The 72,089-nt window shown below is 40.6% G+C and overlaps 1 protein-coding gene and 3 pseudogenes across 16 annotated transcripts; 3 read left to right on the top strand and 1 right to left on the bottom strand.

Moving 5' to 3' along the window:
• Window positions 1–10,246: 10,246 nt before the first annotated feature.
• LOC109674614 (protein phosphatase 1 regulatory subunit 14C pseudogene) lies at window positions 10,247–11,141 on the top strand (annotated as a pseudogene).
• A 10,775-nt stretch (window positions 11,142–21,916) lies between these two features.
• Window positions 21,917–24,146, top strand: LOC109674613 (UDP-glucose 6-dehydrogenase pseudogene; annotated as a pseudogene).
• A 3,281-nt stretch (window positions 24,147–27,427) lies between these two features.
• LOC109674615 (uncharacterized) lies at window positions 27,428–55,668 on the bottom strand. 16 transcript variants are annotated; one of them, XM_074052338.1, is made up of 9 exons: window positions 55,436–55,668; window positions 55,013–55,102; window positions 53,298–53,388; window positions 50,135–50,283; window positions 49,581–49,758; window positions 34,093–34,181; window positions 31,797–31,978; window positions 31,278–31,549; window positions 27,428–28,269 (listed from the first exon to the last, which is right to left on the bottom strand). In XM_074052338.1, exons 1-3 carry the CDS (start codon window positions 55,587–55,589, stop codon window positions 53,333–53,335), a joined length of 300 nt encoding a protein of 99 aa, XP_073908439.1. In that variant the 5' UTR covers window positions 55,590–55,668; the 3' UTR covers window positions 27,428–28,269; window positions 31,278–31,549; window positions 31,797–31,978; window positions 34,093–34,181; window positions 49,581–49,758; window positions 50,135–50,283; window positions 53,298–53,332. The 16 variants fall into 16 exon arrangements, with proteins under 16 accessions (XP_073908439.1, XP_073908428.1, XP_073908426.1 ...); XM_074052327.1 differs by lacking the exon at window positions 55,013–55,102 and adding an exon at window positions 32,206–32,350 and having other exon boundaries at window positions 55,436–55,628; XM_074052325.1 differs by lacking the exon at window positions 55,013–55,102 and adding an exon at window positions 32,206–32,350 and having other exon boundaries at window positions 55,395–55,628.
• Window positions 55,669–66,036: 10,368 nt separating this feature from the next.
• The window catches only part of LOC141415536 (peroxiredoxin-like 2C), a 9,449-nt pseudogene continuing 3,396 nt past the window's right edge, over window positions 66,037–72,089 (top strand).

The following is a 72,089-nucleotide window of genomic DNA, read 5'->3' on the forward strand; positions in this document are numbered from 1 at the left end:
ACCACCTACCAGAACCTATGGGACACAGCAAAGGCAGTTCTAAGAGAAAAGTTTATAGTCATGAGTGCATATATGAAAAGAACAGAAAGATCTCAAATCAATGACCTAATACTACAGCTCAAACTACTAGAAAAACAAGAACAAGCAAATCCCAAAAAAAGCAGAAGGAAATAAATAATTAAAATAAGGGCTGAAATCTGTGAAATGGAAATAAAAAAAATACAAAGAATCATTGAAACAAAAAGCTGGTTCTTTGAAAAGATAAATAAGATTGACAGACCCCTGGCAAACCTAACTAAAATGAGGAGAGAAAAAACCCAAATCAGTAAAATCAGAAATGCAAAAGGGGAAATGAGATAAAAACAATCACCAGGGAAATCCAGGAAATCATCAGAGACTACTTCGAGAGCCTACGCTCTAATAAATTTGAAAATTTACAACCATTCAAAACAGAGCTAAGAGGATATTAATCACCTGAATAGATCTATAACACAAAAAGAAATTGAAGCAGCAATCAAGGGTCTCCCAAAAAAGAAAAATCAAGGACTTGATGGATTCACTGCTGAATTCTATCAGATGTTTAAATAAGAACTATACCAACCCTCCCTAAACTGTTCCACAAAATAGAAAGGCAATGAACACTGCCTAACTCATTTTATGAAGCCAATATTACACTCATCCCAAAACCAGACAAAGACACCTCCAAAAAGGAGAACTATAGGCCAATCTCCTTAATGAATATTGATGCAAAAATCCTCAATAAAATAATGGCAAACCAAATCCAACAAGACATCAGAAAGATCATCCATCATGACCCAGTTGTCTTCATCCCAGGGATGCAGGGGTGGTTCAACACATAGAAATCTATACATGTAATACAGCACATTAGTAGAAGCAAAGACAAAAACCACTTGATCATCTCAATACAGAAAAAGACTTCAACAAGATCCAACACAACTTCATGATAAAAGCTCTAAAAAAACTAGGAATAGAGGGAATGTACCTCAATATTGTAAAGGCTATATATGATGGCCTATAGCCAACATCATACTTAACTGTGAAAAGCTGAAACCATTTCCCCTAAAATCAGCATCAAGACAAGGGTGCCCACTATCCCCATTCCTATTCAACATAGTACTGGAATTACTAGCCAGAACAATTAGGCTACAAATAAAAGGAATACAAGTAGGTAAAGAAACTCAAAATATCCTTATTTGCTGATGATATGATCTTATACCTTAAAGACCCAAAAAACTTTACTCAAAAACTCTTAGACACCATAAACAGCTATAGTAAGGTGGTAGGATACAAAATCAACTTACAAAAATCATTAGCTTTTCTATACCCCAACAACAAACAAACTGAGAAGGAATATATGGAAACAATTCCATTCGCAATAGCTTGAAAAAAATATCAAATACCTAAGAGTAAATTTAAGAAAGGATGTGAATGATCTCTACAAGGAGAATTACAAACGCCTGAAGAGATCAAGGAGGACTACATAAGATGGAAAGATTTCCATGCTTATAGATTGGTAGAATCAACATAGTAAAAATGGCTACACTACCAAAAGCAATCTACATGTTTAATGCAATTCTCATCAAAATCCGAATGACATTCATTACAGACATTGAAAAATCTACCTTAAAGTTCATTTGGAAACATAAGAGACCACAAATAGCTAAGGCAATACTCAGCAAAAAGAGCAATGCTAGAGGTATCACAATACCCGACTTCAAACTACATTACAAAGCAATATTAATAAAAACAGCATGGTACTGGCACAAAGACAGACATGAAGACCAGTGGAACAAAGTAGAGGATCTGGATATGAATCCATACAACTATACCCACCTCATTTTTGACAAAGTTGCCAAAAATCTATGACGGAGAAAAGACAGACTCTTCAACAAATGTTACTGGGAAAAGTGGTTATTCATCTGCAAGAAACTGAAACTAGATCCATGTCTATCACCCTGTAAAGTATCAACTCAAAATGGATCAAGAACCTTAATATCAGACCTGAAACTCTGAAGTTAGTACAGGAAGGAGCAGGAAACACTCTGGAACTAATAGGTATAGGAAAGAACTTCCTCAACAGAACCCCAACACCCTGCAACTAATAGAAAGGATGGACAAATGGGACATCATTAAGTTAGAAACCTTCTGAACAACAAAAGAAATGGTCTCTAAACTGAAGAGACCACCCACAGAGTGGGAGAAAATATTTGCCAGCTATACATCAAACAAGGGACTGATAATCAGAATATACAGGGAACTTAAGAATCTAAACTCTCCTAAAATCAATGAACCAATTTAAAAATGGGCAACTGAAGTAAACAGAAATTTCTCAAGAGAAGAAATTCAAATGTCTAAAAAGCACATGAAAAAATGCTCAGCATCTCTGACCATAAAGGAAATGCAAATCAAAACCACACTAAGATTCCACCTCACCCCTGTTAGAATAGCTGTCATCAAGAACACCACAACCAACAGGTGTTTGTGAGGATGTGGGGAAAAAGTAACCCTGTTCCACTGCTGGTGGGAATGCAAGCTGGTGCAACCACTCTGGAAAAAAGTTGGAGGCTTCTTACAAATCTAAACATAGACCTGCCATTTGATCCAGCAATCCCACTCCTGAGGATTTACCTAAAGGAATGCAACACAGGTTACTCCAGAGGCACCTGAACACCAATGTTTATTGCAGCACTGTTCACAATAGCCAAGTTGTGGAAACAATCAAGATGCCCCACTATTGATAAATGGGTAAAGAAAATGTGGTACTTGTACACAATGGAATTTTACTCAGCCATGAAGAAGAATGAAATCTTATCATTTGCAGGTAAATGGATGGAACTGTTGAACATCATTCTGAGTGAGGTTAGCCAGACTCATAAGACCAAAAATCATATGTTCTCCTTCATATGTAGACTTTATAACTTTATATCTAGGACAAATGCAGCAATGGGGTTGGACTTGGATCACATGACAAGGGGAGAGCACATACAGGTTATATAGGAATAGGTAGAAAACCCAAAACATGAAAGCATTTGATGTCCCCACTCCAGAGGAACTAATATAGAAACCTTAAAGAAACAAAGGTTAACATGACAAGGGGATCAGTAACCATTGTAAAGATCAGTTAGAGATGAATCAACATGGGTTGTAACACATGTGTACAAGAAAGCAATGCTAGGAATCTCTCTGTATAGCCATCCTTAACTCAACTAGCAAAAATGCTTTGTCTTCCTTATTATGGTTATGTCTTTTCTTCAACAAAATTAGTGATAAGGGCAGAAGAAGATCTGCCTGGAGGGGGGGAGGGAGAAAGAGGGTGGGGGTGGGTGGTAGGTGGGGAGAAATGTCCCAATGTATGCACATGTGAATAATGAATAATTTTTAAAAAAGCAGACAGAAACTAGATGAAATTCATAAATGTTGAACCTTATATTCACAGAAACTCCCAATGAACCCTAACATAGACCACTGAGAAAAATGATAGGGAAGAGGGAAAATCCTCTTCAGTGGGGGTAAAAGCAAAAGAGAAAATGCAAGCCTTGGGAAGATCTTCAGGCACACACCAGCTGGTACTCTACAAAAATAAAATTGAAGACAGGAGATTTATATATTGTACAGCAAATGGACACAAATGAAGGAGCTCCCTGAACTACCTAGCCTACTTACTGGTGAGGTGTAAGGGGGTTATTGGAGGGTAGCAATAGTCAAATCTTTTGGCTGAGAGTAGAAGCACATTCTGTGTTTTTATATTTCCAAACCCCAAAGACTTCCCTCCCTCCACTGCCTAAATGAACAACAACCCAAAACTCAGTGTGGACCCAGGAACCTTGTTGTGAATTGGTCTGACTTATTACACAGTCCTCAAATGTGAGGCATGCAAGCTGGAGTTAAGCTGCTGAGCCATGGAGGAACTGTTAGTAAGCAATGGTGGGGGTGGGGCTGCAACTCAGACTCTGAAGGAGTGACACTAGCTGTCTATAAATATAAACTGGAGTGATAATACAGAGAATTGTGAGGCTAGGACATGCAGGATAAATCTGAACATTGTGCCTACCCCACCCAGTACAAATTGCTTTGTAGTGATTTCTTTGCACACTTCCAGAGGACTAGAGAGATTGGTGTGCAGTTGCCATGATAAACCAACATGGGGGAGAGTCATGGTGATAGGTGTTATCCAAACTGGCTAATACTAGCAGGAACAGTCCAAGGACTGTAGCCCCTGTGCATCCCACATCAGCAGGCCTGTTTATAGTAGAGCTTGTGATCCCAAAACAAGACTCTCCCTTACGGAGACTCATAAATAAATAAGTAAATAAATAAGAGAACAATAAAAAGCAAAGAGAATCCATCTCAACATATGTGAAACTGCAACATATAAACACACACAAAAAAATGAAACACAAATGCAATATGACTCCTACAAAAGCTCCTTAAATAATGAAGTGAAAACATACTTAAATGTGTGAAATGCTAGAGAAAGAATTCAAAAGTCAACCTTTGAAAATGATCAATGACCTCAAAGAGGATTCAAATAAACAGCTGAATGATGTAAGGAAGTCAATTCAAGACCAGGTAAGAAAGTAAGAAGCATGAATGAGAAATTCAGCAAGGGCACTGAGATTCTAAACAACAACAATGTTAGAAATGAGAAACTCAAAGGATCCAATAGAAAAACAGGTGGTGATCATGACTAATAGATTAGATTAAGAAGAAAGAATGTAAGGAATTGAAGACAAAAATCAAAGAAATACTACATTCAGACAGCAATAAAGAAAAAAATAAAGAAGAACCAATACAACTTTCAAGAACCCAGACATGATTAAGAGGCCAAACCTAAGAATCCATGGGGTAGAAGATACAAACTAAAGGCATAGGAAACCTATTCAATTAAATTATAGAAGAAAACTTCAAATCTAAGGAAAGATACAAACATCCAAGTACAGGAAGTCATTTTGAATCCCAAATAGATGGGAACAGAAAAGAACATCTCCACTGCACATTATAGTTAAAATACCAAGACAAAGAACAAAGAAATGATATTGAAAGCTTCATGAGGAAAATGCTAACTTATATACAAAGGCAAAAACTTCAGAATTACATCAAAACCTTCAGCAGACCCCTAAAAGCCACATAAGCATGAAATGGCATATTTCAAGGCTTGAGAGTAAATAGTTGCCAACCAAGAATACTATATCCGGTAAAGTTGTCCTTTGAAATTGATGGAGATATAAAGACTTTTCAAGGTAAGTACAAACTAAAGCAATTTATGAGCACTAGTCCAGCATTGCAGAAGATACTTAAAGGAATCCTACACACAGAAAGACAGTCACTAACATGAAAGTTCAGGGAGGAATAAATTTCATGAGGGGAATTGATGAACCCATGAGAATTAGAAAAGAACTAAATATATTCAACTTAAGAAACCAGCAACTTCCTAAGATGTATAATGGTGAAAGAAGAGAATAAAAAGTAATAGAATCAGCCAGGGGAAAAAAACCTAACAATATTAACGGAATTAGCAAATAGCTGTTCATAATAACACTAAATGAAAATGGCCTTAACTTTCCAATTAAAATATGCAGGCAGGCTGATGGAATTAAAAAATAAGTTCTAACTATGTTGTCTGCAATAGACATACCTCGCTGGTATCAGATACACCATGCTGAAAGTGAAAGAATGGAAAAAATATACCAAAGAAGTGAGAGCCAAAAGAAAGCAGGAGTAGCTATACCTTTATCTGACAAAACAGATTTCAAGACAAAATTAGTCAGAAGAAATAAAGGTCATATTCATTAAGAAGATATAAGAATTGTAAATTTATATGCACCAAATATTGGTATAGCCAATTGCATAAGACAAATACACTGGACATAAACAGTGAGGTCAGTAAGGATAATAGTGTATCACTTCAGTACTCCACTCAATTCACTAGGTAGACCATTCAGATTAAAAAAAAAAACAACCAAGAGATTTCAGAGTTAAATAGCAGTATAGATAGCCCAAATGAATTTAGTAGACATCTACAGGATATTCTATCCAATAGGTGCAAAACACACATTCTTCTTAGCTGCCCATGGAACCTTCTCCAAAATAGATCACACTCTATGCCATAAAGCATGTCTTAACAAATATAAGAGAATTGAAATAATTTCTTACACCACATCAGATCATAATGGAATATAATTAGATGTCAACAGCAACAGAAACTATAGAAATACACAAACACATGGAGGATGAACAATATACTTTTTAGTGAACAGTTTGTCACTGAAGATATTGGGAGAAAAATTTTAAATTCCTAGAATTAAATGAAAATGAAAACCCAGTATACCAGAACCTGTAGGATATAGCACGTGATACACCTCAAGGTCTTTGAAAAACAAGGACAAGCCCAACCCAAAACTGTAGACATAAAGAAATAGTACAGATTCAGGGAGAATTAATGAAATGGAGACTAAAAGAGCAACATAAAGAATCAGTAAAACAAAGAACTGTTTGAAAATATCAATAACATTGATAAACTGTTAGCCAAACTAAACAAAAGCAAGAAGGAGAAGATCCAAATTAATAAAATTAAAGATGAAAGGGGAGCTATTACAACAGATTCCAGTGGAATGCAGATGGTTAAGGAATACTTTGAAATTTTCTATTCCAATAAATCAAAAAATCTAGAAATGGATAAATTTCTAGACACAGATGACATACCAAAATTAAACCAGGAGGATGTAAATAACTTAAACAGATATATAACAAGCAATTAGATTTCAGCAATAATAAAAATTTCCTGATAAGGAAAAGTATAGGACTGGACAGATTCACTGCTAAATTCTATCAGACTTTTAAAAAGACCATCTGTCAAACTATTCCATGAAATAGGAAAGGAAGAAATGCCACCAAACTAATTTTATAAAGCCAGTGTTACCCTGATACCAAAACCAGGTAAGGACACAACTAAAAAAGAAACTACAGACCAATTTCCCCCAATGAGCATAGAGATGCAAAAATTCTCAGTAAAATACTTGTACAATAAATTCCACAACACATTTAAAAAATCATACATTGTGGTCAGTTGTTTTCCTTCCAGGGATGCAAGAATTGTTCAATAGATATGAATCAATAAATGTATTACAGTGCCATAAATATAATCAGATACAAACATCACATGATTATCTCAATAGATGCGTAAGAAACCTTTGACAAAGCATCCTTCATGATGAAAGTCCCAAAGAAACTAGGAATAGAAGATGCATATGTCAACATAATAAAGACTATATAGCCAACATTATACTAAATGGGGAAAAACTGAAAGTGTTTCTTCTAAAAATCGAGGATGAAATGATGATGTCTACCTTCTCTACTCTTATTCAACATAGTGCTTGCATTCAGAGCCAAACAATAAGGCAAGAGAAAGAAATAAAAAGGATATAAACAGGAAAGTAAGAAGTGAAATTATGCCTATTGGTAGACAATATGAAACTATACATAAAGGACCCCAAAGACTCCACCAGAAAACTTTTAGACCAGAATAAACACTTTCAGCAAAATAATAGGGTATAAAATCAACATATGAAAGTCACTTCCTTTCCTATTTTTCAACAGCAAACATGCTGAAAAAGAAATGAGGAAAACAATTCCATTCACAATAGCCTCAAAAAATACCTAGGAATAAAACTAACCAAGGAGGTAAAAGACTTCTATAATGAAAATTATTAAACAATGAAGAAAGAAATTGAACAAAACGCTAGAGGATGGAAAGGCCTCTCATGTCCATAGAGCAGCAGAATTACAATTGTGAAAATCAGTTTATTACCAAAAGCAATCTGTAGGTTCAATGCAATTTCCATCAAAATCCCAATAACATTCTTTACAGAAACAGAAAAAATTCCTAAAATTCATGTGGAAATACAAAATAAAGAGCCAATGCAATCTTGAGCAAAAAGAACAAGGTAAGAGGTGTCAAAGTGGATCAAAGATGATAATATATACGACCTCAAATTTTTAAATTGCTAGAGGAAAAAATAAGAAATTATTTCAAGATAAAGTCAAAGACAACTATTTCCTGACTAGGTTTCCAATAGCTCAGGTATAAGAAACAGGAAATAAGAGCAGGTGTTGACAAATATGATCACTCTAAATTAAGAAGCTTCTTGCACAACAAAGGAAAAAAATCACCAGAGTGAAGACATGGCCTACAGAAAGGTGAAAAATTTTGCCAGCTCTTTGACAAGGGAACAATATCCAGAATATATAAAGAGCTGAAAAATTATATGCTAAAAGAATAATTCATCTAATCAATATTTAGGCAAATGAATTGAATAGTTTTCAAAAGAAATACAAATGGTCAATAAACACATGAAGGGTTCAGCATCCTTGGCTATAAAGGAAATGCAAATCAAAACAACACTGACATTCTACCTCATCCAAGTCAGTATGCCTATCATGAAGAAAACAAACAAAAAATGCTAGCAAGGTTGTGGCGGTAGTGGGAAGATGACACTCTTGGTGAGAGTAAACTAGTGCAGCCACTATGAAAATCAGCATGGAGGATTCTCAAAAACCTAAAAATAAAACTACCATACAATCCTGCTATACCACTCCCAGGCATTTACCTAAAGGAATATAAGTTAGCATACAATAAAGATCACTTGCATACCATGTTTACTGCAGCACTATTCACAAAAGCTAAGCAATAGAATTAGCATAAGTGCCCATCAAGAGATGAATGGATAAAGAAAATATATGTGTACAATGGAGTATTAGTTCACCATAAAGAATAAAATTATGTCACTTGCAGGAAAATGGATAGAAGTGGTGCTCATCATGTTAAGTGAAATAAGTCAGACTCAGAAAGACAAATACCATGTTTTCTCTCATATGTGGAATTTAGATCGCTCTATAAACAAACAAACAAAAGTCATGAACCTAAATGTAAGACTATTTGGTGGGGGGGTCCAAGGAGAAGGTAGAGGGGATCATGGGCTGTGAATAGGATCAAAGCACATTGTATACATGTGTGAAAATGTCATAGTGATGCCCATTATTTCATATAATTAAAAAAATTTTAAGTATTTGGATAAAATTATTGAACCCTTGAGGTAAATTTAACTTTTAAGTAAAATTCAACTTTATAATTGTTAATTTGATGATTTTTCTACATTTAAATCATACTATAAGTATAAAACACACATAATAAACATTTACTTTACATGCTTAAAATATTTCAAAGCCTGCATATCATGACGGCAATGTGTACACAAACACTCTGTTTTGTAAGACAAAAGCAAGCATCCCTGACTGTGGGAGGAAAAGCCCATCTCTCTACAGTCCTGCACTAGTAAAAGTTTGCTTTCAGAAGTCCCAGGATAGCAAACCTGAGGACAGGTTTGAGACACAGAGCTTTCATTTGATTTCATTACCATTATAAAACAATAAAGAGATTTAAAACAAAACAAAACCTGTTGTTTTAGTTCCTCTTGAAATTTGGCTACAAGGGATCCACAGTTTTACCAAACAATCAGCTATTACTGCCATCGTTAGGTAGAGCACAACTCTACCATTTTTACCAACCACACCATTTCTTAATGTGCCCTGATCATCTTTGACCTGGATCCTGTCACTCATTCATATCCCCTGACAGCCACTGCAGGTCTTTGACTTTTTGTCTGTACTCTGTTTTCCATATGTTCCTCACCCTCTTCCCTCTTTTTCTGTTTTTGATGGAATGTGTTCCTTTCTTTAAATACTGTAGTATTATGGATGTAATTTTTCAAATCTACTAAGGGTTTCCTAAGGACCTAACTTTTGTATCTCTTTTCATTTTGGTTTAGCCTGTTGGAGATAGATAGATAGATGATAGATAGACAGATAGATAGATATAGACATTTAATCTAGATTGATTTGATATGAGGCATGAAGACAGTGGACTTCTTCCTTTACAATGCTCTTGTAAATCGTGGCTGCAAGTTCTCTTTGGTGGACTTGGGGAAGAAAAGTAAAATGGAGGGGAAAGGCGTTAAGGAGTAAGTGGAGACATTTAGGAGGAATAGATCACAATTGGGGAATGGGAACATTGAATTAAAATCTTTTGCAGAGGAACCGGCGGCCGGGCGCGCGCGGCGCGCGGAGCAGGTGCCTGAGGCCCTCGCCTGCGGCTGCGGGGCCCCGCGGTGGTAGCGGCGCGGGGCGCTGCGCCCTCCTCCCGGCCGCACTTGGGCTCCGGCGCGGGGACATGTCGGTGGTGACCGGCGGGACCGGAGGCGGCGGCACGCGGGTTTTCTTCCAGAGCAGCCCGAGCTCCTCCCGGGAGGACTCGGCGCGGTGGCCACGGCGGCCACAGCTGGGCAGGTTCAGCTGCAGCAGCAGCAGCAGCAGCGGCGTCACCAGCAGGGAAAGGTGACAGCGAAGTATGATCGCAAGGAGCTTCGCAAGCGGCTGGTGCTGGAGGAGTGGATCGTAGAGCAGGTGGGGCAGTTGTACAGCTGCGAGGAAGAAGAAATTCCAGATGTAGAAATTGACCTTGATGACCTTCTTGATGCACAGTGAGGAAGCAAGAGCTTTAAAATCACAGGAAGCTCTCCTAGATTGCTACAAACCAACAGAGGAATTTGTCACGGAGCTGCTCTCCCGCATAAGAGGCATGAGGAAACTGAGTCCTGCACAGAAGAAGAGTGGATGATTCTGGAACAGGGTAGAACTCTCTCAGAGACGAAGAAAGAGTCCTGGGATTTGGACTTCATGAAGACTTTCACTAAACGATAATTGTCCTTATGAATAACTTTTCTTCTTTTGGTGCATGTAGGAGGGAATCTATTAGACATTTACTCAAGAGTGTTCCTTTTTGTTGTAATATTTTAATTGCAAAGATATCACGACTCTGACCACAGCCCAATCAAGGATTGTTAAAGCAGGTAGACATCCAAGGATGGGCCAGGCCAGGCAGTGTTTTCTGCAAGGATTCAGATGTTTAGGACCTTACTCTACAGGGAAGATGGTTTTCTTACAACCAGTTTGGTAATACTTTTTTCTTAAGTTGTACATTTGACTCAGATGTCAAATTTCTTGTGCTTGTATATATCTATCCACAGCTAAGTTAAAATGTAGATGTGAGTTTTATTTCACATTGATTGAATCACGTGTGCCATCCTGTAACCAGTGGTCACAGCACATATTTTGGAGAGGCCATCAGTCTTCTTCATGGAAGTGCTGTTGACCATCAACATTCACTTTTGGCAACAAACTGAAAGGATCTAGTGCATCCGTTATTTTAATGAGCTACACTACAAAAAAGTTGAGTTGGGTCAAGGGCTTTGTTTATGGAGTTTATATTATTTCATTGGTTGGGATGCTTTGCCAGGCCGTGGGCTTGTTACCCCATTTGTGGTCTCTTAAAGTTTGATGAACCCTTAATTTGAAGAACTATCCTGACTTCTAGAGAAATACCCATGCTATCTGGTGGTGTTTTGCAATGGAAAAGGGAAGCCCAGTGAGACAACTGACTCTGTTTTCAACCAAATACTATGCATCGTTTTCTCTGTGTGAAAGCAGATAAAAAGGAAAGTAGCAGATTGACATCCTCCTGGTAAGAAGTGGTTTCTAGCCCCTGCTGTGCCTGGGTGGTGTTGGATCAGAGTTAGGAGCTGAGTGTTGAGAAAAGTGTAGAGATGGAAAGCCCTCCTCTTCTCTCAAGACAGTTGATAGAGCAGCATTTTCTGGTTTGCAAGTGTGGTTGCAGTTCTGGCTTCTCTCAGTACTTCATGGTGGGAACTCATGGGCCTTCTGGCTCTAAGTGTGACCTTGATCTCCATGCTTGGACAGGCCTCAGCGCCTAAACTGTCCCCTCAGTTATATATCAGCTCTTTGGAGAAGAATTAAAATTCACATGGAATGTCAGCAGAGTAAAAGTTGAGAGTAAAAATTTTATCTTTCTTCCAGGAGGCCCCTGATGCCTTCCTGGAAGTTCTGACTACTGTAAGATGTCTCCAGGTGGCCTTGTCTGAGGACAGGGACCAGGCATTTTCTATCAAGGGTGCTTTGAACATATTTTATTTTTTAAAAGAACTATGTTTGTGAATTTTATGAATACTGGGAAGCTTTTGAAAATGTATTTAATTTTGTAATGTTTATCAATGATTTATTTACAAGCTATTTACTCAAATAAATGGAGCTGCTTACAAAAAAAAAAGTCTTTTGCAAAAGAATTCTTTCACTAGTTTCTTCTCTCCTCATCTCATCATGTGCATTTTAATTTAAAAGCAATATTTAAATAGAATAATGACAGTTTTCCAGATCTTAATAATGTACTACAATTATATAAGGCAATGCTCTTCTGAGGAAATATACTGAAATATTTAGGAGGAAAGGACACAAGATCTCCAACTTAATTTAAATTGTCTTAAAAATGACATGAATTTAAATGGTCCAAAACCAAAAACAGATAGATGTGTGTATAAGAAATAAATAACAGAGGAGATAGAGAAAATGTAAAAAAATTTATAAATAAAAATTTGGTAATATTTTAAATGTACTTCAAAATAATAAAATAAAACGCAAGATTATTTGGAAATGTTTTATAATTTTGTGAGTACAGATGAGCTCTTTCAATTTTGTTGAAGCAAAATATGGACAGGAACTTAGTGTTTGACATGTGTCTTTGTGTCACTGGAACCTGGAACAGTATCTGACACAGCAAGTGTTCAGTAAATGATCTCCCATCATTGTTATCCTAGTCATTATTTTGCTGTAAACTGATGGACCTGAGGGATGCAGTCTCATCTTATTCCTGGCTAGTTTCTCATGGAATACTACCTAATAAGAAAAGAAATGGCTTCTTAAAGGCAGGTAGCAGGAGGAAGCAGAAGAAAGGGAACAACAATGTCTTGACAATACTAAAAGTAGGTAACCAGTAAGATGACCACATGTCCCCATTTGCTGGGACATCCTGGTTTATTCCTATTGATTTGGCATAATTATTAACAGCATCACTTTTCACTCTCAAAGTGTTCTTGTTTGGATGACAAATTACGTAGACACTATTAATCAGGCCCAATCTAATTGCAGAGACTTAGCTTTTTTTTCTAAAATACTATTTTGGTTTGAGGTGGGGTAATATTGTGACCTAAATTGAAATTATAAAATAGATTAACATTGTTGTAAAGTTAATATGCATGCATGTAGGTAGAACATCACTTTTATGATATTACCTTGCATTAGAATTATTTGTGCACTTATTTTCATTGGCCTTAATTAGGAGCACTTCCATAGTTGAGAATGTACGCATTTTCATTTTTCCTCAAGCCCTTGCAAAGAATTTTGTACTTAGTATATATTCAATAATATTTGTTGAGTGGAATTGAATGAAATCAAATCCAATTGATATGTTGTCCCATTAAGGATAATTTGTGTGTTTGTATTTCAATCCATAAGCTGGGAGGAGCCAGTATGCCATTATAAATTTTGTCAATCTGAACACTGCAGTAATTTTTTTTTGTGGTACCAGATATTTAACTCTGGGCCTAAGTTAACTTTTTAATCTTCTTCATCTTTGCTACTATTTCCTTAAACTGCTCCAGTTGTCTATTGCAAAACATTTCTTCTCAGAAATGGTTAAAAATATTCTGTTCATTGAGGAAAACATCAAAAAGGCCCCTGGTTTCTTTGGATATATTGGACAGAAAGGTATCATTTTTTTTTATTGGCAAGGGTTTTGACCAGAAGGACATCAGGGAACAAACAATAGGATGTTGGCCATAGCTTACAATTTTCATTAGTCAAAAATTCAATGAACAAATTTTTGGCCCTACTGAGATTTCAAGAGACTCACATAAGAACCACGTAGAACACCAATCTTTGGAAATCTGTGTGTTTTGTATTTGAGTACTGAAACTCCTGGCCAACTGGAAAGGCACTGAGTTCTTCTAACAAGTTGTAGGGTGGAAATTATTTCTCTTCTCACCCATCTGCTCTACCATCCATATCTCACATTTAGAAGTAACACTAGTTACAGGGATGGGAAAAAAGACCATCAGCAGAAGATAAAAAAAAGAATCAAAGACCATCATTGACATAATGGCAAATACAACAACAATGAGGACAAATCACCTTGTGATGTTCATGCAGAAGTCCTAATTTTATGTTATTGCTACCTGAAATAATAAATCTATAGAGGTTTCTGTGCTACTTTTTGAAAAAAATAAGACATTTAATTTTTATTTAATGATACATGACAGTGTTTATCTGGGAAGGAAAAGAAATGGCTCCTTACTAAATATTTCAACAATGACAAAGAAGCAAGAGTTGAGCTACAAAGGAGTATTCATCAAAAGAGAGGTAAATAGTCAAAGAAGGAAAGAGAACATAGAGGGATGGGGAAAGGACTATAGTGATGAAAACACATTTCTCTCTCTCTTTAATTTTCTTTCATTAGCTTTGAACATCTAAGGGACTTGACATATGTTTTTTTGCTGCTTATATTGCTTAAAAAGGGAGAGGCTTCGGCAACCAGCAAAGAGAAAGGCCCCTTTGGACCTGTTCTGCTACTGCATTTGCAGATGGAAAAACTCTTGTGACCCAGCCTAGTTCAACTGACTTACTTATCCATTTACTTATATTAAGTCAAGAAATTTACAATATGTCAACTTCAAAGAGACTCTTTCAGAAATAGAAGGATACAACCCTCAGTAGGCAGATTTTTAAAAATGAAAGCAAGACCAATATGTAGTAATTTTTAGGAATTGTTTCAACTTAACAATCAAATGGAAATACTTCTTGCTGAGGTACTGCTGTTTTTGGAAACCAATTTTACTCAATGGTATAATGAGTGATATGGCTTTTAAAATATATGTGTTTTCACAGAAAATTATCTTTATCCAGTTGTTGAATCCTTTCACTGTTGTGGCATCCTTTCATACACAGAATCTATGGGTTTTATCTACAACAGAAAGTTACCTGTCTACTTCTAAACAAGAGAGGAAACAGGTAAAATATCTTGTTTTAAAGAGATTCTTCACAGTGTAAAGTTTATATTTCTTGGAACTTTCTCATACATTTGGCTCCTAATCTCATGTCATTTAATCTTCAAATACTGCTGCATTTTTCACTAGTTGAGGACATATCTCTTAATTTGAATGTTCCAAAATGCTATCTGCATTGAGTCACTCTTTAAGACCTAGTTAAGACATCACTGCCTCTCAAGTGCCCCTGACTCACAGAATGAATTGATCTCTCTCCTCGGCTACAGCTGCACTTTGTTTGCAGTTACTATAGTGGAGTTATGAATGTGTGGGGAAGACCAACTTTAACTGGGGGAGTCAGGGAAGGCTTTGGAAATGATGCATAAGTCTTAACTTACAAGGAAGCATGGTTTGCTAGGTAAAAAAACATTGTTCATTACTCCTTGCCTTCATGCATCAAAAATAATACCACACAATAATTGTCTGATTCATGTAAGCAGTCACTATTTGTTGGTGGATATTTGATTGAATGAGTACTAAACTGAGATGGATATGCTCCTTTATCATTCAGTCCCTCCAAAACTCTTGATTCCTTCTGTTTAGGTCCTTCATAAGTAATGGGAAAGCTTCTATGGATGTGGAAGTGTCAAGTGGCTTTAATGATATTAAATATCTATTTCTCTCTGCACTATCCAGAGGTTTTCAATGAAAGACTTAATTTTCATGGAGAGACAATACTCCAAGCCTTTTGAAATGTGTTGTTAAATATTTCTTGGTATTTAATATATGGGGATTTTCAAATAACTTGGTATTGCTAATGCAATAATTAGCATGTTTTAAAACATCATGTTAAAAATAATGTGTATGGCCTTATACTTAGCTTGTTTTTACATTTGGGTTTGGTGTGATGAGTTTCAGACTAAAAGCAGATCACTTTTTTTGAATTTTACCATAATATACATGACAGGGAATGCTTTTAGTATTTCTCAATATGACTAGATATAATGGAATAGCCAGTTGGTTGTGCTTATATGCCATGGCTATTTTATAGCAAATGTTTAAATATGTCATCTTGTGAGTCTTGACCCTAATAAACATGCTTGCTTCAACTGAAGATATAACCAGAAATGGTTAATAAACACATTTTGGATGGGTTTTGTGTTATTGTCTTTTCTTTGTTCATGATATAATCATTAAAATATTTTTTCATGTTCTCTTAATCTTTGTTGCTGAGAATTCACTCTTATTTTCTGAAACATAAAAAAACAAGTCAGAAAGTGAGAAATCTTCCTTAGGTAATCTCAGAATGGAGGAACTTTGTGCATTATGCAGCCAAGGCCATGCCAAAATGCAATTTGGAGGGTGTCCAGCCCTTCATTGGAAAGAAATGGTTTTCACTGATCTGAGCTATGACCAGCTGTTTACAGACAATCTGTGACATACTGATAGAGCAGAACACCATATGTTGTTTTCCAAATCAAATGATACAAGAAGTGTGACAGAGTGGAGAAACATCTGTCATTAGCAATTTTCACTAATTCTGGACAAAATACAAGTAATGAACTTACCGCAGGAAATTTCAAATACTACCATTGCTGAAACAAGTATATAAACAGCAAGTCCTCCTAATGGCTTCTAATTTAATTCATTTGCAGTAAGAAACAAACAAAGTGGGTTACTTGTTTTTGATGATAGGGTAGTAAATACAAATGCTAGTCACAAATGCTTATTTTAATCAAAGAAAAGGGATGGGGAATGCAACTTTCTTCAAGTTCAGATAGAAAACTTTATTCCTTCTTTAGCTGTTGAAGAACGTAGGGTTTTGTTTTTGTTTTTTGTGGGCAGCGGAGTTGGAGAACACACATAATAACTATGAATTCTTCCCTGAATCGTGCCTCAGAGTGATACCCTGAGCTCAGGATAGCTAGCACTTTTGCTGTTCATTGGAGCTGTGGTGATATTTACATAATATTAAATGTGCCTAATCTTTCTACTACAAGGCTTGTATAGAAAAATGTGTTAGGTCTTTCTCAAGCTGCTTTTCCCCCTGCTATTTCTCATCTTCTTTTTTTTTCCTAGCTGATAATTTTCATTTTGCAGTCCCACAGATTTTCACAGTTCTGTAATGAGCGCATGGTCCACATACAGCATCCACATGGTTCTCTACTGCTTGACGTCACACTGTTTATGAGATCTCAGAGCCAAACCATGTGAGGGCTGCAATCTGTGAGCATTGTTCTTTTGTATCTTTGCAACCAATTGAGCTATTAAGCCATTAACACTCAAGACCTACTCAGCTCAGTTTATACTCCCAGTTAGCACCAAGATGGCAAAATTATTAAATGGACAGGCTTGAGTTTAACTTCATACATTTTTTTAAAGTTAAGAAAGATTGTGATTCTTTATCTGAGGCTTTGACTGATGTTCAGAAAAATGGTGATGTAAAATTCAGACATAAGATCTTGCCCAATCCACTGGTGTTCTACCGAGTGGACCTTCCTTGGACTGTGTCCCAGAACAAAAAGACTGAATGCAATTCGTAGCTGATGACTGTAAAATGAGTGTAGGAGGTCTTTGAGGAGCTTCTTAATTACAAAATTATTCGTGATAAAATGGCACTAACCTCAAATTCCCAGTTTCTTGTAAATTTTAGTATGGTACCACATAAAAATGTATTGTAGCTTTTTAACACCTTAGATAAACCAGATCTAGCTTAGGAATGTTGTAGGGAATCAGCTCCAAATACATTTAAATCTTTCATTCTTCCTCTTCTTCTTGTTTCTTTTTTAAAAAAGAGAATGCTTCTCCTACTGATTTATCTAGCTTTTCAAAATCAATTTCTAAATTATTTTATGGTTCAGAAGAAATATTCCAAGATATGCAAATGCTAAATTGTTCTGGTTTTTATAGACATCTGCATTGAAAAACAAAACAAAGGGAAAATATAGATGCTATTAAAACCCATCATTACGTTTGGGATCTAGATAATAAAGTAAGCAGACCTGAGCAATTCGCTAACACTAACGCTATTCTTTACATAAACAGTAAATGATTAGATTTTCCTGTTCACTGACTAACAGCACACATATCATAACCACTAAGCTGTTATAGTACATTTTGTGTGTTGATTCACTTTAACGTTGCTAGTGTGAAGACAGGAAATGAAAAGTGGGTGAAATGAGACCATGTGCCCTATGCTGTGAAAAGGGCCCTTATTTGGCATAGTGGGTTGCACCATAAGGGCCATAAAATTGTGCATGTGTTAGTATCACTTTAATTACTATGGGGGCCACATGTTAAGCAGAATAGCAGAACTACTAAAACAGCTTCAAATCCTTACTGCTGATCGTTGCATTTAATTACAAATAGGAATATTTGGAGATAGGTTACCATAAAGCCTTTCTGTTGTCAAATGAGCTCAAATCTGATTTTTGTAATTATGTTTTTATACCACAGGTCCTGTTGAATAACTATAGGGAATAAAATTTTAATAACTGCTGATTAAATGTAGGTACGTCTTGCTTCCTAAGGATATTTATGAACATTCATCACACATAAATCAGGGTATCATCACTATTTTTCTGTGGACAGTGCTTTGATCATTCCACCTTAATGCAAATAAGCTGAATAAATTTATGTGTCATGAAATATTGTTTCTTTTCCATTGGAGCATAGAAGTTCTGGATTTCAATTATTCATATTGTTTGTGAGCACTGTGCACTGTACTGTAATTCTCTAGAACTACAGTGTTTTCATTGCCTTCCTACATGCCAGACTCCATGGGGTCTTTTTATTGACTTTCCTAATGCAGGGTTTTATCAAGGACTGGAAGGTGACAACTTTTGTCCATCTTTGGCCCTCTACTAGAATCAATATGTCTAGAGATGATGAGTTTGCTTTCCAAAATTTCTTTTCTTTTGAATTAATTATTTACTTATCTATTTGCTTATTTATTGGTAATTTGGTCTGTACAATCATGAATGTGTCATTCTCTTGTCTTATAAAATACAGTTTTGAAAGCTTGCATAATGGTTGGGCCTCCTAGTTCTTTTTGGAACATGAATTTATCACTGTGATTCCAATGGAGTTGAGTAATAATGTATGCAAAGAAGGAATTAGTAATGAGTAATAGATGTGAAAAGTTATGAGTTAATACAAGGAAATAGGCCAAACACAGAGTGGCCATGTTTTTAAGTTGGTATGTGATCTCACAGATATTAATTGATATACTTATACACTATCCATATAGGTACCCAGCTTTGTGGGCTTTGTAATTCCAGAAGTGATAAAATACCCCTTATACTATAAAAGAGAAATTTTTGATCCTTTCAATCAGTAATATTCCTTTAGAATATTCAGATCCTTCTGTATGATCCAGAAGATCACCTTTCTGGAGAAGTTACTCTCAAAATGGGAGAATGGGATCTATTTTTTCCAATAAAAATATTTGTCAAGATCATGAGAAAGTTCTGCTTGCAAAACTCACTAAAGTATGTTATTAAGTACTTAATCCACACATTGGATAGTTGTTTTAATTTTTAAGTTGCTGTACTATGTTCTCATCCAAAGAATAATACATGTGCTCTAACCCAGGTCTCCACATCCACTGTTTCAGATAAAAGACAAAACAGCACATCAGTAAAGACCTTGAAGATTCATGTACCACTGTGAAACAAATGCCATCCTGTTTGTAGTGTATATACTCCACTGAACACATCATCCCAATCCAATATCCAGATGCAGACTTTGAAGATATAAAGTACAGATGGTGGAACAAATGTTGCTCCTCTTTGAGGTAAAAATATAATGCATAAATATGGTCTTAAGGATTTGAGGCAGTTCCTACTTGGGGCCTGCTACTTTACCAATGCTGTCTATCATTTGAATCTTTAGTCTCACAGTAATGGTCATCTTTAAGGGATGACATAGCCGGGGTTGCAAAGTTCTGCTTCTATCACATGAAAGCATCATTTGGCAGTGCCATCATTTCAGCTTAATTGTGATAAATAAAATAGATGTCCCTAAAACCAGGGTTGCCATTCAGCAACTGTTTAGAACTCCGGTAGTGGTCCAGTGGAAGGGGAGCTTAGTGTCAGTTGGTATTATATATTTGATGGGAAAATTAATTGTGCAAAATTCAGAGAATCAATTATATAATTCATGAGAACAGATAAGGCAACCCCCCCCCAAATCCTACACATACAAGGACCATGTGCCAGAAGTAATGTTTAACATAGTAATTCCATTAATTTATGCCTCTATAGCATAAGAACAAGCTTTATAATAAGTGAGAATAAAAGAAAAGGCAAGCAGAAATGAATAACGAATTGCAGAGGAAAACTTTCTCCTTTTCTCAATTATCGATGCCTTCTTTTTTAAATGTATAATATTCACCTTTTAACAAAGATTGATCATAAAGTTTGTTTTAAACAACTTTGCAAAATAACCCAGAAATTTTAGTCAACAGATATTGATGAAAAGCCTTCCTTTGCCAAGTACCATGTAAGGTGGTGGACTGTAACACTGAACAGTGCAGTCTAGAACACTGCTCCCTGTGAGCATTCTATGGGACTGCTAGACACTTCTAGCCATTATTAGGATTTTGAATATTAGCCATATTAGTATTTAGAAATAATTCTTTGCTTGTAAAAGAAGAATTTGGATTAATCTCTTGACCCCTTTCCATTCTAAATTCCTTTCTTTCATCCCTTTACACCCTGGAATGTGCATGGTATATTAATGATACAGGTTGTTCTTGGAATAATCAGTCTGTCTGCAAGGAGCCTGTGCCTACCTGAAGAGGCAGAACATAGACCAGAAAACATATATTAATCCCTGAAAGTCTCTGTTAAATCAAAAGAATGTGGCCATGGCTTTAGATATTAAAATGTGGTCACACTTTCTGATGGACAAACTATTTCGTGAGCATCAGTTGTAGATCAAAGATTCAGAAACCAGAACCAGCTGAAAACACACTCTGCTTCTGCTTGACCCACCTGGAGTCCTCAAAATTTCTTCACTGGAAACCCTTCTTTATGTCTCTTTTGAGAAAAATTTAGATTCACTCCCACCACAGGAGTGGTAGAACTAATAGAGTATTGATAATTTTAGGAGGACTTATTGCATAACTATTTTCTACATGTCCTGTAGTCAATAGATCTAAGTGTGAGAGAAGAATTTGTTTAATAGTCTCACTTGTTTCCTGAATACTCTGTGTCTTCTGCTGTTTCTTTCTTTCTTTTTTCCTGCTTTTTAAGTATTCTGGTAACTTTATTTCAAATTAACTGGTTTCTTTACAATTCTATGCATTTTATTTTATTCATTTGTAAACGTTATTCTGAAAAGCAGACCACGGGCTTCAGTCTGTCCAAGGGCTATAGGTCACAAAAAAGTTAAGAACTTCTTCACCAAAGTACAGAGCTCTCCTTTGCACATAGGTACATCATAATGAGACAAATTAAAAACTTGCAGGTTTTTGCTTTGCCATAAAGCAGATTATAAAAAGATGCACCAATCACTGATAACAAGTATTCATTTTAACTTCTTTCTCATAATTGATTTCCCATAATTGCTAGAACAAAAGTTACTCAAAATATGAATGCAACCTCACACAAAGAATCCAATAATGAATGTAACACACATGCAAAACATGCAGGCACACAGCAACTATAAAAATGAATCAAGACTGTGAAATGTCTCATACAGAAACTAAGTGATTGCTCTGGGGCTGCTGCGGAGGGAGGTGGGGCAAGAAGGCGGTGAAGGCCAGAGTCCAGGAGGCCTGGCTGCGGGGGAATGAAGCCTCCGCCTTCTCAGGCAGAAGCCTTTAAATACAGGTGCGAGTCCGGGATTCGGGACGCGGCGCTCGGCATCCTGACCGGGGCGTGCGTGCAGTGCGGCCGGGCGCGGGTGCAGAAGCTGCTGCGGTGCGGTGCGGAGCAAGCGCAGTCATGTTTGAAATTAAGAAGATCTGTTGCATTGGTGCGGGCTACGTTGGAGGACCCACATGCAGTATCATTGCTCACACGTGCCCTGAAATCAGACTGACGGTTGTTGATGTTCATGAATCAAGAATCAAGGCATGGAATTCTCCAACCCTTCCCATTTATGAGCCAGGACTAAAAGAAGTGGTAGAATCCTGTCGAGGAAAAAACCGATTTTTTTCTACCAATACTGATGATGCCATCAAAGAAGCTGATCTTGTATTTATTTCTGTAAACACTCCCACAAAAACCTACGGCATGGGGAAAGGCCGGGCAGCTGATCTGAAGGACATCAAAGCTTGTGCGAGAGGAATTGTGAAGAACTTGAATGGGTGCAAAGTCGTGACTGAGAGGAGCACAGTTCCAGTGAGGGCAGCGGACAGCATCCGTCCCATATTTGACGCGGACACAAAGTCCGACTTGAATCTACAGGTGCTGTCCAACCCTGAGTTCTTGGCAGAGGGAACAGCCATCAAGGACCTCAAGAACCCAGACAGAGCGCTTTTTGCAGGGGATGAGACCCTGGAGGGCCAGAAAGCTGTGCAGGCCCTGTGTGCTGTCTACGAGCACTGGGTTCCCAAGGAGAAGATCATCACAACTAACACTTGGTCTTCAGAGCTTTCCAAACTGGCAGCGAATGCTTTTCTTGCCCAGAGAATCAGCAGCATTAAGTCCATCAGCGCTCTGTGCGAAGCGACAGGAGCCTATGTGGAAAAGGTAGCAGCAGCCATTGGGATGGACCAGAGAACTGGCACTAAGTTTCTGAAAGCCAGCGTCGGTTTTGGTGGGAGCTGCTTCCAAAAAGATGTGCTGAACTTGGTTTATCTCTGCGAGGCTCTGAATTTGCCGGAAGTAGCTCGCTATTGGCAGCAGGTCATAGGACATGAATGACTACCAGAGACATAGTCTGTTTAATACAGTGACTGATAAGAACATAGCTATTTTGGGGTTTGCATTCAAAAAGGACACTGGAGATACAAGAGAGTCCTCCAGTACATATATCAGCAAGTATCTGATGGACGAAGGTGCACACCTCCATATATATGATCCCAAAGTGCCCAGGGACCAAATAGTTGTGGATTTTTCTCATCCAGGTGTTTCAGAGGATGACCAAGTGTCCCGGCTTGTGACTATCTCTAAGGATCCATATGAAGCGTGTGACGGTGCCAATGCTGTCGTTATTTGCACTGAGGGGGACATGTTTAAGGAGTTGGATTATGAACGCATTCATAAGAAAATGCTGAAGCCCGCCTTTATCTTCGATGGACGGTGTGTACTGGATGGGCTCCACAGTGAGCTACAAAACATTGGCTTCCAGATTGAAACAACTGGCAAAAAGGTGTCATCCAAGGGAATTCCATATGCTGCTTCTGGTGAAATTCCCAAGTTTAGTCTTCTGGATCCGCCTAGCAAGAAACCCAAAGTACAGACACTGCCATTTGTATTTGTGATCATTTTGGTACTTCAGGATAGCAAATATCTATCTGATGTTAAGTGGAAAATGAACCGAGTGTTTTTAAGTAAGCAAAATTATTTTTTTAATCCTCAAATTTATACTAGCTACATGGTGTTAGCAGATCTGGTACTCATGAATCTAGAATATTTTTTACATATTTTTATATTATTGCTAGCTCAGTAATTGGATGAGTGGAAAATAATAATGTTGGTTTTAATGGTGTCACTTTTTTGTAAAAGAAAAAGTAAACTTAAGACATTTTTATTTTATAAATTGTCCATAGGCGGCACTTACCTTCATTGGAAAGGGAAAGGCATGCTAGTTTTCCTGGGCCTTGGTTTATTTCCTTATCATTAAATATGTATTTTGAAAGCATGCAATTATCATGTTACATAGCCTCTGGAAGTATGGTTAAAAAGTCCAGGCTGGCCTGAAACTTGGAATCCTCCTGCCTCAGCATCTCAAGTGTTGAGATTATAGGTGTGGGCCACCATGCCTGGCTCCTTTTATTTTAATGCGATATGTCATTGACTTTTAATCCAAAAAGATCATCACTGTGTATTTCCAATTTTTCATTTGAAGAGTGTTATCTTTTTATTTCTAAAAAATTGACTTGAGGGGAAAATCAGCAATAGGGTCTATTTTTCTCCTCATTTCTTAGCTATCAGCATTGATCACTACTTTTGCAGTCTGAGTCAATGTTTATCACCTTTATTTTGCATTTTTATTTGTATTCTTAATTCCAATTTTTCTTTAAGAAAACCAATAAAATCTCATATGAAATAAAAGATTTTACAAATAAAAAAAAACTAAGTGATTATGCAACTTAAGGAAACTGGTTTAAAAAAAAGGTACTATTTACCATCTGTCTTTTGAAAAATTTTTTAAATTTCTTTAATAATTGCCTGGTAGCAAGCATCCCTCTCTGCTTTCCCAGTTTCACTCCAGTCTCTCACAAATTGTTTCAATGTGCATTTTAATTTATCCATGTCAAATGGTAGAGGCTGGCATAATTTTTCCATTCCCATCTTCTCCATATTCTTTATTTTCAAACACATGTATGCACAATGGTCAGCAGTATTTCTTGATTATGATCCATGCATTTCCGGAACTTGTTCAAGTGAAGAGGAAACTGAGGAAGCAGTTTCTGTCGATCATCTGGAAGTGATCGAAACTGTCTTTCTATTCAGTTCACTCGCTCATGCATACTGGTGCGGTGGTGGCGGAAGGCATTAATGATCTTCCAGAAGTGCTCGCTCCAGCCTCTCTTCTTCTTTCTTCTTCTTTCTTCTTTCTTCTTCTTCTTTCCTCTTCTTCTTCTTCTTCTTCTTCTTCTTCTTCTTCTTCTTCTTCTTCTTCTTCTTCTTCTTCTTCTTCTTCTTCTTCTTCTTCTTCTTCTTCTTCTTCTTCTTCTTCTTCTTCTTCTTCTTCTTCTTCTTCTTCTTCTTCTTCTTCTTCTTCTTCTTCTTCTTCTTCTTCTTCTTCTTCTTCTTCTTCTTCTTCTTCTTCTTCTTCTTCTTCTTCTTCTTCTTCTTCTTCTTCTTCTTCTTCTTCTTCTTCTTCTTCTTCTTCTTTCTTCTTCTTCCTCTTCCTCTTCCTCTTCCTCTTCCTCTTCCTCCTTCTCCTCCTCCTCCTCCTCCTTCTTCCTCCTCCTCCTTCTTCTTCTTTCTTCTCCTCCTCCTCCTTCTTCTCCTCCTCCTCCTTCTTCTTCTTCTCCTTCTTCTTCTTCTTCTCCTTCTCCTCCTTCTCCTCTCTCTCCCTCTCCCCCTCTATTTCTTCCCCCTCCCCCTCCCCGGTGCTGCACGTGGCTACCGCCACCAAAACCGCCGCGGCCAAGGGCAAACGCCCCGCGGAGGACCGCACTTCCACCCCCTCGTTCCCTCGGGCAGCTGAGAGGCCCTGGCCTGGCTCATTTGTGTCCTTATGGGACGATTGTGTTGTTTTGATAGGGTACGTAACTACTGGGGACCTTGGTCAAAGAGTTTATTAGCCAGCTGGTAGAAGTGTCTTAGCTGCCACTTCCTGACTACTGACGGTGCCAGAGTCTCGCTATGCAACTGCATAATAGCTAAATAGCATCATGATTTCGGGCTTACTTTCCCTCCTGGTGTTCAGAATTCTTTTTGAAAATCTTGCACAGATCAAATGTCTCACATGGTGAGCATTTGCAAGGATTTTAAGCTTATAAACTAGATGATGATTACTTCATTGCAATATCTCAAACGTTTTTATAGTCATGAAATTTGTTTTCCTTTCTAATGGAAAATTCAGTTCCTTTTATCTTAAATGGCTTTTAAAAATGCATACATAATGGTCACTGCATTTCCATTTTCCTAAAACATGAAGCATTCTAAAAACATTTTCCCAAGCTAAGCTGGGGAAAAAAGTCTGCTGTTCTATTTTTTTTTTTTGACAGAAAAATTTGCTAGAAGCAAGTTTTTCTTGTAGTGGTTGTGCTTTGAGGCATGTTGTAATCATCGGTTAACCACAAATTTCCTAGGGCTTGTATGTTTCCATGAGTTTTCTTGAAATTTCTGTGTAAATTCTAAATTAAAAGTAAATCTGTTATCATTAATATTTGATATTAATAATTATTTAAAAGTTTGGTGGCAAACAAGCATATACAAAGATAAGGTTATTCATATTAAATACATAGTATATATATATATATATATATATATATATACTGGACATAAACATATATACTGTTGACTTATGTTTTATGTGTACATATAATATACATTATCTACATATAAATGCATACATTACTATGGTTATATACACATACACCAAATATTTTTTAATTCTATATGATTCACATAAAAACATCTTGTAAATTGAGGAAACTATTTATCCAAGTCATATTAAACAGAAAAAACTACTCAGAGCTTTAATCTATTTGATTTTCTCTAAGTGATCTTTTTGGAGCAGGGCAAATGAAAATGAAACAAACTGAGAATTGAGATTTTTGAAATAACTTCTACAAGCTGTGCTGGGTTAGTGTACCTTCAGGATTTTGTAAGGAGTATCTCAGAAGGGAAAGAGCCTCCTCAATGAACCTCCTTTTGTCCCATTCCTTTCTCTCTCATCCATCATCAGTTCCCATACCCTGTACCATATTCTGTTGCTACTCTCATTTCTCTGAGTTTTGAGTAATGTCCAGTGGCCCAGTTTTCTGTCTTGGCTGGCCAACTGCTGTTCACACATTAAGCTCTCTCCTAGCTTGAGCCATTGTACCCCACCTTGTATGTGTAGGGTGCACAGTCAACAGGAATTACTTGGTTGCATTTATTGGGGTGAACTGATTTCCAGATGCTAAGGTGATGGTTATTAACTGAATGAATGAAGCACTAAGAGTGAGCTACTTTCAGCTTAACTGATCTTTCTGTTAACTAAAAATTAACAAGAGAAATTTCTGTGTGCATGTCAGTCCTTGCTAAGAAATTGTCCTATTGAATTAGGGAGAATATAATTGATATGTCTGCTCTTCTGTTGAGCTCCTATGAGTTCCTTGTAGGCCCAGGCCCTGGTCAGGCTCACCTTCCTATCTGCAGTCTTGCACGTCCTAAGAGACGTCCTCAGAATTATGTGTTTAGTTAAGGAGTTGATTATTTTATTTATTCCTACAAAGATATTTATCAAATGCCTATATTTTGCTGGATTTTCAACAACAGGATGGATAAAATTTATTTTTGGATCATCCTCAAAGAGTAAACTCAATTCATTGAAAATACACCCACCCGGAGTACTCAATAGCTTCAGTGTAATAATTGTGGCTTAAAGTAAAGATTTAGATTTTTGACCAGAAATACTTGTTAAAGAATAGGTAAGATGGAAGTATCTTGAGGACAGGGATCTCGGATGCTGAACTGATACACTATTCTTCAACAAAAAGAATGTTGTTGAGGATCAGAAATCCAGACATGCTTCAGAGATGAAGGACAGAAATTTTAGTTTGACATCAAATATGAATATACTTGCATGTGGGGTGCATTTTTTAATTATTAAAATTCACACTGAACTCAAAAGATGTTCAGTCTCCAATTTAATTTTGCACTCCTCCATGTCTCCCTAAATCTTCATATTGTTTGACAGTGTGTTGCACAACTGTTGCCTGTAAGCGTGAAAAGTCAGGATGAGAGTTCACAGCAGGTTGATGGCCTGGAGACGAGAAGTCTGTCTGAGGACATTTCAAAGTTGAAAAGGTATTATTCTCACATGGAGTTATTTCTCAGTGGGTGTGAACAACAGCTACTGAGCAGGCTGGTGTAGTGTGAAATAGTTTCCTGAAAAATGATGTGCAGACATATGCAGAAAGCCACATGCTTAGTACATGCACAGACTGCATGCCTAATTCCAAGGGCTGAGTATTTGCCTGTAAGATAAGCTAGAGCTGCAAAAGTCTCCAATGTAAGTAGCCCAGGCTGAAGAATGGAATGGTAATGGATCCATTGGGTTCAAGGTAGACACAGATTGAAGGTCAAGAAGTAAAGAGTGCTGCTATGTAAAAGAAGGGGAAGAGAGTTGATGAAAATTCCTCTTGGTCCTTATGAAAGGGTTCTACTGAGCACTCCAGTCTCCACAATTAAACCAGGACAAAAGCAAGGCAGAGCATTGCCAAGTCACAACTAGGAGTTGGCTTGTCCTTTGGGTATTGAAGTAGTGCTCACCAAGTGAAAAGCACATCCAGCATCTGCTCAGTGGTAGTGAAGCATCTATAGCTGCCTAGAAAGTTGTGGATACAGGTGGTGTCCTCACATAAGGCAGAGTTCAATATTTCAGTCACCAAATTCTGCAGAGTTCCTGCCTTGAGTTTCAGCTCACTGCAGGGCTCATCCAACATGGAGGCTGCTGTATTTTCATTCTACATGGAGAAATAGGAAGAACAATTTAAACACAAACAGTAGCAACTGGCAAAAAGGATTGCACTATAGTGAAGTGAAAATTGCCAAAAAGAATTTTTCACAGACTCAGGTATATACACACCCACACCCACAGGCATATCAATAGTGATCTGTTGCTTTATGCGAGGGGACAGATTGGTCTGATGGCTGGCATCAGCTATACTGTCAATGATTGTGTCACCTTTAGCATCCTCTGGGAAAAACCAAAGGATGTGTGTACCTCAGCTGATCCAGTGTCTCAAAATGTGGATGAGGCCTCTGTTCTGGCCTCTCCTGGAGCCTGACCATATGCCAGTCAAGAGACACAAAGAGGACATTCTTCACTCTTTAGTGTCTCCAGAGAAATGAGCTAGCTGCAGTTGCTCTGCATTCTACTTGCTGGTCTTCAAAGTCTGCATTGTCTTCGGCTTTCAATGCTATAAGTTAGGTAATCTCTGAAGGTGTACTCCACTGAACCTCTGCCTCAGAGAAAACTTCCCCCAGGTCCACTGGTGTTCTGACCCACCTGGCTGCCCAGACCATGTGGAAAGCTACACACAGCCACATTCTAACCCTCACGCATACTGTCCTCAGACATGCCTGGCTATACAGTAACCCAAATTTGAAGTGATAGAGCAGGATTCATAAGTGGCCCCTCCTTCCAACCTTGGATGTTACCCTGGACAGGTCACTGTGGTTCTCACATCCTCCCCACTCTCCCCTTTTTCTCATTGAGTAGTCACCCTAGCATCTGCTAGCTAGGAAACCCTTGCTTTTACATGCCCATAGCTACCTGTGTTACTTGTGGCACTCAGGGACAGTTGGAAGATGTAGCTAATGCACTAATATGGAGAAGGGACAATTAGAAGGGTAGATAAGGGAATCAACAAAAAAAATGAAATGCAGGCATTGCAGTATACATCTTCAATTGCCATACTTTGGAGGTTCAGGGAAGAGCATCTCAAGTTCAAGGCCATACTGAGCTACATAGGAAGATGCTGTCCCTCAAATGAATAAAAAATGAAACACAACTCTACCCAAGCCTGAGTTCCATAATGGTATGAAGGGAAGATCACAAATGTGTATATAGAAATGGAAACATATGGACAAAATGGCTTATGCAAACTCACATATTTACATGCACATTCACAGCCCTGTGTATCCCTGGAAGTGTTTGGGGGTATTCAGGACACTGCATGATATTTGAAGATCTGGGAGGAATGTGGAGGTGTGGAGACCACTCTTATGATGGGAACTAGATCCTGGGTGGACAAGGAGTTTCAGGGTGTCTGTCAGGACTAGGGCTGATCCTGGCTTTGGGAGAGGCAGGTATCACAAGAAACCCTTCCTGTTATCCTTGTGGTAGCAGATTTCCACTCTGATGAACCTCTCCTCTGCTCAAGGCCACTTGAGAGAGCATCAGGGGCACTGAGAATGGCTAACTTCACACAGTAATGCCATCCAAACAAAACTATATACAGACACACAAATGAGGATGGGCTTTCATGAAGGTAAGTGAGAATACTGCTCCCAGTGCCACAAAGCAGAATGAACTGCAGGCAGCAGTAAGAATGCACAGAAACAGCAAAGTGAACCAGGCAGCTGCTGTTGTAGATTGCAGGGCTGAGCTTGCCCTCTTTGTGCAACATGAACTGTCTCCACTTCCTCCTGCCCTTCCAGAGGAGGAGACAACCCTAGAAAGGAGTGTTGCTAGGACCCAGGATTCTAATATCAGGGTTCTGTTCTTGAGGAGAATCTCAGGCTGATGGATAGGAGCTACACTACAGGTAGTCCTGGGTAGGATGCCCTGGGTTATGGTGCTGGGTCTGGCTGCCAAAGGAGGAGCTGTCGCAAACAGGTCCACCTATTTGCTCTCCCTCTCCTGAGAGAGCAACAAAGGCTGCCATCAGGAAGTTTCACCAGAGTGTACGTGGCCCAGGTCATGCCAGTCCTGACACCCATACATTTGTTTCCTCCCCTTGCCCAAATTTGGTCTCCAGAGAAGATTCTTTCTCTTCATCACAGAGTTCTACGTATAATATTTATTATTGATAAATTCTTAATGCATGGCCATCTCCTACAAACCAAATATTTTCTACAATTCTTGACTAAAAATTGGCATGAGCTTTATGTCCATCGACTGGATGGCCTTCCTGGGTGATGTATAAGAGGATGAGAAATGATGACAAGGGCAAAGTCACAGAACACAGAGATGGGGGTTGATGTGTTATAACACACTGTGTGTAGTCACCCAGTGAGTACTAGATTAGATGGTGTCATGTACCTGCCATTCAACACTCAACTCTTTCTGAGCACACTGTGAAGGGCCCTTGATCCAAGCTATTCTGAGGAGGTGTGTCACCCAGGAGGGCACCTGCCCTGCCCCCACCCACCCTTCCATGGAAGGTGCTGTGAGGCCATGTTGGCAGTTGTGTGGGATATGGCTTCCTTGATTCAGGTTCCCCTTATCATTCCCATTCTCCTTGAAGCTAAAATGACCTGTCATGACTAGGTATCAAGGTTGACCCTGTGATATGCCTTTCACATTCATGCTCCAAGACCTTACCACGGTGACTCTAAGTCATTTTTTCCTCCCTTAGGAAGCTGTCCAGCTTCTGCTCATACTCACAGCCTCTTGGGTACCCACTACCCAATCTATCCTTTCATGCAAACCTACAGGCTCAAACTCCCTCTCACTTTCACTAAAGGAGTGAGGCCAATCATTCAGAATTCACTCAGGAGTTCTGGCACAGGTGATCAATCAGGGACTGGCTGTCCTGTTCCATTCCTGAATCTACACAGTAACTGCATTGGCCTTTGTACAGTGTACAAAGTGGAGTTGAATTATCTATCGGGTCAAGAAAATGGCCCTGCTCAGATTGTTCCCTGGAATTCAATGGGAAGAATGTCCCTGCACCAGGGAATGCCAGATTTGGGCAGAAGGGGTCACAAGAATGCCTGCCTCCACTATGATTGCACAACCACTTACATCAGTTAGCATTAATTGCTCTGCCAGCAATTTGGTCTGGAATATCCAGAGTTGACTTTTATACTTAATCAGCACATTTTCTACCATCACAGATGAAGGCCAGGTAGACTCGCATGATGGAATCGGCATTGTTGCCTGATGGAGCTCTGGAGTCTCTTCGGGAGCTGTCTGAAACTCCACAGCCTCTGAATGAGATAATTTGAGTTCCACATCCTCCAAAATAGCTGTTTCAGGTTCTGAAGTTGGTTCCACACCTTGATGTGGTGATACAACTACAGGAAGAGACAAGATCCCATAATTCTACCTTGCCTTCCAAAGGCAGAGATTATGCTAGGTTTAGTTAGTTGACTGACTCTGAAGGATGAGGCATTGGGCTATCACATACAGGGATCATCCTACTGAGTCCCAGAATCATCCTCTAGGAATAATAACCTGAGCCACCTACTCTGGACAACAAATTGGGCCAAGAGCAGGACACTGCATTGCTAAGTCACAGCAGTGGAAATCCTCTGGGCTCACCATTTGAACAGTCTGTTGAGCTCATGCTCTGTTGCAGTGAACCTTCGGTTGCTGCCCCTGGTTGTGGGGAGGAAGATGGGGTTCCAGAACAGCACAGAAGGCACCATTTTCTCCAAAATTTCTGCCTTGGAGAGTTTCTCCCTGTAGGCCTTACAGAGGAAGTTGGCTGGCACAAGTTCTCCCTGGTTTGGGGCCAAAGAGGGACAGTTCAAGCATGGAGACAGTAGCTCACTGGAAAAAAGACTTTGTCATAGAGTCAAGTGAAATAGGAGGATCAAATTTTCCTATACACACAGACACACAGACACACAATCACACACCCACAAGAGGAGGGATCTGTTGTGGTCTCTGGGAGATTAGACTGGCTTGTGTGCCCCCCATGCAACTGCCCTGTCCTGCCTTCTGTCACCTTTCGGGTCCTCTGGAAACATCTCCACTGGCATTGTGGTCAAGTACTGATGTAGTTTCTCCAGACAGAGGCTGGCCACCAGGATTGGTTCTCCTGGAACATGAGCCTCTGCGCAATGGGAGACATCGAGAAAACATCCTTTCCTCTGTAAGGTTTAGGGAGATATGAGTTTGTTACAGTGGATCAGGACAGTGGTTGCCTGGCCAACAGGGTTCTAAATTTTCTGGTCCGTATCCAGGAAGTGAGGGCATCTCTGAAGGTCTCCTCAACTGACACTTTGTCTCAGACAAGACATCTCCTAGGTTCACTATGCTACTGAATGCTTCCTGGACTGGTCCATGTGGAAAACTATACACTGTCACACCCACATCCTCCAGACCACTGTCTCCAGATGGGTCTGAATGTGCCAGTGCCCAGCTGTGAGGAAATCAAGTTAGGTACACACCCAGTGCCTCTTTCCAAAAAGGCATGTGACCTCAGACAGGTTATTCTGACTCTCATGACTTTCCTCGTTTCATTACTTGTACTTTTGGGTGCATCCTAGTATTTTTCTCATAGAAAGGCCTGAGTTAGCCATGACTATCTTACCTGTCATAGTCTGGAACCCTCAGAGACAGCTGGCACCTGATGCACATGCACTAACTTAGAGATGGGACAATAACAAGAAGGAAGAAAACAATATAATGCAGACCAAGTGTGGTAGTGCCCACACTCAAGAGGCTAAGGGAAGAGCATCTAGAGTTAAAGGCTACCCTGGTCTCCATAACCAATCCTCATTTCTTATAAAAATAAAAAACACAACTCAACACAGACCTGAATACCACAGTGCTAGCTAGAGAAAATCACAACTGTAAGCATAGGGATGTGTACATACAGACACACAAAGGTTTATTATGAACATCTGCATTCACAGATAATCACATATGCTCTCACAGATACGCATGGCCATGTGTGTGAACACAGGCTCACAAGCAGACATACTGACAAGGATGAGGAATTCTGACTCCCTGACTGCAAAAATGTAGCTGGTCCACAGGGTTGACTAACATCTGCTCTCACTTACATTCATTTGAAGAGCTGAAGCCAAGACAGCCTTCCTGGACTTGTTTTATTCCTCTATTTTGTACACATTTCCAAATGGTAAAATCTACTGGTTGAAACTTGCTTTCTGCCTTCAAACGTTGTCAGTTCTCAAAATTATGCCTGAATCCTGCCCTTCTTGAAGGCAGCCTTAGAAGATGCTTCAGCCTCCACTGCCCATTCCTGGTCAGTAGGGCTGTGTTATCATTCTGTCTGCCTCATCATCTTGTATTAAAATCTTAACCAAAGGTGTCTCCCTTCCTGTGTTGCATCTCAGCACTCCAGTACAACTTGTGGAGTCATCCAGCCAAAGCAGCCTTTGGAAGGCTATGGTGCTAGATGACTACAAGCTCAAAAGAAGGCCTGAGCATGGGCCCCCAACTGGGCTGCTTCCAAATTCCTGACCCACAGAAAATGAGTGAAGTAGTATTTTTTCTTGTTTTACTGTGCTAAAAGTTACAGAAATCTCTTACACAGCTATAGGGAACTTACAGATAACAGATGGCAGGCCATATGCTAACTACTGGTGGCATCCAGCACTGTTCTGCAACCTCAGGGTCTTACACTGGGAGCCCAGAAGCATCGTGATACTTGCTCTACAAGAAAGTACTTATGGCCTCAGCAACAACCCTACCACGTGCATCTGATGGGGGTTGATACTTAAAAAAACTGAAGTGATGAAGTGTGCTAAGGGACTCTGCCTCATAGACTCCTCCTCAGCTCAGTCACTGCTAGAAGCTGGGGTGTGGGAATTGTTTCTCTCATAGAAGAAAGATCTCTGTTATCTCAACATGCTTCTTAATTTACCTGGATTTCCAGAATCTGAAATTCAAGTTGAAATGTAACCATGTGACCACTTTCTGATAATTGGTGTCTCTGTAGAACATTCTTCATATCTGTAAAATAGAAAAACAAGCATTTTATATGCAAACAACAATTTTCTTCAGATATCCATTATTTTGTATGAATATCTACAACACATGTAGAAATATGAAAGCATGTATTAGCAATTGTATTTAAAAATCTGGAAGAATGTACATCAAACTGATTAGCCTTACAAAGTTGGATCAGTATCAATTTATACTTCTAGTTCTCAATTATACCAACAGTCAAGGTAAACAGAAATATACATAGAAAACCCTACATAAGTCTGAATCATGTTCACTGTTTCATGTTTTTCTTTTTTTCCCATCATTATCTAGTTCTTGTATGCATTTGGCTTGACATGACGGTAGCCATCCTGGTTCATAACCACTATGGTGGCCCCAGAGTAACCCTAGTCACTTTTTCCTACAAACACTATTAGACAAAACTATTAGAGTCATTCATGAAGCTTTAAATAGGGACACTGGCTTTGGAATGCACCTGACTCTCAATTTTAAGATAAATTGAGAGAATTCCAGCCAGAATTAAGTCACTTTTGTCCATTCTTTCTCACCCAAATTTAGGGAATTCAAATGGTCTTGCAGCCACACAGAACCATGCTTCTGTCAGTTCGTCCCCCAAAATTGTACTCTGTGCAACTGTAGATCTGTCTATCCCTCTTTCTTTGGTCTGACAGCACCTAGGGTGGGCCCTCATACATTAGGACCAAGTTGTTCTAAAATACTGTTAAAGACAAAAAATGCAACCAACACGCTTAGGTCTCTTACCTCGCAAAATTTCACTAATATAAGTGCTATTTCCAAAATATGACATGAATTCCATTTTTGGGACTGGGTTTTGAATTCAGCATGCTATACTGCTTGAACTACAACTCCCATCCATTTCATCTGGGTATTTTGGAGATGGGGGGGGATGTCTCACAAACTATTCATCAGGGTTGGCTTCGAACTGTTGACCCTCGAACAGGAGGCTGACCCTCCTGTTCTCAGCCTCCCAGTAGCTAGGAACTGGCATGAGCCACTGGTGCCCAGCAAGCATGCATACATTTAAATATACAAAAAGCCCTTTGTTTGCTTATGTATTTATTTACATTGGCAGCACTGAAGATTTATATCAACACCTCAAGCAAATTACCCCTTGAGCCATTCCCCAGTTCTTTCTCTTTTTTTGAGTGGGGGTGTTAACAAGGTCTCTTTTTTTTATATAAATGTTTTATTAGGATATTCATTATATGGGGGAATTAACAAGGACAATTCTGAATAGACTTATACTGTACATTGGTTACATTGCCCCCATCATCTCTTCCCCTTAACCTCCTTCCCACCCCACTTAAAGCAATTGCAAGTTTTCTCATTTCATAGAGGTACCTGAAGTCCATCAACCATACATCATCACCTTAATCTCCTTCATTCACTCTCCTCTTCCTACTAGTAAACCCCCAAAATGTACTTATTTTAACTAAAGTCCTATTTTTCATTGGTAATATTATTTATTTATTTAGTGGTACTGGGGTTTGAACTCAGGGCCCCACAATTGCTAGGCAGGCACTTTGCCTCTTGAGCCACTCCACCAGCCCTTCTTTGGTAATATTTAAGTTGATGTTCAAAGGGGTTTCTCAATGTATGCCCAATGTGGGTAAACTCACCAGCGCTTTTGCTTTTAGTGTTTTCTTTTCTTTCTTTTTTTTTTTTTTTTAGGTAGAGTCTTACACTTTGCCTGGGGCAACCTGGTACCTCACTCCTCCTTATTTCTGTCTCCTGAGTATCTGAGATTGCCAGCCTGAACCTTGTAACCCACCTTCCTTTTAAAATAAGGTCTTGCTGGTTCTTATTCTAGTTGAGCTTGAGGCTCTTGCCATCTACAGCATAGGTGGGATTACAAGCATTTGCCACCACCCAGTTAACATGGCCATTCTAAAGTACACAGCTGACTCATTTTTCTACATATATGTTTACCCAGGTAACCAACACCCAAATCAATATACAGCAATTTATTGTACCCAATAAACACAATTTGACTTTACGTTGGCATGCAGTATGTTAATCACATTTTTTTTCCATCTAGAATTTAAATTTATTTAGTACTTATGTCAAGAGAAAGAACTTGAACTAGTATTACTAAATTTAGAAGGAGGAAACAGATGATAGGAAAGAAACCTCAGTGTGAAGGTATGTTATTTCTCAGAACAGGAGTGCAGACAGTTAACAGATCTAACACTCATCTTTTCTTTTGTTGGCATTGTTTTTGCTTTGTTCCTGGAGACAGGGTCTTGTTATGTAGCCCAGGCTGGCCTTGAATTCACAATCTTTCTGCTTTAGCTTTCTGAGTGCTAGGATTACAGGCATGAATCACCACACCCTGCATTTATCTTCTCTTGAAGGCTGGCTGATACTTTATTTCTTCAAAAAGCAGCAAAACAATACACAGACAAAAACTAAAAAATTTGGCAAAAATAAAAAAAAATGCCTGGTGTAGTCAGTTTACTTAACTATTTCTGAGATAAAGAGCTAGGAAAGCAATATACTATTTTTCATAAGCAAAAAAAGAAATCACCTTCCAAATTATAAAGTACACATAATATAAGAAAAAAGCATAATTCTGTAAAAGTATCTCAGACAGGAATATATTTTAAAGTGTCTTTAGAAAGGAATTTTCTCACATATATTTAATATTTCCCTGTTTTTAAACACACAAAACATTATAAGTACATATGGAGTAGCCAGTCTTTCATTTTAAATGCAAAATTTGACATAAATCACTTTATGCTTACATTGTAAATAAGTTTAAAAAGCTACTCAAACATTACTATTAAACAGCTAGCATTAATAAACAATATAAAAATAAATGACTGGAACATGCTAACATCATGAGGTAGTCACAGCATCTTCTGCTTTGTAAATAAAAATAATAGCAAACAAGTCGACTAATTTGATGATTTTGTAGAAAACCAAAAGTGAATTACAAACCAAGATTAGCATCCTGAATTTCTGTGCTTGGTATCATTAAGATAATACTGAATACTTTGTTGGTTCAGTTTGCCATTTGGGAGTGAAAATACTGATGCCTATTCCAGGAACTAGTATACAGAATTACGGATAGAACTATAAACAATATGTAGGCTTTGCTTAAATTGCTATCTACAAATCTTTGTTAATGTGCAGAACAAGGTAACTCAGGAAGTAAAGACATACTTCAAATCTCAACTTCTATAAAAGGTTTAAAAAAAAAAACACTGATCAATGAAAAAGTGTTTATTTTTGGAAGGATTAAATATTTAAACACAAACTTCTGTGGAATAATAAGCTTACTTCAAAAAAGGGTGTTTGAGAAGCAGTCCCAGAACCAGCTATCCTGTTACTCCCTATTATCTCTGTAGACTGTGGAAAGTCTACCCAGTTAGACTAGGATCCATTAAGAAGGAAAACCCCAACTGTACAAAGCTCCTTTTTAAGCCATGTGTCAGTGGCTCACACCTGCAATCCTAGCTACTAGGATCTGGAAGATCCTGGTTTGTGTGCTTTGCAAGTAGTAAAGTACCTGCTTTGCAAGAGTAAAGCCCTTGCACAGCTCAAACCCCAGTCCCACCTATGTATCCCCCCACACCCCAAAAAAGGTATAGCCTTCGCAGAATTGGGTGGCAGCCATTCATAACATTTTTATTTTGGGGCAGTACTGGACTCAGTACTTTAATTCAGGGTTTGGCACTTTGAAGCACTCTACCACTTGGGCCACACCTCCAGCCCTTTTTGTTCTGGTTACTTTGGAGATAAGGATTCACTTTTTGCCAGTTCAGCCTGGGCCATGATCCTTCTATTTTAAGCTTCCTGATGTAGCTGGGATGACAAAGGTGTGCACCACTACCCAAGTATTGGTTGAGATGGGTCTGGGGAACTTTTTGCCCAGGTTGGCCTTGAACCACAGTCTTCCCAATCTCAATAGGATATATAACTGAATGTGACTCACTTCAGTCAATCTTCTAAACACCTAGTTAAGAATGGAAAAATAGGCCTGAGATTGTGGCACCTGCCTGCAATCTCAGCACTTGGTTGGCTGAGTCAGGAGGCTGAAGAGAATTTGAGGCCAGCCTAGACTACATAGTGAGACCCTCTCAAAAAAAACAAAACAGGAAAAAGCAAAAAAAGAATGAACATTCTTACTAAGAGCTTTGAGGAAAGGAGACAAAAAGGCAATTCTGTCCAGGCCTAGGTGAGGATTGTGGACCATCAAGAGGGCAACAGGGCTAGGTATGTACCTTAGTGGCAGAGCACTTGCCCATCAATCCCCAGGCCCTCAGTTAAATTCTCAGCACCTCCCAACACACACACAGACAAAGAGGGTAACAAAAGAATCTATGGTGCTTTAGAAGGGTAGAAGGAGAGGGTACAGGATTAGTTGCTGCAGTAGGGTCAGACAATTTTAAATACATTTAACATTTGACTTAGTACTACTGACCAACAAATATTCATAGTGAAATGAAATATTCACAATGAACCTTCAGGCATACACTTAAAGGGTACTTGGCCACCCCACATCCATGAAAGTTGGATTGGTCTAAGTACATAATGTTATAAAAGTAGTATGAATGTGAACTCATGCAACTGTAGGTCCAACTGTACATATTACTATTTAATATTATTTTATAAATTATTGAAATGAAATAGTGTCAAGGTCTTACATGGCTAGCCTATGTCTACTAATATCAAGAAACAGTCAGAAGCTCTGTATTTATAAAATGCAGAAAACACAACTATGGACAAAGTTGTGGCTCTTCCTGGTTTAAAATTATTCAATTACAAACTAGTTTTTCTCATAAGAACAGGAAATCATTGTTTCCTATTATTCAAGTTTTGTTAAATTTATTTTGTAGATTTAAAGCCAAAATTACATGTTGATATTTTAAATGACTGAAATCTACTCATTAAAGAGCCTTAATAAGACATTATTCTCGATAGGTAAGGTGATCTTCTTGAGAAGGAAGGGCAATTATCTACCTCAAAGCTAAAAATATCATATCATTTTTACTATAGTCATTATTAGGATTTGGAGTATCTATTTTAACTCAATATTCAAAAAGCTATGCATTAAAATATGATAGGGTTATTTGAGAAACGACTTTCTACACAGGATTGGTGACTGCCTATAAAATGCCAGTAATGTATTTAAGATCATAAGTTATTCACCTAGCCTATATAAAATCTATACCTTGGCTATTCTGCCAATAATATATTCTTAAAAAAAAAAGCACCTAATGGTTCATGTCCCACAAACTTTCTATCATGAAACAGGAGCTGAGGGATAATCATTATTTTAAATATTTCCTGACTGATGTTCATGTAACAAGGGCCTCTGACATTTCTAATTTCTAACAACATGGCACTTAAAATAATAATTCAAGAAATGGTAATATACTGGAGTCTACTAAGGAAAACCCAAGGATGAAATTCTAACTGCCCAAGGCATAACTGTCTCATGAGAATGCCATGCATCATGGTTCTTTTCCATGTATACACTGGAAGTATAAGAATGGACATTTCTAGAAATTTTTTAAGTAACTGGCAAACTTCTCAGTAAAATTAGAAAAGCTTTTAAAAATCTTATACTTAGTATCAACTATGAAAATTATGTTAAAATATTCTTACAGCAATATAATAATTTTGAAAATTACAAGTGACAAAAGACTAACAATAGGAGAAAAATCATGTCTAATTAGGTAAGTTTTTCTTATAAAGCTAATCTCTACAGCACTCTATGGATTTACACAATTTTATACCAGGAGCACTGTGTTGCATAGTCTATACAGTCACTGTAGTTTTCTGCTCTTTTCTGTATCCTGAAGCTGATTTAACCTCATATGGTCATACAACATTTTTCACATTGAAACCACAGAGGAATACTAGAGTTTTTGAATAGCATTACTTTTAATTGAACTACTTCAGGTGGCAGGACACATCTAGACAAAAGGTTAAGTAAGTGAGAAGAAATATTTCAGTTCTTTGTACTTTGAACTCTTCACAAGTAAAGTGTTCTATAAATTCAAGGTGTTGTTGGGGGGAGGGCAATGGAAAACAGTAATTCTAGGACAAAAAAAAGTTTTAAATCCTAGTTTTTAAAATAGTCCCTAATGTCCAATATAGGATTTCAGATACTGCCATTTAACTATTCAAATTTATATAGGATTACAGTACTTTGGAGAAGTTTTTTAAAAAAAAATACAGGTATATAAATTAATGAAACTGGTATTTAAAAGATTTAATACATGGAGAAAAAAGAGATAGTGGTACCAATTCTTAATACAAATTATTAAATACAATTTACATAAGTTCAAAAGTTATTCACATTATTGCTCGATACCATGGTTGTATGAAACAAATTCTTTTTTTTTCATTTTTCTTTTATTATTCATATGTGCATATAAGGCTTGGTTCATTTCTCCCCCATGCCCCCACCCCCTCCCTTACCACCCACTCCGCCCCCTCCCTCTCCCCCCCCAATACCCAGCAGAAACTATTTTGCCCTTATTTCTAATTTTGTTGTAGAGAGTATAAGCAATAATAGGAAGGAACAAGGGTTTTTGCTGGTTGAGATAAGGATAGCTATACAGGGCATTGACTCACATTGATTTCCTGTGTGTGGGTGTTACCTTCTAGGTTAATTCTTTTTGATCTAACCTTTACTCTAGTACCTGTTCCCCTTTTCCTATTGGCCTCAGTTGCTTTAAGGTATCTGCTTTAGTTTCTCTGCGTTAAGGACAACAAATGCTAGCTAGTTTTTTAGGTGTCTTACCTATCCTCACCCCTCCCTTGTGTGCTCTCGCTTTTATCATGTGCTCATAGTCCAATCCCCTTGTTATGTTTGCCCTTGATCTAATGTCCACATATGAGGGAGAACATACGATTTTTGGTTTTTTGAGCCAGGCTAACCTCACTCAGAATGACGTTCTCCAATTCCATCCATTTACCAGCGAATGATAACATTTCGTTCTTCTTCATGGCTGCATAAAATTCCATTGTGTATAGATACCACATTTTCTTAATCCATTTGTCAGTGCTGGGGCATCTTGGCTGTTTCCATAACTTGGCTATTGTGAATAGTGCCGCAATAAACATGGATGTGCAGGTGCCTCTGGAGTAACAGTCTTTTGGGTATATCCCCAAGAGTGGTATTGCTGGATCAAATGGTAGATCAATGTCCAGCTTTTTAAGTAGCCTCCAAATTTTTTTCCAGAGTTTTGACACACATTAAGACGTGCATAATTTTAGGCTTATAAAAATGAAAATTTACATCTAGGCCATTGAGAAATCTAAAAAATTTAAATGCATAGAGATATGTACAACCAAAAAGAGAAAAGAATATATATGTATGTATATTTAAAAGCAACAGGCTAAACTGATTGAAATTTATGTCATACTTTCAATCAAAAAAGTGTATATAACTAGATTGAAAGTGAATTCACTGGGTGGATAAAATAGTTGTAAATATGTCCTCCACTTCTCAGTAATAATGTGCTCTTAATAGCAATGCAGCACTGAACACCAGCTTACTTTTAGTTCTAGAACTTTTGGGTTCTTTTCTTCCAAAACTCTTCAAAAACATATATTCATTCTACAGTTATGTCAGATTGGGAGAAATATTTTACATAGAAATTCTTAAAAAGAGTACTTCCATACTTTTGCATATAGGACTTGATGAACAATAAAAATAACCCATGGAAAGCCATTACTAATATCATCTTGATAAAAAATATACAGACTGATGCTTCTATATTCTGTGATCCTGAGTCTAATAACCATTAGATACATGCATACCATTCATCGATTTGTCTGTTCTAATAAAACTAACTTGATCCTGCCTTACTACCTTTGAAGACAGTAATATTTTCAAAACTTTTTGAGAAGTTGTCACAATATTAATAGATGAATCTGCTATAAACAGAGCATTAGGAACTGTGTGAGTTCAAGGGCATATGAGGTTCGAAAAGGCTACTGAAGAAAACTTATTTTAAAATGATTACCATATTAAATTTCAAAGGGAAGAAAATTTAATACAAGTGTGCTTGCTAGAATAGATAAGGAGAGCCTTACAAAGGTATTGGTGTTCTATGTTAAGGAATTTATAAATAAGGGACTGTGTATAACTTGGTGATAAAATGAAAAAGGCTGACCACTTTTTATGCTAAGTTCAAATGTATTTTTTTGAGAATACAAAAAAGAAATCCTTGAAAATCAGAATACCTAACAGAAGAGAGCACAACAACTTAGGTATCAAACATCTGTATGAAATAACTTGCAGAGGCTGACAACTATGCACACACAGAACATGCGGTTATTAAACAAAACACAAAACCAAAGCACCCCACGGTTCTGTAGAACCAGTGTCATGTCACCAGCAGGAGGGCACCAAGCCGGGCACCACTGGAAAGAACATCTTGGACAGTCTCTATGAACGAGGTAAATGCGAATCTGGCCGAAAAACTGGTGTCTTTGGTAAAACTTGTATGGGGATGCCACATCGCATCATGTCATTCGTGTCACATTTCCTTTTGCTCAGTGTCCAGTGCAAGCCCAGCTTGTGGAACAGGCTGTCGTTGTCCCGCTCTGATGACTGCTCAGTGACCTCCGTGCTCTTTCACTGAAAATAACTGGCCATGAGCCGCCACCTGACGCGCGGCAGCGACAAGGTTTCTTCTTGGGCGCCGTTGACCCTGATGCTGGCTTTAGATCTGCACCAGCTCCTTCTGCAGTCAATGAACGGAATTCGGACTCCAAACCCGGTGGCGTGACCGGAGCCGCGGACCACCCCGGGTCCGGCGAGTCCTTGAGCAGCCGCTCCTCGTCCTCCTAGTCCTCGTCCACCTCGGTGACAGCCGCCACCCCGCGCCCCAACCCCTGCCCAGGGGTCTTGACTTCTGGGCTCAGCGCCGGGCACCGGCTGGCGAGGCGGCCGAGGACGAGGCAGTCACGGCCGCCGGCTCGGAGCCCGCGGAGTTCGCGCTCGGCTCTCGGGGTTCCTGCGACTAAGGACATGGGGTCCGGCCGTCCGCGGCCTCCACTGCCATCGCCAGTAACAGCGACACAATGTCGCCGCCGCCACCGCCGCTCAGGCAACCACAGCCATCACGTCATTTTTATTTTTATTATTCTTATTATTTTTAGGTTAGAACCCTTCATGTTTACAAAAACCAATATGAATCCTGTAAGTTTTCATTATTTTTAGTTTTCAAGAGAAACTACAAATCAAACCTTCTCCTCCCCATGCCACAGATTATTTACTATGAAATGTTTGTTCCCAATTTCAGTAACTTTCCTGCAAATGACTTTTCCCCCTGTGTTGGTTAGCCCCAACTTTAAGAAGCCAAATTCCAACAGCAACCATTTCTAGGTAAAATCAAATGGTTGATTTTAATCTCTTTCTCAGCAAACCTGCATTATATTTGAGTATTAGGGAGAGGGAGAGAAAGAGAGAAGGGCTGGGTTGGGGGAACAGTTACAGAAACTCTTCGACAAGGTATGTGTGGTGTGCAGAACACTTCTGGACTTTTCCCACCATTGCTATTGTGGACAATGCTGCTCTGAATGTTCATAAAAATAGAAAGAAACTGTTGGCATATCTGCTTTTGATTCTTCTGGAAGTATACTTGCAAGTGCGATTGCTCTCAGCTGGTGTGGTATTTGAGTATTCGCCCTAAGGGAGTCATTCTCTACTGAAGTTGTCACCATGCTTACTGAAGGCTATCATCTTATATTTTATAGGCTCCTCTTTCATGAACATCTGCAAAAATGTCCCTTTAGTTTCATTGCCAGGAGTAATGGTGTTCTTTCCAAGAAGTAGTTTGATTTTTTTGTTTTGTTTTTTTGGTGGTACTGAGATTTGAACTCAGGGCCTTATACTTGCTAGACAGGTGCTCTACCACTTCCCCCAGCCTAGTTTTTTGTTTTTTGTTTTTGTAAAGTATTTAGTGCTCTCTTTATTTATTTATTTTTTATTGTATTTTATTATTCATATGTGCATACAAGGCTTGGGTCATTTCTCCCCCCTGCCCCCACCCCCTCCCTTACCACCCACTCTGCTCCCTCCCTTTACCCTTTACAAGGGTAAAGAGAAAAGGAAATATAAGAGCAACCAAATTTTGGAAGCTGGAAATCATTTGGATAAATTGGAAAGTTCAGTGACAAGTACAGCTGACCTGCCAAACCCAGGAAAACTGAAACCTAAGACAGCAATGGGAAAAGCTGAGATGTGAGTCAACTGAAATAAAGTACTAGGAAGGTGTTCAGATTTTGTAGAACCAAGTTATTCTACTAAGATGATTGTGAACTTAGATGCACATGCATGTAATCCCAGCACTCAAGAGGCTGAAGCCAAAGATCACAACATCAAAGCCATCCTGGACTACTTAGAGAGAGGGAAGGGAAAGAGGAATGGGAAGGACAGGAAAAAGAAAAAAAAGAACATTCTGTAATGTAAGTGAACTTCAAAAAGTCAGTGTTACAAAAGAAAAGGAGGATCAACCTGATTATAGGAGACTAAAAAACATGACTGCTAAATGCAATGCCTGATCATAATTTTATGAAAAGAAAGATTCAATGTGGTTGAGATGTCAGTTCTTCCTAATGTGACCTATAGATTCCATGCAACACAACTGAAACCCCAGCAAGCTGCTTTGTAGATAATGACAAGCAGACTCAAGAGTTTAAAACAGGCACATGCATTTAACAGGGAATTCTCAAAGAGAGAGGTACAAATGACCAGTATATACAAGAAGAAGTGTTCAACTTCCCTGGCTACAACAGATATGCAAATCACAACAACACTTACATTTCATCTCACCCCAGTTAGAATGGCTGTAATCAAGGGCAATAATAACCACAAATGCTGGCGAGGATGTGGTGAAATGGAACCCTTAAACATGCTGGTGGGAATGCAAATTAGTACAACCACTTCAGAAAGCAGTCTGGAGATTCCTCAGAAAGCTAAAGCTAGAACTGCCATATGATCCACTGATACTGCCCCTGGGCATCTGCCCAAAGGAACATAAGACAGGATACAATAAAAACACCTGTACACCCATGTTCATCAGAGCATGACTCACAATACCCAAGCTGTGGGATCAACCCAGGTATCCTGCAACTGATGAATGCATAAGAAAATGTGGTGTATACACACAGGAGTTTTACTCAGCCAGAAGGAATAATGACATGTGGTTTGAAAGTGAATGGATACAATTGGAAGACATCATGTTAAGCAAAGTTAGCCAGGATCAGAAACACAAAGGCCACATGTTTTCTCTCATACGTGGAAGATAGATCCAAAAGAAAAACATATACAAACTCAGATGTAGAACGTGTTTGTCATAGTAGAACTGTTCCATGGAACTCAGGGAAAGAGGGAAAGGAAAAGAGAATGACAGAGCATCAGTAATATCATAAAACATAACATCTGTGAAGGTAGAGGATATGAGGGTGTGTACTGAAAGCTGTTGAAAAAGGGGGGGTGGGAGGTAAAGGGGTAAGGGAGAGCAACGGAAGGGACTGAACAGAACAAAATATACTCACAGAGGGGAAACACAGAGAAACCCTTTGAATGTCAACTTAAATATTAATAATGAAACAAGGACTATAAAACAGGTACAGTGTGTGTCTGGGGGCACTAGTGGGAGGAGGAAGGGTGAATGAAGGAGATTAAGATGAGCATATACCTTAGATGGACTTCATACACTTATATGAAATAGAACAAAGAAATCTCTTGCAAATGCTTTAAGTGAGGTGATTTTTAGGAGGAGAGATGATCAGGGCAATCTAACTAATGTACAATATAATCCTAATCAGAACTAACACTATGGGTTCCCCCCATATAACAAATACATCGCAATAAATTTTTTTTATAAAAAAAAGTAAATAAATAAGAAGAAAAGAAAAGAGAATCTCTAGTTTACATGGACTAGAAAGGCAGGAACTGTGGATACAGCTCAGAGGTTGACTGCGTGCCTAGCAGCCACAAGGCTCTGAGTTCAATCACAGCACAGCAGGAAAAAAAAAAAGGCAAAAGATTCAGATCAGCCAGCATGATACTGAAGAATGAGGTCAGAGAACTGAAACTACTCAATTTTGAAACTTAACATTTACACTAATAAAAAGTGTGGTGTTGGTGAAAGCATAGAAGGTGGATCACAAGTTCAAAATCGAGTACAGAAATAGATTCACAAATACAGAAAAGTGATTTTCTTTATTGGCAGTGGGGTGTGGGAGTACTGAGTTTGAATTCAGGACTCACATTTGTTAGGCAGGCACTCTACAGCTTGGGCCACACCCTCAGTCCTTTTTGTTTTACGCATAAGATCTGGTGCTTTTTGCCCAGGTTGGCCTCAGACAGTGATCCTGCTATGGACAGTCTCCCATGTAGCTGGGATTAGAGACATGCACCTTCACACCCAGCTTATTTGTCAAGATGAACTCTCATTAAATTTTTGCTCCCACTGACCATCAACCACTACCTCCTGATCTCCACCTCCAGAGCATCTGAGATTATAGACATGAGCCACCACCCCTGGCTATAAAGTGATTCCTGACAGAGGAACAAAGGAAGTTCAATGGAGAAAGGACAGTCTATTCCATAGAAGATGCTGGATATCCACATGTAGTAAATAAGTAAATCTAGATACTGAGTCACAATTTTTACAAAAATTAATGCAAAATGGACCACAGACACACATGTAAAACTTATGTTATGAAAATAACATAGAAGAAAACCTAGGTGACCTTGGGCTTTCTCCATAAAAATGTGTCAAAATGCAGTAAACATTGAATTTTGGATGAATCTAAAATAACCTGGTGCAAACGCTTTATTTTGTACACAACAAACTCAGGCCCATAGAGATATTCTGAATTATCTGAGGTCCAGGCTTCATTTCTTTTCTTTATGCAAGTATAAAATGCATGGATAATTGCTTCTAAAGTAAAACAGTATGCCAAATTGTAATGTCAGTACTTGTTAACTTGAACACAGATTTTTTTTTTTGGCAACACTGGGGTTTGAACTCAAGGCCTCATGCTTTGTAAGCATGCACTCTTACTACTTGAGCCACTCTGCCAGCCCCAGAATTTTTTTAAATGAATAAGAAGTGTGATTAGGAATAGCTTCTCTTTTTGTAAGTAACAGAAGAAGAATGGAGGGCTGGGGATACAGCTCACTGGGAGAACACTTGCCTAACATGTATAAGGCTCTGGTTTCCTTCCCCAGAACCACACACACACACAAAAGATGGACTTCATTAATATTCTATTTATTGATCTCTATACTATGTGCACAAATATGTACACACAATTTAATGAATAATAAATACTTACGTACTCTTTAGATTACTTGAAGAAAATAATTTACTAATATACTTGAAGCCTTGCCATTATTCTCCCCAGATATAACCACTCTTGTGAATTTTGGGAAATCTGGACATTGCTCATTGTTTTGATCATGTTTTAGCTGTTCCTAAACAAGATAGCAGTTAGTTTTGTATGTTTTTGCTGTGTTTGTTCTTTTGGGGGTTCACTGAATTTCCTTAATTTAAAGATCTATAGTCTTAATAAAATTTAGAAAAAAATTTTAAACAGTGAGAGTATATTTTTTATCAAAATTAATGAACACTGGAAGATTTGTCCTTCAAAATGATCAACTATCAAGCCAAAGCACTTACTCTTCACAACATGTTTCTAGAGCTGACAAAAAGGTAAGAGCAGTCCTCATTCTATAGTGCTGAGAAATCATGAAAAAATAAAAGGTAAAGAACAGAGGCCAGGCACAGTGGTTCATGCCTGTTCAAATCCCAGCTACTTGGGAAGCAGAGATTAGGAGATCACAATTCTCGTACAGACCAGGCAAAAAGTTAGAAGAACTGGTCTAGAGGTGTGGGTCAAGTAGTAGACTGCCTGTGCAAACACAAGGCCCTGAGTTCAAAGTCCAGTACCACCAAACAAACTCCAAAATGTTAGAAGACCCCCATCTCTACCAACAAGTTAGGCATGGTGGTATGCACCTGTAATCCTTCTGCATGAGGTCTCACAGTGAGGAGGATTGAGGTCTGAGACACACCCAAGGTGGGTGACTACTACTCAAGACTGTCAACTGAGTACTGGTGTCTCATGTCTGCAATCCTAGCTACACACAAAACAGAGATCAGGAGGACTGTGGTTCAAAGCCAGCCTGGCCAAATAGTTCATGACACCTTATCTCAAAAGTACTCAACATACACACAAAAAAAGAGTTGTTGAAGTAGCTCAAGTGCTTCAAGTTGTTGAAGCACCTGCCTAGCAAAGGAAAGGCTCTGAGTTCAAATCCCAGTACCACCAATGAATAGATAGATAAAGAGTTTCATACAGGGCTAGCCTTACTTTTTTTTGTGGGACTGTATTTGAGCTCAGGACCTTCCACCTGCTAGGCAAGCACTCCACTGCTCAAGTTGTTCTGCAAACCCTACATGGCTGTACTTTCTGAATCCCATCTCTTCCTTTCAAATCTTTTCAAGTCTCTAAATTCCATCACTTCAATTATATAAGAAACTGAAAATACCCTTGCAGTGAGCTGCTGAAGACCCACTGAGCACTCTCCCTCTCCTAAGAGTTATTTCAGTAGGAAAATCAGCAAGCACTTCCAAAAATGATTTCTACTAAAGAACATTGTTCTTGAGCAAACAAAGTTCCTAACATTCACTTGCAACAGTAAATTACCTTCCTCTCACCTGTCAGGGCACCTTAGATCCTTGGCAATAAAACTTATTCATTAAGACCAGATCGCTTCCTTCTGGGAAAAGCTTCAGCTGATGGTCGATTATTGACCCTAGGTAATGACAGTTAGGAGTAGTGCAGTACAGTGAGGCAGCTTTCATGTGAGCGGTGAATTGTAAGATTTATAAATTAATGCTTGTGTAATGGTCACACCTGTAATGCCAGCAATTGGGCAGCTGAGGCAGGAGGCCAGCCTAGGCCACGATGCACACATTGTCTCAAAAAAATTAAAATAGGCTGGCAACATGGCTCAAGTGGTAGAGCACTTGCCTAGCATGCATGAGGCCCTGGGGTGTGTTAAAATTGCAAATACCATATCACTCTTACTTGACCAGGAAGGTAGTCAAGGACACTGTTCTGTTCTTTAATATTTACCTCAGGTGACTTTTAAGAGTTTAGGGGCTGAACTGCAGCTCAAGAGTTGAAGCACCTCCCTAGGTGGCAGAAGGCCTGAATTCACACCCTAATGACACACAAAAAAAGTACTGAGCAAATATGATGTTCAAAAGATGCCTCACTGCACAAGTACACCATGACAGTGAATGTGCAGAATCTTAACTCAGCATTATGACAACCAAGTTCCTGTGCATAACAAGGTGAGCTTCAAAACTACTTCCACATTAAAATAATTCTCACCCTTTTTGGTCATCTCAGAGGTTAGCAGTCCTCATCTTTCTGCAGAATTTCTCATATTGAAGTCAGCCAGCACATGTAGAAATGACAGTTCTGATTTTAAATGTCCAAGCTGGCTTCTCGGATCTTCTGAAGGGTCCATCACGCAGAATCTGATTTGTGTATTTCCTGAAGTGATTTTCTAAAAAAAGCAAGTATCAGAAAAAGTTATTCCAACTGCTAATAATTATTTCACCTAATACCCAATTTTCCTCAAAACATTCTCATTTTGTTCCTCATTACCTCTTCACATTAACCTGAGGATTTCCTCAAAACCAATGTGACTACTAACACCACAATTTCAAGTTTCAACCGAAAACACCCAGTTACACTACTGTATTGGACACCTGGGTGACACAGTGACAAACATTTTCTCAAAACAGCATCGAGAGGAGCCCTGAGCAGCCATGGCTGTAGAGCAGGATGCCAGGACTGCAGCACAGTGGGAGCTGAGCATAGGTGGGTTTGAATGTCTCTGACCTACAAGGAGGTGAACTACATCATGAAGTTAATCTCACCTGTCAAGTTCATGTCCACATCCCTAATTCCATGGTTATGGGGATGACTTAACATCACAAGCACTGTGGTGATATGTTTTCACATTTTCAAATAATTCAACCAGTAGAGTACATTAATTTAACTTGATCTTTGGTCACAGAAAGTATTTCTGGAAATAATTGACATCAAAGTATTTTGTGAGATGAAAGAATATAGAATACAGAATACTGAAGCTGGTGTTATCAGATATTTTGTAAATCACAAGTGTAAAGATTTGTTTAGTTTTAGAGGCTATATTATTTATATATGAACACTATATGTATGTGTATTTATACATATATATCCTTGAAATTAATGAAAATCTAAAATAAAAAAAATTCAAAATTAACAAAGGTAGATTTGATAAACTTGCAATTTGTGCTTCTTTTAGGAACATGAGTCATAAAATAGTGAATGTAAATACTTCATATGTGAATGCTACATTGAGTACTAGCTTTCAATTGCAAAGACTAATAGGTACTAATTACTGTGTGCTATCTTTCACAAGAACTAACAAACTTAATAACTTGGAGAACCTTTGAGAGTATATACAGCTATTACCTTACAAATGCCCAGAAAACTCCACCCCAAAACTCCTAGACACCACAAACACCTTCAGCAACGTAGCAGGATACAAAATAAACTTACAAAAATCAGTAGCCTTTTTATATACCAACAGTGAACTAACTGAGAAAGAATATAGGAAAACAATTCCATTTTGATGTTTTTAGAAAACATCAAATACCTAGGAATAAACTTAACAAAGGATGTAAATAAACTGTCTAAGGGAACTACAAACCACTGAAGAAAGAAATCAAGGAAGACTATAGAAGATGGAAAGATCTCCCATGCTCATGGATTGGCAGGATCAACCTAGTAAAAATAGCTATACTACCAAAATCAATCTACACATTCAACACAATTCCCCTCAACATCCCAATGACATGCATCACGGAAATCGAAACATCTACCCTAAAGTTTATTTGGAAACACAAAAGACCATTAATAGTCAAGGCAATACTGAGCAAAAAGACCAATGCTGCAGGTATCACAATACCCAACTTCAAACTATACTACAGACCCATAGCAATAAGAACAGCATGGTAGTGGCACAAAAACAGATATGAAGAAGAGTATAACAGAGAACCTGGATATGAATCCATACAGCTATACCCACCTTATTTTTGACAAAGGTGCCAAAATCAAACGATGGAGAAAAGACAGCCTCTTCAACAAATGTTGCTGGGAAAAGTGGTTATCTGCCTACAGAAAACTGAAACTAGATCCATGCCTATCACTCTTACTAGAATCAACTCAAAAGTGGATGAAGGAACTTAATATTGGACACAAATCCTTGCAGTTAGTACATGAAAGAACAGGGAATACCCTGGAAACAATAGCTATAGGCAAGGAATTCCTCAGACGAACTGCAGCAGCCCAGCAACTAAGAGAAAAGTTGGACAAATGGGGCTACATGGAATCAAAAAGCTTCTGCTCAACAAAAGAAATGGTCTCTAAACTAAAGAGAACACCCACAGAGTAGTAGAAAATATTTGCTAGCTATACATCTGACAAAGGACTGATAACCAGAATATACAAGGAGCTCAAAAAACTAAACACCCCCCAAATTAATAAACCAATAAAGAAGCGGGCAACTGAACTAAACAGAACTTTTTCAAAGGAAGAAGTCCAAACGGCCAAAAAACACATGAAAAAATACCCACCATCCCTAGCCATAAAGGAAATGCAAATCAAAACCTCACTAAGCTTCTACCTCACTCCTGTTAGAATAACTAGCATAAAGAACACCACCAACAACAAGTGTTAGCAAGGATGCAGGGAAAAAGGAACCCTCATACACTGCTGGTGGGAATGCAAGCTAGTACAACCACTTTGGAAAACAATATAAAGGCTTTTTAAAAACTAAACATAGATTTGCCATATGATCCAGCAATCCCACTCCTAGGAATATACCCAAAGGAATGCAACTGAAGTTATTTCAAAGACACTTGCACACCCATCTTTAATGCAGCATTATTTACAACAGCCAAGCTATGGAAACAGCCAAGATGCCCCCCAGTGGATGAATGGACTAAGAAAATGTGGTATTTATACACAATGGAATTTTACTTAGCCACAAAGAAGAATGAAATTTTGTCATTCACAAGTAACAGATGGATTTTGAGAACACCATCTTAAGCAAAGTTAGCCAGGCTCAGAAGACCAAAAATCACAGGTTCTCCCTAATATGCAGATTGTAGACCCAAAATAAATTCAATACTATTATTGGACATGGGTCACACAGTAAGGGGAGAACATGCACAGGAGGAGCAAATAAAGTAATCTTAACCTGGCAGAGGCCAGTATGGGAAGGGGACCAGGAAGTAGAGAAGAGGTCTGGCAGAGATGAGCCAATGTGGGTTGTAATACACAAGTGTATGGAAGCAACACTCAGAATCTCTCTGTACAGCCATCTTTATCTCAAACTTGCAAAAACTTTATGTCTTTCTTACTATCTCCTATGTTTTCTCTTCAACAAAATCAGAGAACAAGATGGTGGAACAGGTTCTGCCCAGACTGGAGGTATTGGGGGGCATGGGAGGAGGGGCAGGTGGCCCAAACAATGTACACATATGTAAATAAATGTGAAGGTGATAAAATAGAACAGAGAAAAATGAAAGTTTAAAAAAAAAAGGAAAGAAATTGTGGGGAAAGGCACTCTAGATGAATGCATCCCAGATGTATTCATAGTGTTCCCAGAGAGTGGTCGCAAAAGACCCTGGTTGAGAAGATTTCAAGTGTTTGGCATCCTGAAGAAAGAACTGGACGGGAACAAACAGATTGCAAAGCAGCAGCCAAGTTTTACTGAAAGTGAAAGCAGAAAGTACACTCCATGAGAGGGAGATGGAGTGAGCTCTGAGCAAGGTGATCCAAGAGCAGTACCTGGAGCTCAAGAGCCTTTGGCTGTGGATTTCTGGAAAGAATAAAGCACAAAAAAAAATCGAATAACTCTCCCCACATGTCCCCTCTGCCTGAGTGGCAAAGCAGTCAGGGTGCTTCTTGGAGCAAGAAAAAGTTAAAGACACCTTTGCTAAGTTAGCTCTCCCAGGAACTCCACAGCCTCCCACTTACACCCAACCTGACCTTGAACCACAGAAGGTAGATTTTTGCATTCTTCTTCACCCCAGAATTTCTTTGCACAGCAACTGTAGCACCATTTCAGTAAGGTCGGTCACTGGAAAATAATGAGGAAATGTTGCTTATCATTAGGTTTCAAGTACTGTTAGAAAGCCTCACCATTCCTGCCCCTCAGTACCCCATCTTTAGACAATTCAAGCACACAAAGTCCCCAAGGGCTAGGTCAGGTACAGGTCCATGCAAGTAGCTGCCATAGTTCTCCCAGTTTATCTCAGGTACTCAGCCCGGGGTGGCCAGGGAAATCCTCATGGGGCATGCAAGCTCCATGCTGCACATTTTCTCTGACAACTCTGCCAGGGCTGACATCTGGGCTTGAAGTCTCTCCCCAAATGCCTCCCTGCAGTGTGGGCTGTCTGCTGAGGCTTCTGCTGAGGGTTGATGGGAGCCAAACCCTGTTGGGGTCTGAGCAGTGAGGTCCTCTTCCTCCTCCAGAGGCCTGGGTCAGAGCAATGCCTGAGGTCTGTAGGGTGACTGGTCTGGTCCACTGTAGATGCCTTTACCCCCTCCAGAGGAGGTCGCAGTGTTCGTGTCTGCAACCTGGGCACAGGCTCCCTGTATCCTCCCAAAGGCCTCTTGATGAGGTTTCCAGAGAGCACTGGCTGCTCCGGAAGTCTGTGTGGGTCACAGTCACCAGAGTTGTCCTGTTTGGGTCCAATGTCCCTGGGCTACAGCGCCCTAGAGCCATCCTTGCCTGTGTGGTCAGGCAGGGTGCTCAGTCTGTGGCGAGCTCTGCCTTGCAGAAGTGATCTGCTGGACGCACTGCAGGGCTCCTGGAGGCACCTGGGCTCCGAACAGCACAGTTGCAGGCTGTGCCAGTAGCAGAATTGTGTGTGTGTTTGGTGTGTGTGTCTAGTGTGTTCAGCCAGTGTGTGTATGTGTTTTGTGTGTAGGTTTGTGGGGATATTAGGTGTGTGTCTGTGTGTGTTGTATGTATGTGCATCTTTATTTATGTGTACTGTTGTTGTATGTGTTTTGTGTGTGTGTTTTGTATATGTGTTCGTGTGGTGTGTGTTGTGGGTGTAGGAGGTGTGTGTGCATGTGCATCTGTGTGTGTTGTGTATGTGTGTTGTGTGTATGTTGTTTCTATGTGTGAATGTGTGTGTTGTGTGTCTTCTGTATGTGTGTGTGCTATGTATGTGTGCTGTGTATCTTTGTTCTGTGCATGTGTGTGTCATGTATGTGTCTCTGTGTATGCCTAGTTGCATGCATATGTGTACTGTGTGATGTGTATGTTTGTGTTGTATGTGTCTGTATCGGTGTATTCTGTGTGTGTGTGTGTGTACTGTGTGTGTGTGTATATGTGTGTGTATATGTGTGTGTGTATATGTGTGTATATGTGAGTGTGTGTGTGTGTGTGTTGTGTGTGTATCGTGTGTTATCCCTGGTAGGCCCACGGGGAGCTCAGCACCGGGAGGCCGGGCCGACCTCTCCTGTGCAGGCTCAGCTGCAGCATCTCCGGATCTGGGCCACCACGGGTCCACCTGTACTCAGCACTCCAGGGTCACCCACCCACTGTCCAACAGGAGAAAGCTGTTGCCCTCCATCCCCTCCTCCAGCATTCCACCCATCTAGCCTCCCTCTCCTCCTCCCCTCCCCGCTCCCCCCGCCCCCTTTCCCCCCCTCCCCTCCAGCACCGCCCCGCCCCCACCGCCGCCCCGCACCAGGGGCTCTGCTGCCCGCGCCATTGGTGGGCAGTGGCCACGGCTGAGGCCAAGGCTGGACCACGTGCACTCTGGAAACTGGATTCCCGCCTAAAGACATGGCGGGGTCAGGAGGGGACACCCGCTCCCGGGTCCTCTGCAGACCCGGCTGCGGGCTCTCGCGGTCATGTCAAAGGCCTGGCCGCCCACGACACCCGGGAGGAACCCCGCGGCCAAGGGTCGCTGTCCTCGCGCTGACCCCACTCCCCACCCCGTACCCCGCCCGCCATGCACGGCCTGCAGGACACGGAGATGGGTGTCGCCCAGGACGGAGCAGCCCCGCCCCATCCCGCCGGCCGGTGTAGCGGACAAAGTCCCCGCCGCCGCCACCATGGACGATCACCAGAGCGAGGGCGCCGGGCGGCTGCAGCTTCCTCTGCTCACCGCAGCCCCGACAGTGGCCAGGACAACGGAGGCCGCATCTTCCCGACCCGGAGCCCGGTGACTGTGCCCAACGATACCTTAGCCTCTCACCCAGAACCCCCCGGCAGTCAGAGAACCAGGCCCCGCCCCGCGCCGGCGGACACGAGGCCGCCATTGGTCCAGCCGCGTGACTGACGGGGGAAGTGGGCGTGGCTTTCTCAACAGCCCTGGTAAGAGGTTTGCTGACCTTTCACCTTTCCCACAAAAAAAAAAAAAAGAAAAATGGAAAAGGGCTGGGGGAGAAATGACCCAAGCCTTGTATGCACATATGAATAATAAAATTAAAGAAATAAATAAAAAAAAAAGAAAAGGGCTGAATGATGAAAGCGGGACTCAAGCAGAAGAGCCCAAGGTCCCGCCTCTCGGTCCCCGACACGGGGCCCCAATTGGTCCTGCCACGTCAGTGATGGGCGCAGTGGGCGTGGCTTCTCAACAGCCCAGGTAGGCGGTTTGCTGACCCTTCACCTTTCCTGAAAAAACAGAAAATGGAAAAGGGCTGGAGGCATGGGTCAGGTAGTGAGTGCCTGCTCAGCAAGTGGGAGCCCCAAAGTCTAAACCCAATACTGCAACAACAAAAAAATTAATAATAAATGCACTTTTCACTGTTATCTTTGTAGTTTAGCTAATGTTCTTTAGTTGACGCTCCTTACACTGTTAAAGAAGTTTGATTTAACATACAGTTATGAGGTAGTGTTTTCAAGTATAGATTAATTTAAACATAATAGTTATGAGTACACCACAAATCACTACACCCTCTGTAATTAGATTATAATTTTTGTGTTTTGATTTAAATAAATGGTCTCTATCAAACCACCATAGAATTTTGATATGGATGGAGATACCTAAAATCATAGACTATTTCTGGATGCTATAAACTGTTATTAGAAATGTATACCAATACGTTTATCTGAAGAAATATTAACTTGTTTTTATGAACAATGGAAGGAGTTAATGCCGGTGGCCCATGCCTGTAATCCTAGCTACTCAGGAGACAGAGATCAGGAAGACTGGGGTTCAAAGCCAGCCAGGACAAATAGTTCACGAGACCATATCTGAACACCCTACACAAAAAAGATCTGAGGGAATGGCTCAAGTGGTAACCTGCCTAGCAAGCTTGAGATCCTGAGTTTAAACCCCAGTGCTGATGAAAAAAAATGTTGCCTTGCTTAAACTAGTGTCTGCTGTTTAAAGATTTCTAAATTTTATGTGGTCTATATAAAAAGTTTTCCCTTGATGGCAAACACACAGATACAAATCCTGTAATGGGTGTTTTAAATGACATGAAAGGGGTGGTTTGTACATTTGGTTTCTGTATATTCAAAAAAGTCCTAAATTTTATACCATGAAAGGAGAGCACTTCCAAGAGGAAGCACTCCATCCCACATGTCCACAAGCAGAGACTGTGATGAAGCAGTGTTCCAAGCTGTGGCCAGGGAGGACTGACGGATTGTCAAGGAATAGTGAAGCATGCAGACACTTGATGTATGCAGACATGGTCCCAACATAGGCCTGAAGAGAGGACAGATGAAGTGGTGTCATCTGAACCCTCAGAGGAGCTGTCAGGAGACCTAGGATAACTGTCCTAAGGACCTGTCCTCTTTTCCTTCCATTTCCAGCTAGGCCCAACAGCTACAGGTCACTTACACGGCCTGGGAGTTACAGAGCAGAAGAGCCAGCCTCCTGGGAGCAGAGCAGGACACAAAAGGCCACAGAATCAATGGGGATAATGACCAGCACATTGGACTGAGATTAATCAAGTTTTATGGCCTTCAACCACATCCAGTCATGTAATAAATATCTACTGCACTTCTGCAGTGTTTTCAGCACTGTTCTAAGTGTTTGGTAGAAAGCAATGGAAAAACCACTTCAGGAGAGTGGAGGCCCACAGAGCTTACACTCTAGTAAGGGGAAGTCAGAAAATAGTACCTAATAAACACAGATTTGGATGGTTAGTCCTGGTTGAAAACGTAACTGGATTGAAGGACACCTAGAAAATGGTATGTCTGTATGACATACAGTATGTCATCTGGTATGTCTGTGAGGGTGTTTCCAGAGACAGGAATGTGGGTGAGCAAACCGAGGGCAAAACCAGCACTGAATGTGTGCAACACTGGCCTGGATGGAACAAAATGTAGACATGGGGAAACTCAACTGTGGGCACAAGCTCAAGTCTTCTTAAGGGGTTATGTGTATCCCCACTGCCGTTTTCTGTGGACCTCAGACTCCAGCTTCTTCAGCTTTGAACATGAACTCACCAGTGACTCTCCAGGGAACTTCCAGTACTTTGGGCTTTGACTGGGGCTGCATCTATGGGCCCTCTTGTTCTGAGATTTCCAGCTTCATGGACTGGGCAGCTACTGGTTTCCCAAGCTCTTCAGTCTGCAGATAACCATTGTGGGACTCTCCAGCCTCTGGTCGCATAAGACAATTTAATAAATCCCCTCTTATAATTGCATATACATTCTGTTGGACCTGTTTCCTGTAGAGAACCCTGACTGATACACAGATAGTAAAACATGCTCTGTAGACAGTTACAATAGGGTGGCCAGAAAATGAGGGCATAACAAGAGGAAATAGGTAAGCTGACCTCTGAAGATAAGGAAGAGGAGCCCTGGGAATGTAAGGGAGAATATTTGGGCATTCTGAATAGATAGTTAGAAGGCCATGGGGGGAAATGGAGTAAGACAGTGGGTAGGGAGGTGAGTGGGCAGTGGGCGGACAGGAACCCTGCAGGTTCTGTAGTTCAGTATGAAAACACCAGGCAGTGTTTTTATTTATTTGGGGTAGGGTGAGAAATATGTCTGCACAGATCTTATTGGCTTGGAAAGGATTGAATTGGACGGGCCAGGACCCTGGTGAGGATCCCTACAGGGATCTACCTGAGAGTACAGGAGCTGAGTAAGCACATGGAAAGCAAAAGACATATTGGGGCTGTGTTTGGAAGGTTGTAGGGGGCAGACAGGAATAAGGAATGATTCTTTTTCTTCTTTTTTTTTTTTTTTTTTGCAGTACTGGGGTTTGAACTCAGGCCTACACTTTGAGCTACTTCACCAGTCCTGTTTTGTATTGGGTTGTTTTGAGATAGGGTCTCACCAAATATTTTCTCAGGCTGGCTTTAAACTGTGATCCTCCTGATCGCTGCCTCCTGAGTAGCAAGGATTACAGGTGTGAGTAACCAGCACTCAGATGTTTGTGTTTTTATTTTGAAGGACTGGGGTTGGAGCACAGGGCCTTGCACATGCTAGGCAAGAACCTACCACTGAGCTACACCCCTGCCCTCTGATTGAGGTCTTAATCTGCATTTCCTCAATGGATATCTGTGTATCTTCTTCAGGGAAACAGCTCATCATGACTTTTGCTTGTGTTCTAATCAGAGTGTTTGCTTTTTGTACTCTTGAGTTTTGAGAGGTCTTTATATATTCATATAGTAGTTGTTTATTGATTATATGACTTGCATGTATGTTCTCCCTCTCCTAACATACAGTCTTGGTTTTAAGTTATGACAAAATCCAATTGCATTTATTTTCCCTTTATGGATTTTTTGGTTTTGGTATCAAGTCTTAAGCACTCTAGGGCTGGGAAGTAGCTCAGTCCTAAACCACTTGCTTGTTTAGCATGTGCAAGGTCCTAGGTTTGATCTGTAACACAGCAAAACAAAAACTGTATCTAGCTAACCCCAGATTGTGAAGATTTATTCTTAATGGTGAAAGAAGACTTTGCTGAAATTTTTATTTGTTTGTTTTGGATTTGTTTGTTTCTTTTGTTTTGCAGTACTGGGATTGAACCCAGTACTTGGTCTGGGAGAAAAGGGAGCAGGGCTAAGTGAGTGATACACAGAAGGATGAGGCACCAGTAGGTTCCTTTGTTTTGATCTTCTGTGGTCACATGTTCAAGATGTATATATAGCAGGGGTTAAAAGCTGGTTTTGCTGAGTAGCACTGACTCCTTACTGGGTGGGGCCCATAAATTAACTAAAGGCAGAAATAGTTAGATGATCCCAAAGCCTCTCTTCCATAGAAATGGGAAGAACAAATAAATAAATAACTGGACTTCAAAAGGAAAAAAAAATTTTTTGGTGGCACTGTGATCTCAGACTTGCTAGACAGACTTTCTAGCACTTAAGACACTTCACCAGCCATGTTTTATGTTGAGTTCTTTTGAGAACTATTTACCTGGACTGGCTGCAAACTGTGCTCCTCCTAATCTCTGCCTCCTAAGTAGCTAGGATTACAAATGTGAGTAACCGTTGCCCAGCTCAAGGGAAAGTCAGAACTTTGAGAGGGTGACTCTCCCTGCCCTCCTCTTTGTCTGATGAATAACGAACCTCGTTTCCTTTTTGTTGAAACCCTGGTCACCTTATTTTTGAATTAGCATTGAGGCCAGGGAACCAGCTTTCTGGCAATGCATCCATTTATTCACTACATTCATCCCTATCCACATACTTCTGTACGTGGGTGGTCAAGCTCTGATTCCTCCATGGGCCCCTGTACCTCCACCTAGATTCTCCGGCTACCACTTCCAGCAGGCCTTAGCCACTCTACCAACTTCCAGTGCTGTACAGTTCAACAAAGCAAAGATACTTTTTTAAATAAATAAAATAGAAATACTGCCACCTTCGTTTTGGCCACAAGAGGGTGCTCTTCCTCCACTCTAGTCTCTGGTTTCCTACAGATGCCCAGGCCTACAAACTGGCCTACTGCTGGGAAGAGGGTCTTCTCCAACTAGAAGATGCTGGCTCACTGTCAGTAACCCTAGCAGCAGCTGCTCTTCCTAAAGAGGCCTCACTCCTGCAAGTGGTCTCCAAATTTCCAAAATATTACCAGGAGCAGGTCTGTGATCAGCACATATAACTAGGCAAGGGCAATCTCTCCTGTACTGTTCCTGATGATGACCAACACAGCCAATTCTCATTTTCCCACCTCTCTCTCTCTCCCCCTCTCCCTTCCTCCATCCCTCCCCTCCCTCTCTCTCCCTCTCTCTCCCACCCTCCCTTCCTCCCTCCTTCTCTTTCTCACTATTCTCAGTCTATGAGTATTAACTGATCTTGTGATCAAATACTCCTGCAATCCATAAGGTGACAGAGGAAAACACCAGAGCCTCTCAACCCCATCTCTCTCTCACCAGGGGTAATCACAGTTAACAAGTATATTTGCTTCTGGTTTTTGACCATACATCCATATCACTATATCTCTAAGTGTACATATAAGTTCTTTTTCCTTTATTTAAGTTGAATTGAATTGTATGTATTATTCCTATTCTTGCTCTTTTACTAAGTGGAGGTGGAAGTCTTTCCAGGCCAGTACATATATACCTACCTCATTCACTCTATGAATTATAGTGCATCTATCCTAATTTATGTAAGCACTTTTGTGTAGATGGATACTCAGGTTGGTTTTACCAATCATAATTAATGAAGGTAGAGTTATGTGTCAACCTTGCTAAGTTATATTGTCCTTTTTTTGTTAATCTAAACTGGTGTTTACAAAGAATAGATGTTGCTGGTAAGGTATTTGTTAGAAATGATGAACACTCAGTGACTGCTAAAAAATGAACCTGTAGTCTCATCCTGGAAGTGGCCCAACTACAACACAAATGTGGCAACACAGGTCAGGCCGTTGGAAGGAATCTAATTAGGAAACTGATGACAAAGACATCAAGGGAAGAGGTAAGTGTACCCACCTCGTGGAATGGGTAAAAAGCATAAAAGTATTTGCATCCCATACAAATGTCCACCACACTGTGTCCACCACAGTGTGGAAGATTTTAACAATAAAGAAGATATGATGATCATTTGTGGGAATGCCAGTCAGTCTCTTTCACCAGGGCCATAGGCTCATGAACAAAGTGGCCATGGAGGCAGGGATGGCTCAGCAGCATGGACTTTCATTCACCAAGGTCAATATGCTTATAGTCACTGTTTGAATGTCCAAATTGACAGGATGAGAGACCAGCATTGGACCCCTGATAAAGCACCATTCCTTAGGCTCATCTGACAGCCACTGGTGACAGGTTGAGAATGAAGGGGCAATGATTAGTTCTTACTGAAATAGACATTTCCTCTGCATACAAATTTCCCTTAGCTACAGACACTGCTTCTGTCCAATTTATCATCTGTGGATGTACACAGTGCCTTATCTACCCTCATGGCACAGCTTCTGGTTGAGGACATCCCTTCCCTGCTAATGCATTTGGCAATGGCCCATGCTCATGGATTCACCATCTTCCATACTCCTCACCATCTTTTTTTTAACTAGATTTTTTTAACTGTCATTTTATTTCTTCTAATTTTATTTTATAATTTTTACATTTACTTACATGTGTATACATGATTTGGGCCACCACCGCCAACCCTACTCCTCACCATCTTGAATACTGGAATGGTCTTTTGAAAATTTAGAGAGAGCTGGGCAACAGTGGCTCATGCCTGTAATCCCAGCTACTCAAGAAGCAGAGATCAGGAGGTACACATTTCAAAGCATGCCTAGACTCAAGGGAGTGAAATGGAAACTCTCCCATTTGCTATTACCCTTGGTGATCCATGAGCAAAATGTGTGCTTCTTATTCCCTTAGCCTTGTGCTCTGCTGGTCTAGAGGTCTTAGGGTTTTTTGTTTGTTTTAATGCTGTTTTGCTTTTTTGGCCATATTAGAGATTAAACTTCAGATCTTTACAACTTGAGCCAGGTTCTGAGTTCTCTTTGCTTCCATTTGTTTCTCAGAGAAGGTCTCATAGTTTTGCTTAGGGCAGCTGTGATCTTCTGCCTCCTGAGTAGCTGGGACCACAGGCATGTGCCACCCACATCCAGCTTGTTGTTTTTGAACTGGAGTTTGGACTTCTTGCTTGCTAGGCAGGCGCTCTAGCTCCAGCCTTTTTGGCTCTGGTTATTTTGGAGATATGGTCATACATTTTTCCTCAGGCCAGCCTGAACCAACATCCTTCTCTTTGAAGGTTCCTGCCATCCCTGGGGTGACAGGCATATGCTACCATTCATTGAGGTAAGGACTTTCAAACTTTTTTGTCCAGGTTGGCCTGGAACGGCAATGCTCCTAATCTCAGCATCTCAAGTAGCTAGGATTACAGGTGTAAGTCACTAGCACCTGGCTTCCAGCTTGTTATTGAGACAAAGTCTCACTAACTATTGCCCAGGCTGACCTCAAATCACAATCCTCCTATTTCCACCTCCTGAAGCTGCCCCTAAAGGTCTTACTTTATGGGTTTTTGGTGCTACTGGAGGTTGAACTCCAGGCTTGTACTTGCTTGGCAGGTATTCTTCTATGTGAGACACACTCATTCTTTATGCTTAGTTAGGTATTTGTTAGTTAGTTTAGTTTGTTCTTATTTTTGATTGGTGGTACCAGAATTTGAACCTGATTGGTGCTGTGGTGCTTTCTAGGCAGGGGCTTTATGACTTGAGCCAGGCCTCCAGCTTGAACTCAGGGACTACACCTTGAGCCAGTCCACCAACCCTTTTTTGTTGTGATGGTTTTTTTCACAATAGCATCTCAAGAACTCTTTGCCTGCTCTGGCTTTGAACTGTGATTCTCCTGATCTCTGCCTTCTGAGTAGCTAGGATTATAGGTGTGCGCCACTGGTGCCAGGCTCCAGCCTTCCTTAGTTAGTACTTGAGATAGGTTCTCACTTTTTCCTTTTTGCCCAGGTCAGCCTGGACCTCTATCTTCCTATTTGTGTTTCCTTATGTAGCTGGAGAGGACAGATGCATGCCACTGTGCCCAGCCATTGGTTGAAATGGGGTCTTAGTGAATTAACCTCTTGGGAGCTACACTACTTCTTTTAGGAAAATCATGGCTCAGTCAAAACAGCGGAGAGGCTAGCGTTGTGGTTTCAGGACATTATGAAATATGAAAGTATGAGTTATGGCAGGCTGCAGATCTCTACGAGGTCTATGCCAGGTGCTGGCATGCCAGAGACATAGTGGCTGGGAAAGAAAGAAAAACTGAAAGGCAGGGGAAAAGGGAGAGAGAGTGACAGAAGGAGAAGTACAAGAGGAACACTTAAAAGCAAAAAGAACTTCATTCATTCATGAACATTTATTAGCACTATGTAACAGGCTCTGGTACATTCTGGAGATACGAAGAACAGTGACCTTCGCAGTGCATACCTGTCTCATAGCTGTAATCCTAGCTACCTGGGTGGTAGTGGAGTGGCTCCAGTGTAAGAATACCTGCCTAGCAAGCATGAGGCCATGAGTTTGAACCTCAGCACCATCAGAAAACAAACAAACAAACAAACAAACAAACTGAGACATAGCTACTTGGGAGGCAGAGATCAGGAGGATCATGACTTAAGCCCAGCCTAGGCAAATAGTTCCTGAGACCGCCCCACCTCCAAAATAAACGGAGCAGATAGACTAGAGGTGTGGCTCAAGCAGTAAAACCCCAGAAATGCCAAAAACAAACAAACAAAAAAGACAAACTAATTTTGTTTTTATAATTACAAGTGCTCCAAAAAATGAAGTACACAGCATAGTGATATCCAAAAGTCAGGAGGTCAGGGCTCTCCAGTGGGACTGGGACATTTGATGAACTAATAACAGATATGCTCTATCTATGCAAGGACTCTGAGGCTTCTGCTCTTGCTTGTGAACTTGAGTGCTGTATAAGAAGACCCATCTCTGTTCCCAGGTCATTCTGTCCAGACCTTGAGAGTAGCATGTAGAGATGGGCACAGCCTGGTTGCCTCCAGCCTCAACCAGGAGCATTGGAGAGCTTTGACAAGCTGTTGGGAGGTCAGTGTGAGACTGTGGTTAGACACAATAGCTAGCAAAAAAGCTGAAGACATCTGGACAGTCACAGTTGGGTGAGATTCATCTCTGGAGCAACCAAATAGAAATAGAGCTGGATGAAAGTTCAGTTGTGCCAGATGGTTTTCTGGGGGCCTTGGACCAGCCTAGTTCTCTCCCACTTCTCATTTGTAGTTGTCAAAATATGGCGGTGACATCTTCTGGGAATGTAATATCCTGAGATAGGGAGGGACTGGCCTAAACCCAGGTTCTGATCTAGTCCCCCTAGAGGAGATGTCCTTGGAGGCCTTGGCTCAGTGTGTCAGGCCCCAGGGGAGTGGGGTTGGGTATAAAACCCAGGGAAGATTGCTTCCCAGACTCCATCAGCTGTCAAGCAGGTAGGCAGTGCACAGCTGAGACTCCATCTGTCCTGGTCATTTTTCTGAGGTTTGAGAGACTGGGTCATGATGGATTCTAGGCTTCTGATATTATAAGGCTTCAGAAGGCAAGGGGCTTACTGTCTGAAAAAATAAGAGAGGTTCCCAAACTTTCTCGGTTTGTGGTGTCTCTACTTGTCTTGGCTCATGTAAGCGAAAAGAAGGTAAGAAGTTAGGTGCAGCCAGGTGCAGGTGGCTCACACCTATAAGTCCTAGCTTCCTGGGAGGCTAAGATGGAGAAGATAGGGATTTGAGGTCAGCCCCAACAAATAGTTCGAGACACCCCATCTCCAAAATAAACAGAGCAAAATGGACGGGGGGGTGTGGCTCAAGTGGTAGAGTACCTGCTTTGCAAGTGAGAAGCCCTGAGTTCAAACCCCTAACATGTGCAAGGGCCTGAGTTCCACGTCCAGCACAACCAAGAAAACCCAGCCAACCAAACAATCCCTCCAAAGGAAATCTGACACTTTTCTAAACTGACAGAAATGTCTCTCATCTTCCTAATGTGATGAACAATGGCGGAAATGCGTGATGGATAAAGGAGTGCCACCCACTGTAGTTTGTCATTTCAACTTCTTGTGCAGGTTTAACTTTTTTCATGATCAAATGTTGGGCATTTTAATTGAACTCTGTACATAAGATCTGCATTGCTCTCTGTTTCTTTTTGTTGTTGTTGTTTTTTATGATTTGTTTTGTTTTTTCTCTTTCTTTTTGCATTGCTCTCTGTTAATGAGATGTAGGAGAGAGAGACAGAGGGAAAAGTTGGACCTAGGAAGGGGGTGGGTAGAAAAGGAGTAAAAGGAAAAGCATCCTATGGCATCATAGGTGTGGATGGTCTGTGTAGGAAATCAGTTTTTATTTGCTCCATGCCTGGGTTTTTGGATTAGGACTAATGTTGTGCAAGCAGCTGTGGAGGAAGGGGCTGACTTCTTCCACAAGACTCTAGGATGGCCTCCGTCTCCCTACCCTAAGCAGCTGAGTCCCAGTCCCCGCGATCGTTCCGCACTTGGCCAGTGCTACAGTGCAGGCAGAGGACTTGACCTACCGACCCACCTGACTTCCGCCTGTGCAGTGCCTGACGCGCCCCTTCCCCCTGCCCCCTCCTCCCGCCGGCCCGCCCCGCTCCGTGGAGTCCCAGTGCAGTGTGCCTTCCCCGTGCCCACCCGCTTTTGTCGCTGTCGCCCCGCCCCGTGCAGGTCAAATTCTGAGCGTCTCGCTCCGCCCCCTGCGTCCCGCCACTCCCTGAAGTCCTGCCCCCTCCACTCCATCCTCTCAGCCACGCCCCCCGCGTCACGCCCTCGGCCCCACCCCCGAGGCCCGCCAGTGCGCCCCGCCCCCTTCGTTTCGTCCCGCCCCGCCCCCCTTGCGTCACGCCCCGTGCGTCATGACCGTGCGCCCCGTCCTCTGCGTCACGCCCGGTCAGGCCTGGCGCGCCTCTAGCCGGCGGCTGACCCGGCCATTAGGGTACCGCTGAGATGGCCGCACTGGTCACTCGGCAGGTCAGCGGCGGCATCGCCCTGGCCCTGGCTCCGGCCTCCACCGGCCCCGAGAACGGACAGCCCCTGGAAGCCGCCGTGGCCGAGCTGCCCGTGCTGGACGCCTCCGGGAAGTGGGTGCCGTTCGGTGCACTGTTCCGGGGGCGCCGGGCCGTGGTGGTCTTCGTGCGGGTGAGCGCGGGCTGCGGGCAATGGAGCGAACCCTCTCGCTTGCTAGGAGGGAGGTATCTGGATGGGGTGGGCTGGGCCTAGCTCTTCCCGCTGGGGTTCAGGGCCTTCCGAACACCGGGCTCCTGTCGTTCCCTTTAAACGGGGAAAAGGAAAAGAGCCTCCCCACCACGGGAAGGCCATTTTCCCAGCTAGCGGGGCAGCACGCAAGGACTGGGCGCTCTGGCATCTTGACGCTTTCCTCCTCCAGAGGGTGTTGCGTTATCATTGTCACGCATAGGGAAGGATCAGTCCCTCTGGTTAGGAAGCGTGCTAACTTGCCCTTTTCCTGTTGGATTTCAGCGTTTCCTGCGTTACATCTGAAAAGAATACGTAGAAGATATGGCCAAAATCCCCAAGAGTTTCTTACAGGTAAGTAAGTTTTCTGAGTGGGTCCTGCTTCTGGACACCCTGTCCCTTCCAAATGCTGTGGGTCCTGCTTCTGGACACCCTGTCCCTTACAAATGCTTTGGCTAGAACTTCCAGCAGGTGTCCCCAGCCCAGCCCTTCTCCCCATGTCTCCCTGCACTTCAGCAGCTGGAGATGCACATTAGAGACCCACTCCTGCCAGCATTTATTTGCTGCTGCCTGCATGAATGTACAGGAAAATACTACTATATCCTAAAGCAGCCTTTGTAAAACTAAGTTCTGTTTTCCCAGAGACCTTTATCAATTAGGATTTGAAACAATAAAGTTGGTTGATGATGTAACCCTGGTTTTTAAAAATACTGTTTTAGTGTGTACATCTTTGGGGAAAAGCTTAGTAAATGACTGTATCATTTTGAAGAAAAAGAATTCTTTTTGAGACAACATCTCATGTAGCTCAGGTTGGCCTCTGCCATCTGAGTGCTGGAATTACAGTTGTGCCCTCCTCCCCCCATGCCCAGTTGCAGAAAAATGTTGACTGTTGTTCTTTTGTTTAGGGGTAACTTTTGATACATTTTTGTATTATAGAGTGATTATATCAAGCTAGTAACATAACCATCATCTAACAAACTTTTAAAGAACATTTGAAGACTGCTTTTAGGAATTTTGAAATATGCTGTTTTTGCTAGACTGGAGTTTGATCTCAAGGCTTTGCACTTGCAACACAGTTGCTCTTCTGCTTGAGCCACACCTCCAGTCCCTTTTGCTCTAGTTATTTTTGGAGCTGGGAATCTCACAAACTATTTGCCTAGGCTAGACTTGAACCGTTATCCTGCTGATCTCAGTCTTCCAAGTTGCTAGGATTACAGGCCTGAGCCACCAATGCCTGGATACAATACATTATTAATTATAGTCACCATGCTGTGTGACAGGTTTCTGAAACTACTTCTGTTACCTCAATAAAACTTTCTACCCTATGAGCAAAACCTCCTTATTCTGAATCTTCCTTTCTCTGCCTCTGCCAACTATTACTCTACTTGTGAGAGCTAGACATTTTTTGGTGGTAGCGGGGATTAAACTCAGAGCCTTGAGCTTAATAGGCAAGCCCTATACATACCACTTGAGCCATGTCCCAGTCCTTTTGCTTATAGTCTATTTTTCAGATAGGTTCTCACACTTTTGCCTGGCTGGCCTGAGACTGTCATGCTCCTCCCTCTGCCTCCAGGGTAGCTAGGATTACAGTTGTGTGCCCCTGAATGAGACTTTTTTTCTTTTAGTAGGACTGGGATTTGAACTCAGGGCTTTACATTTGCAAAGCAGGCACGCCACACTTTGGTCACACGAAACAGCCCATTTTTGTCTGCCTATTTTTGGAGATGGGATTTTGAGAACTTTTTCCCCAAGTTGGCTTTGAACTGCAGTCTTCCCCATCTCAGCTTTCCTAGGAAAATAGCTCCCAAGACCCCATCTCCAAAATAACCAGAGGAAAATGGAGTTAGGATTACAGGTGTGAGCTACCAGTACCCAGCTTGAATTACACAGTTTGATTCCATATACAGTGTAAGTGAGATTATGCAGTATTTTCTGTGCCTGGCTTATGATGTCCACCAGGTTCATCCATGTTGTCAAAAAATTTTTCTTCCTTTTCGTGACCGAATAGTTTCCCATTGTGATACCACATTTTTCTTTATCCATTTATCCATTGATGGACACTTCCATGTGTTAGCTACTGATGGTACATCAGCTGGGTGCCAGTGGCTCATGCCTGTAATCTTACCTACTCAGGTGGCAGACAGCCACAGGACTGAGGTTCAAAGCCAACCCCGAGTAAATGGAGTGGAGGTGTGGCTCAGGCTGTATAATGCCTGCTGTGCATGCATGAAGCCCTGAATTCAAACCTCAATCCCATCACACACAAAAAGGTTGTTACAGTGTTTGCTTAGTGTGAAATAAGAAAATTGGCTGTTTTGAGAAGTACTGGGAATCATACCAGGGCCTCACATATTCCAGTGAAGTGCTCTACTATTGCTCCACACCCCCTGTTCAACTCCTTTTTTTTTTCTTGAGGTAGTGGGGTTTGAACTCAGGGCATACACCTTGAGCTACTCCACCAGCCCTTCTTTGTTCTGGTTTTTCCTATAGATAGGGTCTCTTGAACTGTTTCCCCAGACTGGATTTAAACCTTGATTGTCCTGATCTCTGCCTCCTGAATAGCTAGAATTACAGGCCACCAGCACCTGGCACAACTTACTTTTTACGAGTATATTTTATTTTTGTAGTTAAAATAATTTTAAGTTCACATAGTTTCATATCTCAACACCATGGCTTTGGATACTCAGTGTCCTTTAATGAAGAAATTCTCCTTAATCATTTGAAACCCAACCCAAAGAGCCTCTTCATCGCTCTTCAAGCAGGAGTTGCTTGCCTCCTTGGACCTCTCTGTGTACTCTGTTACTGCACTCAAGGTTGCTGTGTAGAACTTTATAGTTAGTGGAAGTGTTTGATGCTTTTCCTTGACATATTCTATATTTCCTGCCCTTTTCACAATTGCTTGTGATGAGTAGATCTTAGTAAACTTTAGTTGAACTTGTCTGAAACTTTAGTTGAACTTATCTGAAATGTCAGACAAGAGAGCTCGCACTCAGATCATTCATTCTCTATGAATGTTATTGAGCTCTTGTTTGTTACACCACTGGGTTGGATGCTTCCAAGACACAGTCCCTGACTTCCAGAGATTTCAGTGCTGTCTACAGGCCTGCACAAAGGTATGGGGAAATGTGACTCATTTGGAAAAATGCAGGTCCCTGGCTCAAACCTAGGAGCCAGTGGGGAATTGATGGGAGCCAAGGACAGGTTGGGGCTGACTGACCTGTGTCTGGGTGACATGCCAGAGAGGTCAGGTATTCTGAAGGCAGTGGGGGAGCCATCCATATGTGGGAGACAGTCACATATTCTGTGTGGAGAAGGAACAAGGCAGTGGTGTTCACTACAAGGTTGTAGTCATGAGGTAGAAAGAAAGGAGAGGGGTTCAGGAGAGATAGGTCTGGACTGTTTGGGAGTAGATTGTCATGATCCTTTTGCTGATGTTTTTAAAGAAAGTGACCCAACTTTATTAAAACTGAGCATGAGCTAGCATAAACAGGGGTTTGTCCCCTCCCAGTACAGACTGCAACAGTACAGATGTGAGCCTGACTTTGCTACACTGTGTCATGTACTGTAACAATCTCCCATGTATAAGCTCTGTTTATGATTTAGTACTTTAGATATAAACTGTGAGTTTCAGACATTGCCACAATAGAGGATGCAACCAAATCTTTTAACTCCTTAAAATATATTTTGTACTTACATAATATGTAATGTGAACAGTTACATGTAGATATATATATATATAATGCACAGGCAAATTTATATAAATATGTATTTATAATGTATATATTACATAAATTTTATTTGATACATAGTAACTATATAGTTGTGTAGTATATAAGTTCTGTTTTGTAGTATTAAACTACTATATGGCCAAGCAGAAAGTAGTAGTTTCTCATAAACTTTTTCTAAAGGTTTCTCCCCATAAAGCATGAAATTTGGGATCCATCTCAGAATAGTCTTACTTGAAAATTACTGCACTAAAAATATATTATGCAATTGTAATTTAAAATTCTTGTACTCTTTTGTTTGGTAAGTACTGCAGTTTGAAGTCAGGGCCTTGCACTTGCCAGGTAGGTGCTCTCCCCCTTGAGCCACACCACCAGTCCTTTTGTTATAGTTGCTTTTCAGTAGGGTCCAGCTTTCCTAGACCATCATCTTCCTATTCACACTTCCCATGTAGCAGGAATTGCAGACATACAACATCACACCCTGCTTTTGGTTGAGATGGGCAATCTCAGACTTTTTGCCCAAGCTGGCCTGAAATCACAATCTTCCTGATCTCCACACTCTGAGTAGCTAGAATTAATTATAGGCATGAGCCACCCTTTTTGGTAAAGGGTATCTCTTTTTATTTTCAATTTCAAGAAAGGTACATCTATTCAAGTGCTGTATGTACCCAGCTGTTCTGGGACACAGGCCCATTCCATTAGGTAGTTCTGTCATTTCCCAACCAAGCCATCCAAGAATATAAAAGGAAGGCAGAGAATCAAGTATGGGAGGTTTCAGGAGCTCGATGTGAAAGTGACTGTGTCACTCATTGTTAGAACAGTCACAGGCCATCTTGTCCTCAAGGAAGATTGAGAAGTGTAATTTATCTGTGGGCCCAGAAGGAGGAGAAAGGTTTGTGACCAACATCTAACAGTCTGTGCCACAACCAAATGTTAGTAGGTGAGGGACTGAACAGAGTGTAAATGGACAGTTAAGATGGCAGCAATTCCAATGTGAGACATCTGTAACTGCCATTGTTCTGTGTAGAAAATCCTGGTCTGTGCTCACTTCTTCCTTTAAGCAGCAGTTCTCAACTGGGACATTGCCTCCTCTGGGAGACATTTTCTGCTGTCACCACTGTTGAAAGGTGTTACTAGCATTAGTAGGCATAGAAGGCAAGGGTGTTGTTAAACACTAGACAAAGTGTGAACTGGGCAAAACAACAGTGAATGGTAGAGAAGATACTGAAGGAAGAAAAAAAGTAAGTAGAAAGTGAGATGCTCTGCTCCAAACTTAGGAGTAAAGAAAGTAAGATGTGACACCAGAGAGTCACATCTTTGTCTTAATTAATTATCTTTTGAGTTTTTAAGAGAAGGTGTTGCCCCACCTGGCCTCAAACTCATGACCCTCCTGCCTCAGCCTCCTGAGTGCTGGGATTACAGAAGTGCTAGCTGAGACTGTTTTATAGCAGTACTAATTTTTATATCTAATGAAATATAAAATGATTAATCTAAAAACACTTCTTACTATTTCAGCACAGAGCCCTCATGTAAAGTCAGATCTGCTCTCAGGAGGCCTTCGGAGCCTGAGGCGGGCAGTGACTGGACCTCTTTTTGACTTCCAAGGAGACCTGGCTCAGCAAGGCGGAACCCTTATTTTAGGTCCAGGTGAGTTGAAGGCCAAGGTTCAGCCATTAACTTTGGTGGCTTTTACAAATCCAAAGGCCACCAATTTTCTGCAGTAGGTGGCATCATGTGAAAATGGGCAGTTTGGGCTAATAGAATATAGGGGCATCTTCTGTCTTCAGAGGCTTCTGTGTGTTTTGAGGTTGGTGAGTGTGATGAGGTCTATACACAGTTCTATACCTGAATAAATGCAGGGCTTTGGGATAGGAAAAGTCAGCTGTGAGCTGGTGACTTATGTGTGACTATTACGGTCTTCAAAATCTCAGAGGGAGAGCACAGGCTTAGCACATGAGGCCCTGGGTTCATTACCCGGCCAGAAATGAAGAAAT

The sequence above is a fragment of the Castor canadensis genome, chromosome 13 (assembly GCF_047511655.1).
Source record: "Castor canadensis chromosome 13, mCasCan1.hap1v2, whole genome shotgun sequence".
Classification (NCBI taxonomy): domain Eukaryota; kingdom Metazoa; phylum Chordata; class Mammalia; order Rodentia; family Castoridae; genus Castor; species Castor canadensis.

What these genes read in the sequence shown, in the direction of transcription:
- LOC109674615 (XM_074052324.1), bottom strand. Translation starts at nt 32,342, where the DNA reads ATGTTTTCTCGATGTCTCCCATTGCGCAGAGGCTCATGTTCCAGGAGA. An exon ending in GTTTCCAGAGGACCCGAAAG is followed by an intron (nt 31,979 to 32,205) that starts GTGACAGAAGGC and finishes GCCCCAAACCAG; the next exon opens with GGAGAACTTGTGCCAGCCAA. An exon ending in CTCAACAGACTGTTCAAATG is followed by an intron (nt 31,550 to 31,796) that starts GTGAGCCCAGAG and finishes CTCTTCCTGTAG; the next exon opens with TTGTATCACCACATCAAGGT.